The sequence below is a fragment of the Uloborus diversus genome, unplaced genomic scaffold (assembly GCF_026930045.1).
Source record: "Uloborus diversus isolate 005 unplaced genomic scaffold, Udiv.v.3.1 scaffold_1161, whole genome shotgun sequence".
In the NCBI taxonomy this organism is placed as follows: Eukaryota; Metazoa; Arthropoda; class Arachnida; order Araneae; family Uloboridae; genus Uloborus; species Uloborus diversus.
Window position 1 is genome coordinate 1 of NW_026557834.1, and position 60,939 is coordinate 60,939.

Here is a 60,939-nt window from a genome sequence, read left to right on the forward strand (position 1 = left end):
ACCCCTCCCATAGGAGAAAAAATAAAAAAATATAAATGAAGAATTGTGCATATTTTACTTAAAATTAGCTTTAATGTTCAAATTTGTGTACAGAACTTTTTTTAAAAAGCTTTCTCTTTGAAGTTGCCTGGTAACTTACGACACTGTCTTCTCTTAATCAACTAAAATCATATTTTGAAAAAACAGAGATGGAGGAACAGTTGAATGGGGGTGTCAATACTTTGTTTAATATTGCTTCTCATAAGGGGTTTTGATCTGGGCCGTTTCACAAAAAGCGATAACTGTTGCCGCTCTGTAGATGCAAAGTAATTGCGTTTGTTAATGTAATTTACAACTGCATCAAAACTCTTCCTATTTAGTTTGCTAAGCATTATCTTACAATATTAAAACCTGAAAACATATGTTATAAAAGAGTTTGTGAAATTTTCTCAGTACTTGTTGCAATATATTGCACTGTAAACAGATAATAGGTTTGAATCTAAACAAGCAGTAAAATGAGGTTTTCTTGCCCAACCAGAAATTTCCTTCTGGGAGGTGGGGTTCATAACAATCCTTACATGTACAATACAACCTCATTTATCCGGACTAGATAGGACCAAAGGCAATCCTAATAAACGAAAATCCTGATAATAATCAATAATATTCTTAAATATGCAGACTTATCTTTTATTGCACCAAAAAACAATGCTTTCTAACAAAACTATATCATACCATTTTTTCTCAATTACTTCATCAGTTATAATTCAGCTGCAATAGTATTGGGCTGATATCCAAAATATATCATATTGTTTGCAAAATTAGTACTATACTTTATTGTACGTCCTTTGCAGGAGTAGTATGCTTAATTGAAATGAAACCGAGTATTTGGCGCATTTAAACTTCTGTTCTTGAAATCATAATTTTAAATGATTATTTACGTAAATTTATTTTTTCTACAAATTTGATCCGGATAAACAGGCGCTGGCTAAACGAGGTTCTGCTGTGTGTAAAATACATTAATAGAATAGGTAGTATATTACTTAAAACCTAATCTTCTGTGAATTTGAACCATTCCCCCTCCCCTCCAAACTGCTAAGCCCCTCATTCTGACCTTAAACAGTGAAGAATTATTTGCACACTGAAGTGTGTTTTCCTGACAATGCAACTAAGAATGAAAATAATTGAAGCCAAAAGCAGGCCCATCATTTGGGAGATTAGGGGGGGTCAATTGCTACCCCTCTCCCTGGATTTTACAAACACAGGGATGTGCCGTCCTAAACTCGCTTTTAGAGCAATCTTGGGAGCAGGAAAATGGTGAGTTTGGAGAAGTAAAACGGTGAATTTGGAGCAGCCTGGAGCAGTAAAAATTGCAAATTTGGAGCAGCTTGCAGCAGCGAAAAGTTAAATTTTGCATCAATTTGTAGCAACTATGTATATTTCACGAACAGAAACATGTGTGACATGATAAAAAAGGAGATTAAGGATGCAAAAAACCGTAACTCCAACACTCCAACTACTAATTGAAGCTCTCTTAATTACATTTATTTATTTGTTTATATTTATTTATTTTCTTTTTTGTCTAATATTTTTCACAAAAAACAAGCCATGTCCTGCTCTACTTTTTTCTTACACTGATTTAAATTTAGTTCACATATTTACTTTGCTTAATACATCACTGCTTTTGTTCACTTTAAGTTTTGGTGTTTGATATCTATTTTTAAATTTTGTTTGCTTTTATGTAGTTCATATATATATATAAAAGACACAAGATATATATACATGAAACTCAAAAAACATATTCAAAAAGGCTAAAAAAAAGCAAAAAAGAATAGTTTAATTTAAAAACTTTACCTCAACAAATAACAAGTGAGTTTTAAAGAGCTATTTATTAATCTTTTTTTTTTTTTTTGGTACCTGTAAGTTATTTACTAACATTTGACCTTATACACATAGTCATATATTAGTACATACTGAGCTACTTGATTAACAAATCTGAAGATCAAGCAAAGGAAACCATTAAAACCTTTAATTTTTAACTGTTTGATATTTAATCACAAAATTAATAATGAAATTACAATGAAAAAAAAATGCTTTTGGGAAATGATGTCATAAGAAAAGGAATTTTAAAAATACATGTGAAAAAATAAAAATAAAAATTTTGAGGCAGGCTCAGGATATGGAAAGTAATGTTTGAGTCTCAGAAACTTTAAATGTTTGCATTTTCATCGCCACAGCATTAGAATTCCCCGATTTTTGCTATCTTATGTGTCTCCAACCAAAATTAGGGATCAATTTTCTGTTCCAAAATCTTAAGAAACCCAAGATTAAAAACTGGTGAACAATATTAATTTTTACACTTGGCATTTGCTTAGATCAATTCGCATGCAACTAGATTTGACATTTTTGAGTGGGCGTGGCAAGAAGACGGACTTACAAGTCCTGTTCTTCTGAAAACAAAGGATAAGAATGGTTGAAAATAATGGTCAATGTAAAATTTTTCAACTGAAAGGAAACGATCACATAATAAATTAAAACGATTGAATTTTTCGAAAGCGGATGCAATCGGATTTTGAAATATGCAAAAAATCAGGGCTACATAGAAAAAATCGTAAAAACCAGCTCCAAATGCCTAAACTTGATAATCTGAAAAAAACTGCCAAATATGCTGAAAGAACTGCAACATTAAATGCAAAATCGCACTTTTGGCGCAAGTTTGTCCGATTTTGGAGCAGAAAAGTTCATTTAGCAGTCTTTTGGAGCAGTTTGTCGCAACTGGCACATCCCTGCAAACATGATGAATTTAAGCATTTTTGTACATATTTTGTTGTTTTTTTCAGATAAAATGTATCGATCAAACGCTTTGCCCCTCCCCTTCAAAACAAAATATTTTGAAGTGACAGGCCTGCAAAAACCCCTCCCTTTATGAAATCCTGGACACGGGCCTGCAAAGAACTACAGAGAAAATTTTTATTGCATGCCAAAAGAATAACATAAATGGATCTTTTTTATAAGCACTAAGTTGATTCATGTTTTCTTTATGGATGTTGGGCCTATGTATTGGAATAAGTACACATTAAACCTAATATATATATTTATCTATCACTAGAATGGAATTTTTCTTTCATCTACAGAACCTAACCCCTATGTTAACACTACTATTATTTCTCAATTTAAGCGGTTTTGATTCACGCAGCATTTCTGTGGAACCCCTGCTTAAAATGAGGGTCTGCTGTGTTTTATTAAAGTTGTTGAGTATCTGGTCAGGCCTGTTATTTGGGCAATCAATTTAAGGGGGGGGGTTCAATTGCCCCCCCCCCCCAATTGAATTTTAAAAACTCATTGAAATTTTGCGGTGTGCATGTGTTTTTGATGTTTTTCTCCTATAAGATACATTGAGTGCATACCTTTTGCCCCCCTCCTGGAAATTTTTGAAATGAGAGGCCTGCATCCAATACCGAACTGATAAAATTTTTCTTATGATTTTTAAAAATTTGAATTCAAATAGTGTATCCATTTTGTTTGTAATATATATAGACTGCAGCATCTGGTCTTAGTGCTCCTGGTGAACATAAACCAGTTTTAGAACATTCTTTACACCAACTGCTGCGTGAGTTGCATTATAAAGCCATTCATCATCCTATGCCGCATCCAACAACTTCAACATTGGGCATCAGCAAGCGTAGAAGACTGGCTGGACCTGAAGCTTCAGACTTAGAAACCATTCGTAGATCAATCGACTAGTAAGCTTCACACTTTATCAATGTTTGCTTAAAAATTTGCGTGTCTGAACGTAAATAAAATCATAAAATTCTAACTTAATTAGAAAAATATAAATTAAATATGCCCCTAATTATTTACATTAGTTAAGACTAATCCAGTGAAACCAGGATTTAACTGAGCATTTTTTCTTGATAGTCTCAATTTTTCTGCAATAATACGGTTAACATTTCTTTCGGTACATGAGGTTTCTCTATACCACACCGCTTTCTCACTTTTTTTGGTTTTTAGTGTAGTAAGGTTTTCTCCTCATTTTTATATAATGCAATATGTATTTACTTTGAAGTCAAAGATAGCATTTAAACCATTGCATGCAATTTCTTTTTGTAGTACAAGAGCTTTATGGTTGCCTGCATAGGAATCGTTAGGCAATACTGCAATGGTAGGGCCCAAGTAGAAAATGGGCTCAAATTGAAAAAAAGGAGTCTTTTTTTGTATTTATTTCCAAGCTTGAAAAAAAAAAAAAAAAGAGGAAGAGAGCCCGTGGCATGAGTTTTTAATTAGAAAAGGATTGAAGGAAGCCTACTAGGCCAGTAAAGGGGCTTTCATATTTAGACTATGATGCCAGACTTAAAATGCTTAATATATAAAGTTTCCAGCAAAGGAGAATCAAAGGGCACGTGATTCAGTTGTTTAAATTTATTAAAGTGAAAAATGTTAACTGTTTGTAGTGAAGGCCGGAGAAGAGGTCATTGTTTTGAGCTGTTCAACTCTCAGACTGGTCTGAAGGTTAAGAAAGATTACTACTTCAGTAGGATTGTAGGCACTTGGAACAGCTTACCACAAGAGGCGGTAAATAGCAAGGGGGGGTAGATAGTTTTAAGAGGGCCATTGATCTCTACTGGTGACTGATAAATTGACTAGGACCAGCCTAGTTGTGCTCAGACCCCATTGCATATTTGTCTGTAACAGTTCTTTACTAGAAGTTTTTGCATTATCTTTTATAGATACTTTAGAATTTGTTTTGTTATCTTTAGTTATTGTTAAATATGTTTTGAATGTATTTAGTTGTTTTTTGTTCCTACTACATAAAATGTAGTTATTATGATTAATATGATTTATTGAACATTGCTATTTTAAAAGTTTTTGAAATCTTTCTTTTTCCCCAGTGAAAGCCTGTTAGAACAAATAATAAAGCAGTCTCGTCATGCCCATTTAAGACTCAGGTAATAATTTATCTTTAACTAAGAAAAAAAAATATATTTTTCAGTTCCAAATAATGTTTTAAAAAATTTTTTTGGTACTTTTTCGTAAATTATTAATATTTTTTCATCTCTACATAGGATAAAATGAAATCTCCAAAAAGTGCCTGTTTGTTTGAACGTGCAAAACTGAAGAACTACCCAGTCGATTTCGCTGAAATTTTCAGAGCATCTTTTTTTTTCAGCACCCGAAGGGTTTACAGACCAGTTCGAAAAAAATCCAATAAATAGTTCTTTTTTTATTCCAATTTATAGTCTAAGATCCGGCTGCAGAATTACTGACTCATTGAGTATAAAGTCAAAATCAAATTTTTATATTACATTATGAAAGGGGCAATGTGTTTTGGCTAGGTTGCCTAGCAAGAAGTGCCCACAAATATTTTTTATCAAATTAATATTTTTTGAAATTTTGGGGCAAAAATGACGCATTTGTTATTAAAGTAAACTAGACTCTACTTCAAAGAAATATACCTAAAGAACTTGAAAAGTTATGGTTGCCGTTGCACAACTGGCCGCTACCTATTCGCAGCCACATGTAAACGGGTACTATTGGTGCACATTTATGCACTCATAAAGTATAGTCATCATTTATATATCAAATTAAAGCTATTTTTTTTTTCTGAACGTGATAAACTAAGGTTGCCTATGCAAAAATGGCCCAAAATGGGGATTGCCAGCTGTTAAAGGTTGCTTAGAATGAAAGAGTTAGCGCTTTGCACTAACTTTTGGTACTAATTTTCAAGTCACTGAATGATATAAAGAGTTCAAAGCAAATATGTTCTGTATTTGTTTGTTAATTAATAGGGAATCATAATGCTCTTTAAAAGCAGATGAGAGATATCATTTTCTGACAAAGTAGCTTTTTCTCCCTTTTCAACATTTTTTTTAAAATTTGAAATCTAGGTAGGAAAGTCATGTGATATTTTACAATAGGGTTGCACTTATTAATTGCTTTGAAATTCTTAGATAGCTCTCAAAACTTCTTTCCTGTGGTTTTTATTATTTTACTGCTGCTGAGGCCATCAAATTTACTATCTAATCATTTTTACCTTTTAAATACTAGGCAAGAGTTATGAGACCAAATTACTCATTCTGCATTAACTTAAATATTTTCAGACATGGTCGTTTTACTTTGGCTGCAAATATTCTACCCTGGGGAAGAAGAGAGCTAATAGATCTTCAATTAAGCTTACAATTTTTGGTTATAAAAATTTCTGAACATATATCCATAGTTTGATTAGTAGTATGATTGATGATAACTCAAGGGAGGAGCTTCCTCCTCACAAATGAACTATAAGTAGCATTATGCTATAAAATGTAAATTAACTGCATATTCTTGAACGCCATTTGTTTGAAGATGCAAATTTTATTTCTAGGACTATGTATATGATTGACACATTTGCTGCTGAAATTAAAGATCCATTAATAGTTGCTCATTGGTCATGCCTCAACAGTCCAACTCTAACTAGTGTGAAGATAAATGTTATGACCAATGGTTATGAAACAATTTGCAGGTAAATATTTATTATTTCAGCTGTTCGTAAAACCATTCTCCCACTACCAGTGGCAAATAAAGTGAAGCACCGTTTATATGTTTCTCTTTTATACGTTTTTATCAATTATACGTTTATTAAATTGGTCCCTGCAGTGTCTGATACACATTAACCTATACCTATTATACGTTTTTTCATTTGTATGCTTTTTTCATACAGTCCCTTCAAAAACGTATAAATGATGCTTCACTGTAATATTCATTTCTACTCCTGCAAAATAGAAATTTTTGTTGCAAACTGACTTATTTTGTACATTTGTTTATTTCTAAAAGAAGATGTAAATCTCAAAACTATAGTCTAAAAGACGGATTGAAAAATTATCATCCTTTGAATTAGCACACATTTCTTTTTTATACTGATAGTTTAAATAGTAGCACATACTTGACAGTACTTATGACTGGAGACATTGATCAAGTGATTTAGACTTGTCTAACCATGTGGTCACTCACTCCTTTCAAAAACGTTATATCTTAAGAAACGTGATTTTTCAGGAGAAGGATTATAAAAATTTAAGATATCATGAGTAACTATGTGACGCTGATTGAACTTTTTTTACACATAAGTTCTTTTTCAACAAAATCTGGTGTTTCTTCTCTGTTTCATGAAGAAGAAGTGTAGAAAGTGTAACTTTTAAAAAGTTTATTTATGATGTTTTTGCATTTTATTTATGATGTTTTTGCACTAAATTTCAAAGATACTATTTGAAGTATCTCAAAATATGTCATTACTGTTTCTAATTCTTCTCCTTACAATACTGACAAAAATACAAATAGTGTGTTCTAAATTAAAATAAGATTGAAGAATGATCTTTTTTTGTGTGCCATACTGTTTTTGGAATAAATAATGTCATCTTTCACTAAACAACACAGATGTTTCATGCCTAATGGATCAAGCACAACCCAAGATGTGACATTCTTGAAAATAATATTCCGAAAATACTTGAAAATGCAAATACAACACTTTTGCTCTCTAACACAGAAATATTAAGTTATGGAAATGCAGGTATTGTAAAGATATGTCTTTTTTTTGAGCTGCAATGAATGAATAGCATAACTCAAAATTGCTAATTTTTGAAGTATGACATTTTTGAAAGGAGTGAACAATGTGTAGGTGTAAGAAAAAAAGCAGTCATAATTTATTTCTACAATTTTATGTGTTTTTCATCAAGTAATTATTGTTTTCTGTTTAGTTTTAAGAACTTTTTGTTCTGAAAATTGTAATATCTATTTTTAAATTTAATATATATATATATATATATATATATATATTTATATATATATATATATATATATATATACATAAAGCTTGTATTTTTGGTTTGTAAATGTTCAATAATATTACTTCTTGTCATGCTTATATTCTGGACTTTTGGTAACCCCTATTGCTTGTTTTGTTAGATGTCGGGGACTAGTGCTGCTTTTTAGGCAATTTCGCCAGCAGCACTCACAAAACATCTCATGGTTATTTCCCTACCCTTGGGAAATAACCCCCTGATAAGGCCCCAGGGTATTTTGGGATTTTTTCAAATTTTCGTTATCATCTACCAGTATCATAGAGCTGCCTATGGTGCCTATTGAACTGAGTTGTGAAGTTCAATTTGATTGAATTGTCCAGGTCACAAATACAGTATATGATAGTGTTTCTTATATATATTTATATATATATATATTTAATTTAACTGTTCTCCCCCTTTTTAGAACTCACTTATAATTATGCTTTGGACTATGTTTTAGTTTGTTTACCAAGCAATTACGCTGATCATTTATTCACTACGCCTGAACTGGATTATTTTTCAGGACTCCATTAGTTGTTTATGTAGAAGAGAAAAGTTTAAGAGCAGTTTGCAGAGATGGTCGCTCAATGACTTTATCATACGAAGCTCAAGAACTCAGATACCTTCTCATGTGTCAGGTATGATCTATATGTTCGATTCTCAAATTTTAGCACCATAGAGTTTGGAAAAAAATGTATGTCACGTCATAATTTTAAATCAAACCATAAAACTTCGGTTATGAGCCGCTTTTCAACCCTCATTATGTTTCAGTATATTTTAAAAGCAAGTAGGCAATATCTAGATAAATCTGTCATATTAATGACTATGAAATTTAGTATACAAATAGTTCTTTTAAAGCACGTTAAGTCCTAGTTTTAGTGTAAGAGATCATGCATCTAACATTTAAAACTCTTGTTTATAATTTTAGTTCATAATTTAAATATATTTTTCATGAAAATGAGCCTTTTACGCAATGTTTTCCGTTTGAAATTTTAAATGGTTTGGAACATTTTTAACTTCCAAAAAATCAACTTCAATACTTTCTTGGTGCAAAAGTATCTGTGACAAATTCGGTAAAGATCCAATATTAACTAGATTTGTATAAGGTACATGCCCACACAAATACAGTTCTCTCCTTTACTTGGTTCTACTAATATTTTAATTATTTTTTTTAATGCCTCAGATTTTTTTTTGACTAATCAAGTTTATCGCCCACACACATTACATGTGATTACTATCTTTGTTTCATACCATTCAAGTTTTTATTAATAGTTGTCTTTAAGTATATTTTTATCACACTATTTCTTAACATATTGAGGTTAAACTGAGTGAAACCTTGTTAATTATTTCCTATTTAATTCAGCTAAAACAAGAATGTTTATTCGCCCAAAAAACCAAAAATTAATCTAACTCCCTATTCTTAAGGTTTGACAAACCCTTCGGCATTTAATAAACGGGCAAAGACATTTGCTAAAAAGGTACAACCTAATAAACTGATAATTTGGAGCATATGAGATTTAACAAAGTGTTTTGCTGTTGATATACAAGAGTATTTATAAACAAATGCATATGAACTGGTTATAAGGACACTCGAAATCTTGAAGAGTAACCTTATAACAAGGTCTGATTGTATACCTAATACATATGTGTTTATAAGCGAAAGTCTTTCCACCATGAAAAATTCCTTTTTGCGCCACTGGCATAAAGTGTTCTCATATAGTTAAGAATGTGCCGGAAAAAGGCCATATAAAGGCCCTATTTTTTAATCTGTTGGAAGAGTGGGAACTTTATTATAAAAATATTGATATTTATTTGAATGTTTATTTATAGGTATCACAACATCAAGTCAATGCTGCTCAAGCATTAGCAAAACTGATGGGATGGAAAGTTATTTCTACATGTAATAATTTGGGTATAGGAATGCTAGAACCTGTTGGAAATGCATCTTCAGTATTAATGGCTTCTCCTGTTGGAGACAGGTACGTTTTACTTCACATAAAAGTAAGAAATTTTTTTAGGTTTTCTTTGTTGCTAAACATTTGACATACTTAATTTACATAAAATACGCTGCCAGCTCAGTCATTCCATCCGAGGACTGTAGTTTCATGCTTTTTAGCACTCATCAGCCCGTAATAAGAAGTAACTGTGCTTGAGGCGGAAAACCTCGTAAAGGAGCCAAGCGAGCTAAACAAACTGGTAGCTAATGTAGAATTGGCACAGCAGACACTTACTGCAGCTCATTTAAAACACAAATAACTTGAATTTGATGCTTCAATTAATTGTACTGTTAACCTAATAAAATATTTCCTTTTGCAATTTTGTTTTCTTGACAGCAGTTGTCTTGGGACTCACTTAAAGTAGAGCACATTTTACATACTGATGTTTTATGCAACCTGGCAGCAGGCAAAAGCAGGGTACTACAAAATATCAAAGACAAAATTACTAAATTTCTAGAAAATTTCCCAATTTCTCTCTTAATTTGTTTTTTTTTTTCCGCTTTAAAGATAATTTGACGAAAATTACCTAAACTGCTAAAAACTCTTAAGAGATCAAGTGCAACAAGAAAAAGAAAAAGATGAACTATTATTAGGGTTAGCTAGGTTTTACCGTCCTGTTCAAAACTGTCCGAAAGTGTTCAAAACTACATTTTTAGAGAAACTGTATTTTGTGAGAAAATATCAAAAACAGAATAAACTGTGTCAAAGTTAGGTTTTATATTGAATATTATTCAATAGTGAACATTCAAGTATAAATATATATGTAACTTATTTATATAGCTAATTATAATCTAGTGACATAGAATTTGAAGCTTTCATTAAAAATTTCAATTTGTACGCTTGTTTTTTCTTTTCTTTTTTTTCATAATAGTAACCAAATTTTTCAACATTTATGCATGTGTGCAAATAAAAGTGTTCAAAATATGTTGCAATAATTGATTCAAATGCGATAAATGACAATTTTTGAACTGGAGGAAAAAAATATATTTCCCGAGTTTATACAGTTTTGTCAAGATTTTCTTCTCTTGACTCTAGTGCCATTTCATGATCTAAAACTAAATTACCACAAAACTTCTTTGGAAAATGCCAATAATTCATTTCTATTAATTGTGAAGATACTACAGTATAGTTTTTGTTTATTGTAGTTACAGAATGTATTATATTTAAAATGTGCAATTTCCCTTTTTATTTCATAAGTTTCAAAATACAAGTGCATATATTTAATCATCAATTTATTGTTCTTTAATCTATAATTTAAAAAATAATTTTTGTTAAAACATCATGTAAAACTTATATGCAAAAACCATTAAAAAAAAATTAAGCTTTTTTTTTGCACCTAAATATTACACATTTAATAATATTCCTTTGAGTTATAAATGAAACTGAAATTAGTTGTCTTGGCAGTGCTGTGAATTCCTTTCATAACTCTGCCAAATGTTACATAAAGAAATTTTTATGAATAGAGTCATCAGAAATTTTTTTAAGCAAAATATTTTTAAATGAACATTTCAGGAAAAAATATTATCAAATACTCATTAATTAAAACTCATTATTATCTATATTTATGCAGTATGTAGTACATTACGAATATTGCAGTAAATACTAATAGATTAGATTACACCCCTTCAGCTTTTAGGACCGTTTTGAACGCTAAAAGCTACCTGTCTTGCCCTAAACCAGTTTTGGACAGTTTAAAACCCAACTCCGACTATAATAGCTCTGGCAAACAAATAAATATTATGTAAACTGTTGTCTACTTTTAAATTTAAACAAACCAATTTTATTTTTTACTTATTAGTATTTTCTTTCCTTTGTATTAGTGCATAGTATTTAAAAACGTTTAGCATCTTATTCAAAAACAATTCAACTATAACTAGCTTTTTCAATAGTAAAATTTTACTTGAGCTCAAAAGTTTTGAAATAATTGCTTTCTTTCCTTTTTTCATTTAGAGTCATCGCCATAAGATGTGGTCCAAAAACTGGAATCCATGTCAGTGTTTCGTTTTCACCTCAGCATGCAGATTTCTATCCCAGCACATTAGTTCGAGACAGGAAATGGCAAAATTTAGCTGGCAGTTTCCGAGAAGTGTGGTGGGAAAAAATGGAAGGCCGGAACTTCTTGAATAAATTGGAACATTTGATGGCCAGTGTGACTCCTTGTTGATTCATAATATTTATAATGAAACTTATTTTGTACATAGTTTTTTCTGAATTAAAATGTTTTTATAAAATTAGATGTAAAGAAATTTGTTTTATTTTAAACCTGCCATTTTTTTTTACTGTTTTTTTCTAACATATAAAACTGTTTATTAAAAAAAAAAAAAAAACAAACTCAAAGCGATGTGTATAAATATAACACAGATAAAAAATCTTAAGGAATGAGCAAACTAATTGTTAGAACTTTCTTGACGCCTATAGCTAGCAGTGTCCTTGATGAATAAGTTTATTTCTTACAAAGATAAGGAAGAAGAAAAGTTAATGATTCCCAAGTCAATTTACTATTAAAAATAACCCCAATGATGAACCCAACTTCTTTCTAGAATCATACTTATGGTTCAATTTCTACGATAAAAGTGCATTAACATTCTTAGACGCATCAATATATCGCAGTCTCTTATACTGTAACAGTATATTGTTATTATTTATCTGCACATCATATACAGCAACTGGTAGCCACTATTCCCAGAGTGAGCCACACTGCAAATCCCCTTGCACAGCAAAGTGTACAAACACTAGGCTAATATTTGCTGGAAAAAAATAAAGTTGCAAATACATTAGCACCCTGATTTTATGTATTCTATCTTTTTAGTGATGCAAAACATACCTGGCAGGAAAACGTAAAATTGGAGGCATGTTAAAAATCTAAGCATATCGTTTCAAAATTTAAAATTAACCAATGAGCTAGGAAGAAAGGTGTAATCTTTACTTATTTTTTGATACAATTTCATTTATAGCACGACCCATACTAGCAATTTTTTGCAAGTTTGCTTCTTTCTTGGCATTTGCAAATAAAAATTGCTTTAAAGATTTCATGCTTTGAATTGCTTGATCAGCTATGGGGACATCCTCCATTACCTCTTGTCTTTATCACTATCATTGGCAGCAGGTATTAAATCCAATATTGAAGTAGTTTGTGACGCGATAAGACAATACATAGGAACAGAAAAAAAAAAAAAAGGAAAAGAAAAAATATAAAAATAAAATTAGACTTCTGAAAGATTTTCAAGAAAAACCTCAGCAGTTCTGATCCTCAGTCATTCTGAAGGAGCTTTGGACACTTGGAGAAAACCCCTCGCACAGCCAAAGAACAATAAGACAAAGAAAAAGAAAGTCAGATCGGCTTCAAACAGCTATAACGGATTCTTATCTCGAAAAAAAAAATATGTGAGTCTTTTAGGTAAAAAATGATTTTAATCTGTTTGTAGAAAAACATATTAAACTGATTTTCTAAAAAATGGCAGCATAAAATCTGGAACATTATAACATTAACAATAAAGCAAATTTTAGGGATCAGCAGAAAATGAAGTTGGAAGCAAGATAACACATGAAACAGCTCTTGTGTATAAACATGAGTGTTCCATGGTTGCCGTTTTTCTAAATACTTTCCAGGCTTGTAGGCCATGGTGCATCCAGGAAGTTTCTGGCTGACATTTCGACTGACACTATTGCTGCAGGCTTCTTTGAATCACAGTGCTTTGAAGTTTGAGACATGTCAGAGGAAATATCATCCTGGATAGACCACAGCCATGAAGCCAGGAAAATAGTAGCAATTTAATTTATGAAATGATTGGTAGAATTAATTGCAGCCACCAAAAACCTTTAAAACATTCATAAAATTACACTTAATTTCATTAAATACCGCATAAACTTTTTTTAAATGGAGAAAAAAAACTACAGTTATCTTTTTTGGAGATCTTAAACTATATAAAATTTATGTGCTTTTCCTGAGTGGCATGAATTTTGATGCTTGAAAAGTAGAACAGCTGACGTGCAATTTACAAACTAATGGGGGCCATGAAGAATGCCCATAAAATCAAGTTTTGGAAAAATTGAATAGTATTGTTTCGATGAAAGAATTTATGGGCCTAGTACATGGTTGGTAAAATCATAAGTGTTCAAAAATTGGAGGTGTGTAAAAATGGAGCATCAACTGTGATCTTTATATCAATTTAGAGCAGAGTTGGGTTTTTGACTGTCCAAAACTAGTTTAGGACAGGAGGTTTTTACTGTCCAAATCTGTCCAAAAGTATGCTAAAGCTAAAACACTCGTTGATGGTTTTTAAGATTTTCTGGGCTTTTCTTTCTTAAAAAATACTTAAAGAAAAGATATTATAAATATTTTTTTTTTCAGTTTATAAGCTTTCATCGGGCCGAACAAAATCAGTTTGCGGGCCGGGTGTTGCTTGTGGGTCCTAGGTTAGACCCCTGCAATAGAAAATGAAAACATCCACTCAAATGTATAACAAAATGTAATACTGTAATTTACAACCCTGGCTAAGGTTAAGGCAAAAATACCAATCAGCTCACTAACAACATCCAGATATTGCAGTTCAGTTTATTACCCAGGATTTTTGCCCTCACTTTACGAGCTCAGCCCTACCAGGTTCGTGAACTCTCGCTAGTGTGCTAAATTAATCAAGCAAGAAATTGCAGTTTCTGTATAATTGGTATTTACTTGCATAAGAAAACTTATATATCTTTTTGAAGCTAGCACTAAAAATGTGTATATTTTTTTTGTTGAAGAATCTTCAATCATGTACATTATAAATTTTATTTTATCTTTAATCATAATGCAGTATGCAGTCACACTGACTAATAGTCAGCTATACAAATATGCATGGATAAAACAACAAAGAAATACCCACAGCTCAAATATCATTGAAAATTATCTTTTTGTCTTTGCAAACATAATTTATAATAGAACTGCAGATTCTCTAGATGCATGTAGACATTTCTAAAAACATTAAATCACTGCTTTAGTTTTTATTTTTTTCTTTTCAAGAGGAGAATCAATTATTACGCAATAGCTCACATATAAATTTAAAAGTTTCTACATTCTCTCTACAAAGAATTTGCAAAAAGAAAAAATCAATACCAACCAAATGAGCTTTACATCTATTTTTTAAAAAACATTATTAGGAATGTAAAAGTCATATACATTTTGAATGTATTAAAATTTACAAGAGAAATGAACACAAAATAAGTTATACATTTAAATGACTAGTTCTACAATTTGTACATGATTTTATAATAAATCATAACAGAATAGTTTATTGCTTTACAAGTAAAAAAAAAACAAACAAATAAATAACATTACTTTCTGTGATAATGTATATCACATTTTTTTGCTAACGGTCTTTCCCCCCATTTTTTCTGTCATTTTAATACTTTCCCCCCATTTTGTTTGTTTTTTATTTTCGCGCGCATTCCACGCATTGTAAGATATCAACTATATGATTTTAATCATTTTTCTGCAGCTCTAGCTTTGAGTCCATTTTTTTCAATTTCTTGTCAAAGATCGTTTTTTTCCCATTTTCTTGCACTACCATTGAAATTTTACTAGCGTCCTTTCCTTCCTTGTTTAGGCGGCAAAAGCGCTGATTGGTTCCCGGGCATTGCGGCGTCCCACGAACTGTTTTGCCAATTCATTTTTCCACCCCGTCACACTCTGCCTGCAGCACTTGGTTCAGTTGGACGTGTCGCCGCACTCTCCATGCTTTTCATATATGGGAACGATGAAGAGATGCTGCCCGGCGCCCTTGGACGACCGTGGCTTTCCACCATATTTTTTAAGTCTTCTATAATGAGGTGAAATTTGTTAGCTTTTAATTTCTACATCTATAGCCAAGACTAGGTACATTTTCGAGGCAGAGGATGACAATAACTGTGGAAACTTTCCTGAAAGCCGAATGATTTACGCGGTCAGTAAGCAGCTAACTCCTGCAAAGAGCCCTCCATTTTCGACCTTATCAAGATGCACAACCTCTCTGTGAGCGGCGATATGCATCTACAATTTTCCTTCGTAAATCTCCTTTGAATTTTGAAGTGAGACAACTTCAACACTAAGACCAAGGCATTTACCAACCGTTGTGCCATTTTCTGCGCAGCATGTCCTGCAACCGACATCGCCCGTATCTGATCGTATCCTGCATACATCCCATCTTCTAGGTTGCATCTTGAAAAGAGCATCCCGTCTGTCCCCCATTTAAGTGGACTGTTTTCGCGAACCCAGTAATAGCATTGTCCCCTTTTTTTCCATTAAACGAACTTTTCAATTTCCAGCTATATGTTTTTTTTGAACATTTGTGTGCTTTTCATTCTCTGTTCTTTTAGTCTTTTTCGAAAGGATGTAAGTGTTAAAATGTCTCTAACCTGGTGATCACCATTCAAAATTCCTGTCAACTCCTGTGTGCTTCGAAATTCGACCTAAATAAAATGTGTGCAGTAATAAAAGTGTTTCGTTCCTATCGTCTACACACACTCATCATGCAGTAAGTCTCTTTTGATTTTATTTTTTGCTAGGCATTCAAGGCAGTCGTTGGCCTCAAGTTATTGCGGCGGTGATGCTTCCACTTCCACGGCCTAGAAAGTTAATTCTTTGTCTTTTGATGAATTATACCTAAATATTTTAAAATTAACATGATGCACCATAACACTTTTTGGACTGTTTTTATGAAATAATTAACTCTTTCAAACGTGTTGCTGGCAAAAAAATTTTCTAGAGTTCTGGGGCCATGCTGAAAGCACAAAAATATGAAATGGAGAATGAGTCGCCTTGGAGAAGAAACAGCTGGGCTTGGAGTTTAAAGCAAGCGTAAGTGCAAGAACCTGTTTTCCCTTCAACCAAAATTTTTTCCCCGCTACTTTGCCCCCCAAGATCGGGGCAGGTTGGGGTCCACAAGGGACAGAATATGACCGGCTTTGGGCAGGTTGGGGTTGAAAGAGTTAAAGCATAAGTAGATGATAAGGTACTCAGAACTCCAAGCAAATGCAAGATCTTCTTATGACTCTTTGATAGATCAGTATCTTGCATATAACATCTGCAAAGAAATTCATTTCTATTTGTTATGGAATGGAACATAATTTTATAGGCGTTACTATAATACCATGAGAATGAAAAGATAAAGCAGAAAATAGTTTTAAAATCCAATTATCAGTGTTGAAATAAGTGTTCAATTAGCAGTGAAAGAAATAATGATGAAGAGGGCAAATTACAATTATTTTAATACATTACTATAATAAGTAATTAAAGTGACTGTAGTGTTTTTCATTTTTTTTAGTTGATCATGCAAAAAATATGTATAAATTTTAAAATTATTTAGTCAACCTGCAAAATAATTTCAAAGCAATGCCTACTTGAAGGTGAAAATATTTCAAAGTAGATAAGCAAAACTTAAAATTAAAAAATAAACAAAATTCAAAAACTTTAAGTAAAATAAACAAAAATCTACACGCATGTTTATAAAAATTGCAACAACATGAAGGACTTATTGGAAATGAATAAAATTTATTGCACATAATATTCATAGTGCTACAAATAAACGATCAAAATTACAGATCAATGAAATGAAAATAACAGACAAATTAATATCGAATGTAGCTACCCCGGGCAGGTTTGGGAGCCTGTACATAGGGCCACCGTTTGGGTGGGGATACCGGACCTATAGCTCCAGAGCATGGAGCTTTGTAGGGCCCATCATGAAACTGTTTTTTCAATAATTCCGACTCGTTTTTTTGCATTGTCCAGGACTATTGAAAGCACTCGATCGTTTTTGTGAAAACCTAACTTTACAATTAACGGAAAAAGACATTCAGTGAAGCAAACGTTTCAAAAATATTTCAGTTTTTAAAGAGCATGCTTATGTCAGCCTTTTGGTTATGTATTGACAAACATAGCGTAATTGTTCAAACCCATGGAATTTCACTGGATGTGGAGCTTAATGTTCTAACTGATATCCATAAAGACCTTCAAAAGTTAAGGGATGGTTGGCCTGCAATTTTCAAAACATAAAATTGATTTTTAAATGAACGGACTCAAAAATCAAACTTTCGAATTGAAAAAAAAAAAAAAAAAACAAATTCATAAAAGAAAAACGTTTTTTGATGAAGGAGCAGAATACATCAAAGTAATGAACTCAATATCCCGTGAATCTGAATTTCAAAGCAGAAATAATTTTTCAGTTTTGGACTTTTTTATAAATTATATAAACGCATGTTTTGAAGAAATGAAGATAATTTATTCCCTGTTCAAGCCAATACTCAAATATATGCCAATAGATGATGAAGTGCAAAAGATGTCTAAATGCAATTTAAAACTATTTGTTATGAAGTGTGTGTATCACAGGAAATGAAGCGACGGTATAAAAATATGCAATGGTGGGGGGGGGGGGGACATGGGGAAGGCCCAGGATTAAAACTGGTACCGGGCCCCATTGCAGGTAGCGGTGGCCCTGCCTGTACACGTTTTGGCATCGAATCAAAGAGGTGCTGAATGTCACGATTGGGAATAGTATCTCATATGGCTTCAATCTGAAACCGAAGTTCATTCGTACCCACTACCAGACAAGACACATGGGCGAGTCTCCAACCAACGCAATCTGAGACATACTCAATGGGCGTCATATTTCAAGAACGGGCAGGCCAAGGAAGCAGCGTAACCTGTCGTGCACCGAAGAACACCTGTACGTTACGTGCAACATATGTACATGCATTTTCTTGCTGAAACACTGCACTAGGAAGGCTCTGAAGAAAGGATAGTACCTTCGGCGCCACAGTGTCCCCGAAGTAGTGCTTGCTATTGAGGTTACCCGTAATTTGGAGTCGATGGGATTGTCCTTGATATTCAAAAGCGCTCCTGACTGTGACGCCTGGCGTTATGCCGGTATAATGACGGATTGCACACTTTGGGAGGTGACGTTCCCATGTGTAACGTCCGACGCGAACACGTTCATCGTTGTAGTGCAGATTAAATCTGGACTCATCCGAGAAGACAAGTTGCTGCTAGTCCGCACGCCATTGGGCTTGCTGGTGGGCCCATTGAAGCTGGAAGCAATGATGGTTGAGGGTGAAAGGAATCCTTGCATGCAGGACCTGGCGCAGTAGATGTCGATGAACTGTGGATGCAGCAAATGTGACACCTGTAGCCATACTCAAACGTTGTGTTAGCATACTAGAGGACGCTATACGATTCATCCCAGCTAAACGGGTGAGGTGTTGATAATCTCGTGGCGTCGTTCAGTTCCGTGGGCTGGTGCAATTCCTTCGGCTAATTTCATCATCCTTTGTCCATCTTTTACAAATATGCATCACAGTTGAGGCATTACGCCATGTGCGGGCCCTGATTTCTCTATACGTAAGTTCACCTTCACGCATGCAGATCAAGCGGCCCCATTCTGACTCCGTTACTCGTTCTTATGATGCTCTGCGTTTTGGACGAGGCATATTGAGTACTAGAGAAACATTTACCTTCGGCAGATAATCATACACTGATTCAAAAAAACCTTTACAGCCCTTTATTTACAGCATCTAAGCCCCAGTTCAGAGGGAGTAACTCGGTCCACACATGCGCAATGTCTCTTTAATTCTAATTGTTTGCATATCTTGTCCTGCTATGCATTACCTGTGAATTTCAGTTAATTTGCATAGTTCCTTCTTGGTGTTGCAATTTTCACAAACATGAGTATATATATATTGGCTTGAAGTTTGCAATTTAAGGTCTGTTGAGTAGCTTATAATAAAATGCTTTTATAAAAGCTTTTAAAATACAACTGATTACTTTCAAAATTATGAATTCTATAAATTTTGTTCAAGGCATGAAGAAAAAAAAGGAAGGGGGGGGGGAAATAAATTAAGTGAATACATTAGCAACATTTTTAGTTGGATTTAAAGCAGAAAGAAGCATACAAATAAAATTTAACTATTATTTATTCATAGACAATTATGAAATTTTTAATACAACAGTAATTTTAAGCTGTAATTTTTTTTTGGGGGGGGGGGGGCTCTGTCCTTCACAGTTAAACAAAATATAATATTCTAAAATGATGTTTAATAAATACATCAGTTCTTATCTAAATAATTACATGAAAATGTAGTTATATATGAAATGTACACAATTTTACTACTAACTTTTACAATAATTTTAGCTTTTGCAAGCATTTTCGTGCGCTTTCAAATAAAACATTAACAAAGAATAACATAATTTATACACAAAGTTTTTGTCTGAAATTATTCTAATAAGAATAGACAATAAAATATGTAACAAAGATAATGTAAAATTGGCTATACTTTTGTATCAAAAAGTAAAAACATAATATTAATGAACAGTTATCAGAAAATTAAGTCAAGAAAAATCACATTGGGGCACTTGAATTCTAATCTCTTTTTAAGTTTCGATCACTGCACAGAATTTTAACTCTCTGCCGATACATGTATGTCATCATAAAGTATAAAACTGAAAGAAAAGGTAAAAGTTATCAAACAAATGATGGAAACATTTAAAAAAAAAATCAGTTGAATTAGACATCAATTATTTTACTGGATTTAGTGTTAATATTTCAATGAAATGTAAATTCTTCAATTACTTGAATAATAGTAACTTGAACTTTAAGGCAGTTGTTTTGACTATGTTTATAATACCATTATTATTTATTTTTGGTGCACAAATTAAACTTTAATCAGTCATGTAGCCAATTGCATTTTTTCTTATTATTATTTTTTTTTTCAAATACAGCAGACACCTAATTAACATGCTGCCATTTGATTGGATGTCTGCTTTAACAGGTAATACATTAGTTCATAAATTAGAAAATGCTTGTTTAACAATTTTTTTCATTTGTTTTAAGACAATTCAATGCTATTTAAGTATTTAATACTATTTTAAAGCATGCATTCATTAATCATGGATAGATTTTTTGATTCTCTGTTTTTACTGGAATTTTACTTAATGGAATTACCCCCTGGTACCACTTGAACCGGTTCCTCGGAAGACTACTGTAAATATTTTATTGTCAAAGCAAATGAGATTTAAAAAAAAGCTATATGTATTAGTAAAAAAAAAAGAAAAAGCTCTGCTAACCTTAAATTTAAAATAGGATTATGAATTAGGTTAATCTTGTTTTAATGGAAAATATTCTAAAAACTATGTCAAAATTAAAATGTAACTATTAGCAACAATTAAAAATACTTACGAGGAAACAATCCAATTAATAAATAAAGCCTCATAACTGTGGGAAAATAAAAGGAAATATTCCATGGATTGGGAAGAAAAATACTATATTTCTGTGTCTCTTCAAAGTATGGTATGTTTCTCAGAATGATTATACCTTAAAAAAAGAAGAAGAATAACATTAATACGGTTAAGACACACATGGGTCATTCTTCAAAAAATGTAACTTTTCTTTCACACGTCTTTTACAGTAAGATCTTTAAGGTACAATTTGTTTAACAATGATTTTTAATTTCGTCAAAAATATATCTATTTAAGCCTGCCAAGAATTTTTAAATAATAATTTTTATTTTAGTATATTTTTGATTCACAACATGTGAATTCTCACCTCCGTGGCATGTCACACACCTTGTGTGACTGTTTATGTTGCTTAATAACTTGTTTAATTAAAAGTCTATACTTATTGATTGTTCCTTTCACAAGTGTCTCAAATGTACTTCATGTATTTTATGTAGGATAATTGCACGAGGAGGCACTATTTAGAAACACAATAACTATTTTATTTACAAGACGAAACACCATCGCCATTCTGGAACATGCCGCACTGAAATCCAATCATTTCGAGCTGGCATACCTTTCAAGCTTGAGCTGAGTTGAGTTGCAACACAATATTGAAAACAATTATTACAAAAAATAAAATACGTGGCGTGATAAATTATATATATACAACAATTCTCTGGCCACTAATTAAAAAGTTAATAAATAATTAATAAAAGTTAATAATCTGAATTTAGTCCTAAATTTATAGGTTGAGTTTTACCACTGGTTTTCTAATTCTGATAGATCTACGTATAGGCACGGTTGAGTTATAGGTTAAGCTGGACCTGTGACTTTTTGGAGATTCAGGAACTTTGAAAGATTGAGATGGACTGGCTGTTAAAGGTAAATGTAGATTTCCTCTCTGCGGCGATGAAGTTTGAATTACTGGACTAAGGCTGGTTCTAGATGAAGACTGTCTATTTGGAGATTGTCGTGAACTTGTTCATCAGGTTCACAAAGTTCACATGTCTAGTTTTGGGTAGTAAATGGAGGACTTTTTGCGGTAGGCAGGGGATATTCAGTATTAGAAATCTTGGGGTAGAAAAAACGGTACTCTTGCGATACAGATCTTCAGAGGTATCAGTATTCACTTTGCAAAGTTGTAGTTGATCAAAATGTCTTTTAAAAACATCCGTCATCTAGTTCAACCAAGTAATGTAATTTCCCCAAGTTTCTCTACCACAACACCATATTTCCATTTTTGTTCAGCTGTATAATTTCTTGATTGGACGCGTTCTCCTAATTTAAATGATTTATTAAAATAAGGTCACAGTCTTAACACTATTTAATTTTAGCAAAATGTGAATTTTTTTTATATGTGTAAAAATTACGAATTGAAGAGTAAAAAGCGTAAAAAACAGCTAAAATGTGTACAAGTTATGCCAAGTTCTATAAAAGTCGGAATAACATTGCCTAGGTGTTGAAAGGGGGGGGGGGGGGCTTTGCAAGGAAACTAAAGCCTCTTCTTTTACAGCAATTGAAAACAATATCTGCTAACATAACCCAAAATTAAATGATACCCTAACTTATCTTACTGGATTTTTAAAGTTACAAAATACAAATTCTTCATTACTTTTTGAGGATCAAAATATTAAACTGCGTCATGCACAGTAATTGTGTACAAAAGTTTTCAATTTCTCCTGCCAAAAATATAATTGTTAGATTAACACTGAAACATGAGAGTGTTGTGAAGGTTTATAACAACACCCTAATTTTGTATAAGAATTTGACTCCATTATTTTATAAAAATCGACAAAACTTTATTTACATCACATATACTTCAAGAAGTCGTCATTTTTATTTTCTCAAGACCAAATTCTGTGGAACACGATCTCGTGCGTCTTTTTCACTTTTTTTAATTACGTGTTGCCATTCGGCAGTTTGTGTTAAATAGAAATAAAATAATTAAATTTAAGAATTAAAAGACATTAAAAATATGGATGAAAATATAATACTAGAGAATTATCATTACGTGGTAATAATTTTGACTGAGAAGGGCACTTCAAACACATATGTTTCATCTAATTAGTTACCCAGGCAGATGTGATGCTTTCTGGAAAAGCGAAATTTTGTTGCCACATTTTGAAAGCAGAGATTTAACTCCTAAGCTTTTAGACTTTTACAGTACCCCTTGTCTACAGTTAGATTATCGTGACTAGGGATTTTTTCTTGAGTTGGTGAGAACTGTCTTGATCCACTTGCACACCTCATCTAAACGTTGATTATACAATGAAAGTAAAAATTTAGAAAATACAGTAAACTCTTAATAACTGGAAGTCCGAAGGGACTGGCTAAAATCTTCGAATAATTGGTTGTTCGAGTTATTGGAAGTTACTTTTCTAGCCATCTCAAGTATTTTTATTATTTTTTTTTTTCAGGAATAGTGCATAATAGATAGACTATAAAAAATATATTGTTTGGATACAATTAATTATTAGAACTGCAAAAAAAAAAAAAAAAAAAAAAAAAAAAAAAAAAAAAAAAAAAAAAACCTTCACAGAGAAATTTTTTTATTAAGATACTTTGAAGTTATTTTGGACTGCTTGCATTTTTTAAAATCACATTTTAAAATGTTGTTAGTTTTTAAACAAAATTTGACTTATCCACGTTTTTGGAATTTTCCAGTGACTGCATTAAAATATTTGCAAAACCTGATACTTGCTGATTAGTTGGAGGTAATACAGATTCCTCATCATTAGCTGCACAAGCAGATTCTTCACGAACAGCTTCTTAACAGCTGCGTAGAATAAGGATTCACACCCAGTTACACTTTCCTCAATTTTCAAGTAATCTTTTACTTCTGCCCAGTCCACATCAACAAAGATTGGTCAGCAATAAAATTTTAAGTCGTCAGTCTCGGCAAAAAGTAGCCAAAAAGTAGCCTTATTGGCTACTTTTCACAGTTTTGCAACACTATGAGCATTAAGGAGCACTATTGTAAATAAATTATCCTCCTCATACAAACTGAGAAGCAAAGCAATGAGTTAAAGAAAAAAAAATCTTATTTTGGCTGCATTTTCATGCATCAAATGAAAATGAAACTTTAATAAAAACTTCAACTTAAAAGGAGTATATTTGTGATATAGAGACAACTTTGCACTGAAAACACTAAATTATTTTGGGACTGAATGAAAATTTCGAGATAAAGGAATATTCTGAATTATAAGGCTTTGAGTTATTGAGAGTCGACTGTACTAATTTTATTACATAAAAAAGAAAAAAGTTAAAATGAGGCAATTTTTATTTCTGATCATTAACTGCTGACTTAATATAACTATTAGTCATTAGTCTTAAAAAGACTGGCTATTTTTAGCTTATAACTCGTAATTTAAAAGTAACTACTTCTTAGTTTTACTGTTTTTCAAATAATTTTTGCCCTTAAATCAGTAAATGTAGCACATATTTCATTACAAAATGAAGTACACAACTATATTTTAACTTCATAAAGTAATAAATGCTACATAATGAACAAATATGGAAACAAAATGCAGTTATTTAATATTAGTTTGAAAATTACCTTCACAGAGAAACCCAAGAGGATACAATGGTATCCAGATGGTATACCTCAGCCAGCTAATGAAACCAATGTTTACTTTATAAACCCGAAGCATGTAATAAGGATACCTAACAGAACAATAGAAAAATCAGCAAAATAAATTAAAACTGAAGAGCAACTGCATTCCAGTAGCAAATTTACAAAAAAATGCATCAATTTATTTTCATTCCAAATCAATATTTATCTCACTCTTATAAAATGTTAACAGTATTTATTATATTAGAAAAAACACTATTACAGTAGAACCTCATCCATCTGGACTAATAGGGGATTCTGGTCATCCGAATTAATAAAAGCATGGATTAAACAAAATAACCTATAAATTGAGCCTAAGACAGAAACAAAGTACTGTATACAGTAAAACTTGTATTTTGAATTCAAGAGAATGAAATATTAAAATGAGAAAGAGAAAACTATAAAATGCATTACAAAAATACAAAATTAGGGCTAAGAAAAATTTATTACTGGGTTATCTCGCCTTTTGTTTATACAGTATGTGCATCTAAATGGCTGTCCCGATTAAGTCAAGTTTGGCTTAATAGGGTCTGGATTAATGAGGGTGCACTGCATGTCAAATGTAATCCACTCTTTTTAAATCAGTGAATTTTAAAAATTAATTATTACAGTAGACACCGGTTAATTGAATCAGTGGTTAATTGAACCAACTGCTTTAATGAATCAAATGGTCAAAAACAAAACAAAATCCAGCGTTATTGAACTAACCACTTTATGGAATCAAAACTGATTAGAACAAATGTAATTCATATAAGTGGAGCACTGTAGTATTATAATTTTTTCAGAAATTTTGCAATATTTTTCTTCCAGATGTACAGTAAAAATGCAACTGCTAGGTATTAAATGCAATTTAAGTTGGGAAAATGTTTCAGATATTATGCTCCCCTTATTCACATTTTTCAAAAAGAAAATATGATTTTAATCAGTTAAACAACAACTAATAGGAAACTGAAAAAAAAAAAAAAAAAAAGGCCTGTTTGAGTTTGAGAATGTGACTCTTAAAAATAAAACTCATGCAAACCAGTGTTGCCAGATTGGGGGAAATTTCCCCATTTTGGGGAAATTTTTTGCTCTCTGGGGAAATTTTAGGAAAATGGGTTTTGAGGGGAATTCTGTGGGGAAAATTTTTTTTCTTGGGTAAAACCCGAGGGAAAAAAGATTTTTTTTTCGTATTTAAATTTGCATATTTACATCTGGTAGTTACATTGTTTGTATCAAGCATTATGGTTTAGCTTTGTTCAACTTTATGGAATTTGCATTTCGCACTATGTGAAATATTTTCTTACAAAACTCGCATTAACGTTCCTCTTAGTCCGCCAGTGCCATCCAATCAAATCCAATATGAGTAAAAATCCTTTCTTGATGCAGGCGCTTGTGTTTATAAAGACAAAAAAAAAAAGTTGGGGAATTTTTTAAGAAAATTTAATTATTTGGGGGGGAAAAAAATTTTTAAGAGAAAAAAATATCATAGGATGTTGATTATTTTACGAAAATATTAATGGAAAAATAATTTTTGAATTTTGGAAATTTTGATAGAAAACATCGTTTTTTGGGGAAAAGTTGGATGGCAAGTGGGGAAATCTGGATTTGATCATCTGGCAATGCTGATGCAAACTCAAAGCTTCTAAAAAAACAGTATGAAAATCATGCATTTTTTTTAAAGAAAAATAATTTTTGTTCTTTCTAAATGAAGAAATAAAAAATAAAAAATTTCTTCAATTAGCTCCAACTAAAATAATTTAATCATTGTCCTCCTAAACAGGACAATTGACATCCCCTGCAACTTAGGGAATATCCGTAATTCTCATTTGTCAAAGTTTAACATCAGGGACAGATACAAGGGCGGGGCTATGCCCCTCCCGTGAGGGACCCTCCACTGGTAATGTGTCGAAAACGAAGTTCAAAAAATGGAAATTTAGCCGAGTTTCACTGATGTTGGGAGAATGGAGGCTTGGGTTTGGGACCCGATCTGGGAACTGTTTTGGAATTAAAGTCCCAAACCTATGTGATTAATATTTTTAAATCAGTATATATAGTAAAAAGTAAGAAATGAAAATCAATCGCCCCTCCCTTGTAAATTTTCTAGATACATCCTTGGTTAATATTTAATACAATGAAGGGAAAACTTACCGAAACACTTCACTTAGTGAATATATGTAGATGAGATAAAAAACAGCTGGTTTTGATTGTATACGAGGTTCACCATTGATCATTCCTATCAGCATCACCATTCGTCCAAAAACCTAAGAAGTAAACAAAAATTAAACTGAACAACAAATTTCAATTCTATTATCAAACTTCAGGAGTAAGTATTTAATGCATAAATAGGAAGAGATGTCAAGGCTATTTCCTAAAATTAATGAGAGACATACCTAAAATTAGTATCAGTAACATATATGCTTAAGAAGAGAGGTCAAAACTTTCATGTTCAGCTTATTTTTGACAGAACTACTTTCTCAATAAGTTTCTTCAGTGTTACCAGGTGGGCGGTTTTCCCACCCATTTGGGCAGGTTTTTAGAAATAACGGCGGGTAAACTTTGTCGTCTGCGGGCTGCGGTTTTTTGGGCGTGTTGATGACTTAGCTTTTTCCCCCCATATATCTTGGTTCAAAATATGCGTCTTCGCAAGCACAATTTGCAATAGGGTGTCTTTGTGTAGGCGTGTGTATGTTTATGTTAACAAGCAGACTTGTGCAGGTTAATTAAAAACAAATTAATAAACAGGTAGTTCCCGAGATGGCAAAAAGAATGTTAATTTCGAAGTGGACGAAAGAAAATCAGGGAGGAAACGGTTGATGACGTCACTAACAAAAATCGCTCGTCACGAATAGCTACTCACCTGGCAAGCATGGCGCTCCTGATTGGCGAGCTGCACGGTGCTTTTCAGAAGGGATAATATCAGATAAATGCATTTAGTTAACTTTTTACACTTTTTCATGAAACCGAGAAAAAAACATTAGTTTAGATACGCCTTTCTTGAAAGGGAAGGAGTGAGCAAAATATGCTTGACTGCTTGTCAATGGTTGTGTTCGATGGAGCGACCGGTAGGGGTAACTCACCGGTGAAAGTAAGGATGTCACTACCAGTGCTCTAGCATTAGCTGACGTCATTGCTGTCACGTGATTAACCGACCGGTTGTGCTCGACGAACTCAAGCTAACGAACAGGGGAATTAAATTGGGCGGGTTTTGGCAGTTTTGGGCGGGTTTTGTTAACTACTTGGGCGGGTTTCATCGGCGACATCTGGCAACACTGAGTTTCTCTGATTTCCGAAATTTACAGCTTTATTTTGCTGTTTGTAGGTTTGGGGGTTCCTGATTACTGTACATTACTTGTATGTACAGTAAACTCTCCTGATTATCCGCAGAATAGGATGGCACAAGTGCTGCAGATACATAGGCGGATTTAGGACTGAGTTCCTGGGGGGGGGGGGCTTTTTTCTTGAACAACATTTTTAAATACCCCCCTCCCCCATGTTTTTGCGCAAATATAAAGCCATGCTTTACTTTTTTGTGCGTCGCGTTTTATTAATGTGTTTTGCATTCTGTTCTTTTTAGGGAGACTGGTATCAAGAAAGTGACGCAGGCTCTCTTGTGGAAAAAAAAACAAATAATATGCTTTAAATGTGCTTTGTAATGTAAGTTAATGATTTAAAAGAAATGGTGTACACATTTAGAAAATAGGTAACAAGCGAAGTAGATCATTTGAACAATTAATAATCTATACACTTGATGAGGAATAAAATTTAAGTACACTTTGCTTAGAAGTTTCAAAGACTTATTTAATTTTTTCAAGGATTCTAGAACATTTAATTATTAAGGCTCATTAGCACTTTCCAGTCTTTAATTGAGTACTAGATTGCATTGTTTTACAGTATTGTTCAAACTTTGTAAGAAACAGCTACTTTAAGTTTAAAAAGAAAAATAAACCATCGATTTCTCATTGAAACAACTTTTTTTCAATTACAAGTAGTGCAGAAAACGAAAAAGGAATAGTTGCAACATTTTTTTTTCCTGGCTAAACAGATTAACAAATATGCAGTAGAAGTAAGATAAAAGCAAGCAATACAAAATACTGCATTGGGGATTAAACAACCCTATCCTCTCCCATTTGTTAGAAATTTAAAAGTTTAAGGTTTGTAGAGAGAGCAACACTTTTCTCAAATTTTCAAAGTTTTCAAGGACTTGAAAATGAAATTAGTTTTTCCAAGCACTTACCATTTTTTTTAGGAACGAATCATGCAATTTTTCAGAAGTTGAGAGTCTACCTCAAAGCAGGGGCCCTAAGCTATAGTTTGTTTAACTTATACGTAAATCTAGCCCTGTTTGTAATTCACTCTTACCTGCAGATTTTTCTTGGACTGTTTGTAATTTTTATGAAAATTATGTTCTCTACTGGGCTCATATCTGGACTGTTTCCTTTCCGTGGAGAAGTGTTTTTATATTTTTTTCATTCAAAACTTCGGTTACAGACAAAGCTTCAAAACACAGGAAGCTCCATCATGCATAAATATGAAGTCCCCATTTAGAAATCAATTTTGAAACTGTGGAACCTTTGCTCAAGCACTTTTCTATGCTAATATTGTGTTTTACAGAGCCGTGTCTAAGTGGAGGGTTTTAGTAGTTTAAACCTTCTCATTGGAAAAACAAAAAAACAATAAACCATTAAACAATTTTTTAAAAGTTAATTTAAGAGTTATACTCTGATACAGTAAGTCGATGGAGTTTCGCCGGGACCATCAAAATGTGTTCAGAACATCCGGGAGTTCACATTAGGTACTACACATGAATAAGCATTGAAAAATATGATGTTACAAAGCATTGATATTTTAATCTTAAACACTTATACTTTGTCATCAATGTCACACCTCTGAGAAAAGGTGAATAAAAATTGGTGGACAAGAAAATTAATTTAGAATACGAGTTGTTGCCTTGTGCCAGCTATGCCAGCAATGTGGGGTGCTCTGCTTAACTTTTCCAACTGTACCGTAATTTGGTGTGAAGTTCGACTTCCACAGTACACATATGCCATAAGTACCCGTCCCGTTTATAGAGTAGGCAACCAACCATTCACAGCACAACAACACATTCACAAAAAGAAAGTATAAGGACAAGAGAGAGATCGAGCCGGGATTCAAACCCAGGACCTACCCATTTGCAGTCAGACTTCACTGACCATTAGACAACAGAATAGGAGTTAAAATTGTAGTTAAAAAAAATTAAAAAAAAAAACACTAACCTGTAAAAATGGTGGTATGGCACTTCCAGATGTGTAGCCAAGGAATGGATGAAGTACTTCCAATATTTGAAAGAACTGACAAAAACTAAAGGCATTCTTTACAATAGGGTATGCTTTTCCCATAAATGCTACAAATAGAAAACATAAATCAGGACTTTCAACTGAATTCATGCAAAAAATTAAATTTTAATCTAACATTCAGAAAATTCGTTACAATACTCATCAACAGCATGGCCATATTTAAGGGGTGGGTTTTTAGGGTTCAAACCCACCTCCGAATCAAAACTGTTCCAAAATATGCTTTTTATTATACATGTTTTTGCTGAAAAATTTATCATTACTGATTTATTTCTTATTTATTTACTTATTTTTTCAATTTCATTTTGAAAAGACGAAAATATTACTATTGATGAACTATACAAACTCAGTGCTTTATCTCCAGCATTTATTTTTATTGAAGTTATTACAAAAATTATTTCCTACGAAACAATAATGCATTTTCGTTCACTTTTGAATACCTGAGAACAAATACATCAACATTTATTAATTTAAACTTGCCATACTCTATATTTAACATATTTTGTAAGTGCCAAAAAATATGAATTTAAGAGGTATTACATGGAATGCATGCATATGATTACATGCTAAAAAGACATTGAATATTTAATAAGGGTGAAGTTATGTAATGTAGACATCACTTTTTTCTTTATTTAATAGACCCATCACCATTTACACTTGCTGAGGTTAAATCCCATAAAGTAGCCAAACCCCATTAAATTAACCTATTGTAACAAAAACCAGAGGACTATACAAATGAAATTGATCTTTATTGGTCATATAGATTTCATGAGAAATGTGCTGGCAAAACCCTCCCCGAAACAAAAGTCTGTTTATGGCCCTGATCAACAGCACTGGCATTGATTATACATATTTATTATTGTTACCTAAAAATAAATATGAAAGAAATAGGACAAAAAACACACAAGAGAAGGCAGAAATGCAAAACAAAATAGTTATGATGCAGAGTTACAAAACGATACATGCAAATTGAAGCAGAATATCTATTTCAAAAATGATTTTTTAATTACCATTCAACTATTTTATTTTTATTGCAAAAGTTTAAAATATAAAAACATGCTATCACTATACAGTGGTCATCTATTATTTGATTCGCGTTTGTTTTAAAAAGTTTTGATTCCATAAAGCGTCGGATTCAATAAAGTTGGATTTTTTTCTGCTTTTGAAAATTTGATTCATTAAAACGGTTGATTCAATTTGCCGGAATCTACTGTGCTACTAATTTTAAGTTACTTGGATATCAAGAATGCTAAGTTTTGGAGAAATTACCTTTCAAGTAGATTTCTTCTTTTACATGATGACTTTTTTTGCGGTTAAAATTTAAAAAAAAGGCCAAAGTAGTTTTTAAAAAAAAGATAAAAAAAACCCAAGATTTTTCAAGGTTTCACTAAACAAACTATGTCATGAAATTTAATGTTATTTGTTTAGTTTAAAAAAGAAATGTGAAACACATAAACTTATTACTGTTTCTAACATTATGTGATTGTGATTCATATTAAAATTTTAGAAAAACGTAGAAACAAACGTAGGAATTTGTTAAAAATAGGAATTTGAAATCAATATAAAACAAACAAAAAAGGAACAAAAGAAGAAAAATATTTGTGTTCTAGAAATATTATACATATGGAATTGATAATGCATTAACTCTAATGTGGATACAATAATCAATACCAAATAAAGGAAAATTTATTCGTTTGTGTCAAGGGTTGTGATAGGGAAAAATAAAAAGAAACGTTTCCGTTCAAACGTAGTCCAAAGTTTTAGGCACTGAAGTTGTCACATCGGTTTAGAAATCTAGACCTCAAAATGAAACCTTTGATTGAAAAACACACTCACAATTGTTTATTTCTAACATTGACTGAAAACCTCTGTCATAAATATAATCAATATAGAAATGCAAAAATTAATGAAAACTTACATGGACCATCTTTAGCATAATGGATGCTGAGAACAATTAGAACATACAAAAAACCAATGAATTGGGATAAATTATACAAGAATAGGTAAATTTTTCTGAACTCTTCCACTGGAAAAGAAAAAAAAAAAGGGGGGAATTAATAAAAACAGAGAAACAAAGGAATTGAACCAAAATTTCATGCAATATAAATATTTTACCTCTTGTTTGATATTTTTTCTTTCGATGATGCATGCGTGATAAAGTTCGATCGGCATCATAAGATGGCTGAAATTTGATAGAATAATAAGTACAGAACACAGTAGTAAAAAACAAGTAGACAAAAGCTGTTTTGGATCAACATTCAATGTGTTAAAAACTGCCACACAAACATTTAGTTTTAAACTTAACAGAAACTTAATAAATACTAAAGGCACTTTGGACAGCACAGTAAGCTTAAAACTATCTGCAGGAATGAAAATCAACATGCAGTAGGTAGGTAAAACTTTTAGTTAAGAAAATACCTTTTGCTTTCAATCATGTATTCATGAAAGAAATAATGACCATTTTTCATCGATTCATCTTCAAATTTTGAAGATGATCAGTGACATAGATATTATTAGCAATTTTCAGCCAATGCACATATCTACAGCAAATGTATCTGCGCAGCGACCACCAGCGAAACATTTCTCTTATTATAATTCTAAAATTTCAATTTTCTTTCAGAAAATTTCAACCCTTTTTTTTTTGTTTTGTTTTCTGTTTCATTTTCATAGAACACAGAGTCATCCCTGCCAATCTTGTAATTTTTTAAGGTTTTTCACCTATCTAGATATTTCTTCCTTTCTGGCACATTTAGTTTTTTCTCCAGGCTTTTATTCTCTTCTGGAATCAGTTTCCTACTTTAGCGGTACACGTAAGAACTTTTTCTATAATGCAAACATATTCTTGGAAAATAGCTGTGTCTTTTTTCCTCTTTGACTGAGGTATAACGTGACCGATTGTATTCGAAACAGGAAGGGGGGGGGGGGGGAATCTGCGTATGAAATTGTGCACACATTTAATATATTGATAAACATTTATATTATCTTTTAAAGGAGAAAACTGATTTTGGTAAAAGGAAAACTTTTTTCCATTTATCTTTTTTTCTGTTTCCTTTTCAGGGCCATTGTAATGAAATACATAAACTCTTGGCAACCTTTTCCGGAATTGATATTGTTTAAACAGAATTTGCAAAATTGTTCTAAAGTGTGAGCATGAGTGTTCATATGCAAAATTTTAAGAGGGGGTGGGGTTCAGATATTTTCCCTATGGTTTAGAAGGGTATTTTCCCCCTGGAAACCGATTTCAGTACAGATTCGAGTTATTAAAATTTGAAGAATTTAATAACTTATTCATTAATGGCTGGAGAAGAAATGTTTTTACATTTTTGCAAAGAAAAAAGTACTAAAAGCAAGCAAGTTTCAATTTCTAAGCGGGCTTGAGCCCTCTCTTGCCCCACTATATGAGCGTCCATGTGCATGAGTGAAATATATATATTTAATACATATACAGAGATTTACAATACTTTAATATTGATCAATTACACAATTGGTTTAACTTAATTTTTTGAGCATTTTATTACATAAGTGGCAATGAATTAAAAAAACATGCTGAATTTTTAAGTTTTATTTTGGTAATCTGCCCTTAAAATCAAATTTATATTTAATTAGATGCTAAATGCTAAAGATTTTGAAATGTGTGTGGGGGGGGGGGGAGGGGGGAGAGGCAGACCTCTACTACCCTACTCATGTAGTAATTTTTGCTAACCTCCAGATCAGCCTGAGATTTGAATAGCCTAAAACAATGACTTCTTTTCCTGTCCTTCATGCAAAAAGTTAACTTACCTACTAACATCCTTCACCTTGATTAATTTAAACATCTGATTCCCCCCCTCCACCTAACTCTCTTTTGCTCCAGGCTATAAATGATAAGAATTTTCAGTCTGGTATCATAATCTAAATCTGAAAGTCTTCCTATTAGCCTAGTAGCCCTTCTAGGCTAGCAAGGAGTATTCTGAGCGTTTTGAGAAAATGATGTTTTATTGAAATAGTTTGGGATTTAACTTCTATTTAATGCTCTACTTAGTTTTTTTTATCAAAACACAAAACCAAACTTCTTCAACTACTAAAAGCGAACACACAAATAAATCTCTTTATTTCTTACTACTGGTATCCGCATGGCTTTGCCCGTAGTAGAAAATTAAAAGGGCATTTGGTTCGCCTGCATAATGGATGGTGAATTTCTTGCCAATTTGCTATGTTAATTTGCTCGCCCATGGTCGCTTATGGTAGTTTTTTCATCCACTTTATGGTAATTTGCTAGTCCACGTTATGGTAATTTGTTCGTCCACATTATGATAATTTGCTTGGTAAAATGTTCTTAAAATTGGAATAGAAAAAAAACAAAATCAAGTTTTTGAAATATCGCTTCGAGGTGCACACCCCCATGCTACAAACTATTTTTGTTCCAAATTTCATGAAAATCATCTGAATGGTCTCGGCACTATGCGTGTCCATGGGCAGATCCAGGGAGGGGGCCATGGTCCCCTCCGAGGAAATTTTAAGAATAGGTAAAGTCCCCTTTTTTTGAGAAAAAATGTAAAAAATTTCCCTTATAATACATACAAAGTCGAATATTAAGGAAAACAATGAGAAGGGGCTCTGGCCACCCTGAAAAAGTTTCAAAAATAGTTAAAAACCTTTTTTAGATCTAAATATACCTCAAAGTTCCCCTCGCCGGGGAGCCATGAAACCACACTGAGGAAGTTTCAAGTATAGTTTCTTAAACCCTCTTTCCAAGCTTAAAAATGAAAAAAAAAAAAAAAAAAAAAAAAAAAAACTTCATTGTAATTTATCTTAAGTCTAACAAGAATGGAAACAATGTCAGAGGAAGGGAATGGCCACCCCACAAAAATTTCAAAAATATCAAGTGTATACCAAACATTTGTGCTCGTTTAGCATAACAGGCTCGTCTTGTAAGATGTGTTTACTTCCCCCTTGCGGGAAAGAAAAGGGATATGTGTTAGTAATTGTCCGATAAAAAGTTATGCATTTAATGATTGCACATTAAGTTAAAGTTACACTTAAGTTTTAACCTGGTTTTATGCAGTGATGTGTAATTATTCTTCATTGGAACCTCCAAACTACTACTCTTTCTCTTGTTAATATTTCCAAAGATCCTCTACTAACCACATTATAAAAAGTAACTTGTAAAAGTTTCCAGGGGAGGGACCCCACCTCTCCTGTTTGCCTACATCGTTCAAAATGGGCCTAAATTTTGTTTTAAGAGCTTGAGTTTCAAAACATTTCCGGAGGCGAACTCCTCCCTCCCTAACATCATTGAAAGTGTTCAAGAATTACATTTTGGAGCTTCGATTTTGTAAAATTGCTGGTCCTCTAAAAGTTACTCATGACTCATGGATTGCTTACATTTGCATTTTAACGAGTTTAATTTTGAAAAAAATTTGGGAGTGGACCTTAGATAAGTCGATAAATTAGTAAAATTTCCTGGGATGGGCCTTTTACACTCTTTCCTTTCCTAACATCACCAAAAATTGTCTAAAACAGCCTTTTTAGAGCTACAATTTTGTTTGCGTTTTTAAGGTTTCAATTTCAAAAAATGGGAGAGGGGATTGCACCCGAGCACTTAATATTACGAAGGTCAGTTAAAATGCATTTCTAAGATTACCAATCAAAAAAATTTCCTTAGATGGGCCCTCAAATCTCTCCTTTGTCTTACATCATCAAAGATCGTATAAAACTGCATTCTCAGAGCTACTAGACATGGGAGCACCACCGAGCCTCTCCTCCTCAACATTACCAAAGATCGTCTAAAATGCGCTTTTAAGACTACATATTCGAAAATTTTCTGGGGGAGAAACCCCCGGACCCCCTTTACTTCAGAGTTAACATTACATCGGCTTCTTCTTAAATCAAAAGTCCTATAGAGTCGCCTCTGAACATGGTACTGATTACAGGAATACCATTTTGTAGCAACGATATATGCACACGTTTGTTAAGAAAAGAGGAAAATTATTGGGAAGGTTACAGCCTTTATGTTACACTTGCTTCACCTAGTGAAAATTCCTTAATAAATGCTCTAGTTAAAGGTGGACTATATAGATATTTGTAAAATTCAAAAATTTTCCGTTGCATCTTATTTTTCCAAATGACTCCCTCCGAGAATTCTGTCTGGATACGCCCCTGTGCGTGTCACAGAGATCCAGACAGAGAGAGATCCTGATATCCAGACAGAGAGACTTTCAGCTTTATTATTAGTAAAGATATTAGCTATTTTTCTCCTTTTGCAGGGAGGCTGAAGGAGGGGGCTATTATTCTTTGCCCCTCTAATAATATACAATGTACTAAGAGCTAACACATCTATTTTTTACATTACAGTCAAATTTCAATATTTTTATTTGTTAAAAAAGGGGGGGAGTGTCAATAAAAATGTGATCTCCTTACTGTATTAAGCTCTTCATCCTCTTCTTCATCATCTGTTTTCAACTTATCAAAATCTAATTTCAACCAGGCAGGTTTATAAGAATCTTGAGTTAGCCTTGGCCACCATTCAGGCTCTATTTTATTGATCAAAATTTCAATTGCCATTTGCTTCATTGAAACTTGAATATTCTGAAACAAAGAGAAATTTGTTTTGATAGAATTAAATTCTTGAACAAAAGTATTCAAGTACAGTGAAATTTCTATGAGCGGCCACCTCTATACAGCGACCACCTCCATTAACGACCACATTTCTGAGGCACTGTTTTTCCCCCGTATATGACTAATGCTAAAATACCTCTGAGAAAGACCATTAAAATCTCTCACAATGACTGGCAAATTGTAAACCTCAGTATTAAAAAATATAGGAATTTTTGTTAAAGAAAACTCAAAACGAGAGAGACAACAAAAGAAAAACAATAGAACATGGAATTCATACACAGAACAGTTTTCTCATGCTGACGAAGGTGGAAAGAAACCAGAATAAGGGATTAAAATCTATTTTCCTGTGGGTCCAAACGGGTTCCTTTCTTGCTTTCTCTGCTTAGAACCTCAAAAATGTCACAAAAAAGGGGACGTTGTTTTTCGGACCCTTGAGAAGCTAAGGTGGCTGTTAAAACCAAGTTTTAACATTCCATTAATATCCTACGATGTTTTTATCATTCACGCCGGCTGTGACACATAGAGGGCAGCACTACACAGGAGTTACTCAGCCCATATGACGCTTCGGCGTTAGGGGTATGGAAACATGTCAAAAAATTCAAAAGTAGCCAATGAATGCCCGAATGTTCTCCGCGTGGGTACACGATTTTTAATGAGAAAAAGTTGACTTCTCTTGCTTGTGTACTACAAACTTCTCTCTTGCTTGTGTACTACGATGGGGCGAGGGTGTGAGAAAGCAGGTCCTTCTGAGAAGCGGTAGAAGAAAACGAAAAAAATGTTATACAGTCCGGTCATTTTGTACCGGTATGATTTAATTATGACTTAACCAGAAAGTAGATATTCATTAATCAAGAAATTAATTTTGTCTATGCTGATAAACTCCAGAGATACGCTTAGACAATGTTGGCGAAGGACCGTTAATTTAACTGATAGTCTTTGGATATTAATCGCCTTCAAGAAAACAACTAATGGCAATTTACTCAGTCACACATCCAAAGGTGATCTGTTGAAGTGTAGTGTGTTCACCTTAGAACATTACCTGCAAAAAGGTGATACAGTAAAACCTGTCTACTACGATACTGTTGGGACCTAAAAAAATATCGTAATAGACAGGTTATTGTTACAGACAATTTGATGATTCATGCTGACATTTTGTTGGGGCCAAAAAAAAAAGTTATAGACATGTTATCATTATAGACAGTATCGTTATACACAGGTTTCACTGTATGTGGAACTGTCATGCAATCGCCGGTGAACATTACCTGTAAAAATTTGTGTCTAATCATCACTAATATCAAGGCATCTGTCGATGTGTATGCTTGAACTCTCTGTGACGGGAAAAATCACAATAAGAAAGAAAATCGTAAAATACGCGAGTGATGAAAGTGCTTCAGCAAGAATCTAAAACAACCGTTTTGTGATTCGGGGCTATGAGTGCTAAACAAATCACATCAGGATCATCGCATCCCGATTTTTCCTTTTCATTTTCAATCAGCAAGCAATTACTTAATTTACATGCATAAAAAATCAATAATCCAGTAAAATCGTTTCTTTACAATGTTTTTTCTCTTTTATTATAAATGATTGCAATCAGTATAAATGATATTTAAATAATGTGCTAAGTATTTTTAATAAATTGAATTCTTAAGTAATATATAGATATAACGGTAAGTTATTTCTGGTTCGTATGTTGTGTATCACTCGTGTGTTCAACTCGAAGATTGAAGGCAAGGCATGGTATATTCAGTAGAGTGATAATAGGGCTGGTAACTTACTGAATATACCATGCTTGCTTCCAATCTTTGAGTTGAACGGAACCATTGCTTCGGTCACTCGTCTGGTCAGTGCTAATTCTGTATTAGCTACCAGTTTGTTTGGCACTCTTGGCTTCCTTAAAGAGGTTTTCCACCTCCAGCTCAGTCACTTCCTAAGCCGGGCTGATGAGTGCCAATAAGCACGAAACTGCAGTCCTTAGCTGGAATTGACTGAGCTGGCAGTGTATTTCATGTAATAATGCATTCATTGGAGGGACATAATGTCCATTAAAACTATAGGTATTGTTAACTTTAATAGTAATCTAAGCAATTTAGATTTTAAAAAGATTACGTTGACTATTGTCATGCTTGCTTCCTCTCTTGGATCATGCATTTTTTTTAAATTAATTAATTTTGTAATTCAGCAAAAAAGCGAAAATGCATGTTTCACTTTCGTGATAATTGATGTAATATTTTCCCATTTTGCAAAAAATGCGACCATAGCGGAAACTCTGGTGCCAGTGTGTGGACGGCATGGACGCCCCCACCCAGGAGGAGGTTGGTGGACAGTGGTGCTAACAAAGGCCCAGATCTGAAAACCAAAGGAACATCAACTACAGTCAAGTGAGAGTAATTCACAACTTCAATATATACTATAGGGAGCGCTGCAGTCACTGTCTAATGGTGGAGTAATGTTCAGTGCGTTTGTTTGGCTTATAGCTCATGCAAGATCCTTCTGAATTAGGAAGGTCCAGTATTTGTGATAGGAACAGGGAACCCTCGGGTGTGATGTGATGTCTAATGGCGGATGAAAAAGGTAAAACAAACAAATGCCGTAACTTATAACTTGCTTTGAAGCTTAGTGAATGACAGTAATGTTTTATTGTGTTTGTTGGAAGCTTTCTTTTCTGTTTTTCTGAAATTATATTACACTACAAACTGAATGAAGCCTGGAATTTACTCCAAAGAAAACACGTGGAATGTAATGTTTTACCTCTTTTGGTAGTGTCGTTAATCACCGCAAAGTAGCATATTCGAGCTCTGGAGTTGCGAATAAGCAATTCATGATTGCTTGAAAAAGAAATACTAATATATTTAATACCAATACTAATAATTCTTTTCTAGACTAGGCAATTTTTGAATGCAACAATTTATTGTACATCAACAATCAATATACTTACTGAATCAATTTTTCTGAAGAACACAAATTTAAAGAAATATTCATTTCTACCTTCATTTGCACCAATTCCATGGGCTGTAAATTCCATAGAATTTTCATCAGCATTAATTACAGGAGCCTGCGGGGAAAAAAACTAGAAGCTTAAAATGTGTGTGTAGTTGAAGATAACATTCAAAAAATATGTATTTCTTGTATTTTCATGAAAAGCTTAATCTTTCCTCTACTTTTCTTAAATCATCGTGCTATGTAACAATATTTAGTTTTCAAGAAGATTGTATATTTTTTAAAGTGCAAACTAACGGATAAGGATGAAACCTAAAAGTGTGGCCAGGTGTCATTTTGATGCCTTTGAGAGAAAAAGAAATGAAAATACATTTACTGGTGCTGAAACAGAGCGCCAATTCAAAAAAGTCTCTTAAGACATAACATTGCAAGAATTTGAAGCATTTATAATGTTTTTGTATGTAAAAAGGAGCATTAGCAGCTAGTTTCTGAAATGCAACTGAAACAGCACTGGTTATTTTAAATTTTTTAAAAATGATTTAGTAAAAATTCATAAAATCTCTATATTTTAAATAGACTGTATTTATTATAAATACAGTAGGACACTGGTTTAACAGACCTCTATTTTATGGATTTCGCAAATTTTTCTTTTTACCTGCCTAAAATGAGGGCAAAACCCCCTATTTACCAAAAAATTAAGAACTGAATCAAAGAATTTTTTTAACAGTCTATTTTTTTCTGTTAATTTGAGTTAGGTAACATTGGATTGTTTTTCAAATGATTCTTTCATCTTGTGCGAAGCAGAAAAAGACTTTTCTTGGAATCAGATATTTTTGATGGGCGAGGGGGCAACCAATGAATAGCAATTTTGATGCATAAAGCGATAATGAAACTACCATCAGAACTTACTTTTTCTAATGCTTTACATGATCAGGAAATAAAAACATGCATCATACAGCAGGCTGTAAATGACACAGTATTTTCTTTTCCCCATGAAGTCGAAAGAGAACTATTTGGTTGGAGTCAAGTATTAAGGAAGTTGTCAAACATCTATTCTCAGTACTTCAGAATAACTATAACTATTGTCTAATAAGTCCCATAATGCGGAATAAAAAGTGAACACTCCCTAATTATGGATATTTTTGAGCAGTTATTTATTTGGGCTTTTAGGTAAAGCAAGTGATTTTTTCCTCATCCCCAATATTACCAATAACCCCGATTTAACGTATAAAAGTTTCGGTCCCAATAAATTCGTTACATTGGGATCCAACTGTATGCAGGGGTCTGTCCAGGATTTTTCACAGGGTCTGTTTTTTGTGAAAAATCAAATAATTTTGTGAAAAATGAATTAATTTTGGTCATTTCCATGCGTGACTTACACTACAATTGACAATTTAACAAGTATTGTTTGCATAGTTAATAATCAATTTTTATTTAATCAAAAAATCTTATTGTATGTCAGTTTACCTCTGAACATGTAGTATTTTTAGCAATATACAAAAACTTTTTTACATTTTGTATTTTACCAAAAAATCATAAAATTGTCATGATGTGACTGACACTACAGGAAAGGAAGTCAAGTTTTAGATACCATTCTAAATTCAATTTTCTTCTTCACTGGTGCAGTAATTTAACATTCTGTCAGTGTATTCTTTTAATACAAGGTTTAAAGCTATAAAATTGAATACAAACAAATTTTTAACTATTAAAGAAAAATATTTATTAGCATTTTTGTGCGTGACCTACACTACATTAATTTTGTGACTTACACTACAGTATGTAAATTTTATAACAATAATGAATACTGAACAAATTTAAGTAACTTTAAATCTTGTAAATGGAAGTTTAGTCACTGTATATATAATAAATTAAAGTTAAGCCATTGCATACATGGTAAAATCATAAGTGGGAAAAGTGATATGTAACCGCCGGTCAAAGTTAGGTTCCGGTAATTTTTTAATACCTTCTTCAATGTCAATGTCTGACGAATCTTCATTGACAGGCCACGTGAAGTAACTTCCTTTACATTGCAGAAATTTCACTTTTATCGAAAACAAATCTTTGCTTAATATCTGTCCCACAAAATATTTGACATTTTTCTTTCCTGCAAATGCTACTAAAACCCAGCTGCCGACATCAAATTCTGTTTCATCTGCTTCTTCTTCTATATCTACATCTACATCTTTTTCCACATCTACATCTCCATCTTTTTCTGTATCTACATGTCCATTGGTTAAATCAACTGTACAACATTTTTTGGGGTTCAAGGAAACATTTGAAAATTTAAGTATGTATTTCTTTACTTTAATGAAACAGTAGGATTTCTGAGTATCGGGAATCGGAAATATTTCTTTTCCGTTTGGAGAGCAAATATTTTTTCAATATCGGGAGTTTAGTTATTTCTCCCTTTATGTTGTTGTCAGAAATATATAACAATGTGACGCTTTTGCAAATATCTTGTGCACAGAGAAAAAATTCTTCTGCAGAATGTGGAGCAATTTTCCTGGAGAGGGTGGCTTCTTTGACCCTTCTCTTCACCGTGCCACCAAGTCCATCAATAGGTCCTTTACCATGACTGGTTGCAGAGAAATGCTATTCAACAATGGGGAAGTTTTGGAACATGGCGATGCAGATTGAATATTTTTGCTTAAAGTGTTGTCCAGTTCCATCTGATTTGTATATAAGTCTTGAAATAAACAGTTCAGGATAGTCGCATTGAATTTTCTCTATGATTTTTTCATTAAATACAGCTACTGCGTATTTGTCGTGCTGCATGTAATCTGATACTACAACTATTGGCAGTTTTTTTTCATTTTGATATATGAAATATGATATGGCCGTGTATATTGTGCACGATTTCGAGACCCAATGAGCCGACTGCATCTCATCTTGATAGAAGAAACTATAATTTTCACTGAAGTCGAAATGAAATAGCAAAGTGTTGGTTGATATGCCTGCCTTCAATTCTAAAAAAAAAGTATCTTGTTGTCGCTTGACATAAACATGTGTTAAAAACTGTGGAAGTTTAGATTCTAATTTTTCTAAAGCATCTTTTAAAGTAGAAGAAACATTTCCCCCTGAAAAGAGTTTTTGTCTCATCTCTCATCCATTGTGAATATTTAATTTCCTCTTCCAAATTCAAATCTTCAGTTAGCTCTTCCATGACATTGTGAAATTTCTGTAAATTTCCACAAACGGAACATCTTTCATAAAAGCAATCTTCCATATTGCCATCACAAACAATTAGCTTGACCAATTCTGAAGCATAATTTGGTAACTGTTTGACTGCTTGTAAAATTACTCGAACATTTTCGTGGTAAATACACAAACATATATTTGATGGTGTTTGATGTCTGAGGCAAATGTGACCTGGTCGCAACTCACAAAATTTAGAGCGACCAATCTTAACACTTGGATTTTCAGCTTTAAAAATTTCATAAGTTTCTCCAAGAGTCAGCATCAAATATCTCTTCTGAATCTTATTTTTGTTGCCTTCTTCATCCTTCATTATTATAAAATCCCTAGTACCAGGTGCCTGGTAGGATATACTATCATTTTCAAAAAAAGATAATACATGAGAAATTACTTCATTATTTATCTTGGTTACTCTTGATGACTGGGGAGCAGGTGATTTTAAGATGTTAGGAACTAGCTGGTGAGCTAACTTTTTCACAAGAGCTTGACATTTGTTAGGACTTGTGGGTAGGTTCCTTTTGACTTTTGCAATGGCTTTCCCAAATGACATTGGACTTTTAAATGCTTTTCTTGGTGAATCGGAATTGGGATCAAAAGAAGTACTTTGGTTTTTTGAAGCATCTCTTATGGATTTTTTTTAGTCTGTACTTTCTCATTTCTTCTCTTTTCTTTACTCGTAGAGCTTCTTTATCATCAATGGTTATTGACTTTTTCTTTGCTATACGCCTACTCTTCTGTTTTTTGGTTTCATTTTCTTTAAAGGATTGAAATTTATTACTAGCTTTAAGTCTCTCCCTTTGCTCTCTTTTTCTTTCAGCTGCTGATTTAGCCATCTAAAATCAAAATGAACAAAATATCAGAAATGTACAAATCTAATGGCTTGTCTACAGCAGATAGATCAAACAGAAGCTGTGACTGACACTACATTGTGACTTACACTACAAAGTTAAAATATTTCATAAATAGAGAAAATGACTTAAAATTTAAAATTTAAACATGTGTTAATTAGAGACATTACACATAGAAAGAAATAACTTAAAAATTTTAAAGAAAAGCTTAATTTTGAATCAAGTAGAGAAACTTTAGTATCTTTTTGTGACTTACACTACAACCAAAACAAGGTGATTTTTATGCTTCTTATTAAGTAACTTAAACTCATGAATCACTATTTAAAATAGGTTGTTTAATGGTAAATATATTATATTTTAATAATTAATCTACAAAAATCTGATGAAAATGCCACTTACCTTTAAATTCAAGAAATCAAAATGATGAAAAAAGACAGACCATGCTTTCAAAACAAAGTAGCCATTTTGAAACTGCAGTGTTGCCACAGATAAAAGCAAAAATAGTTTTTGATGTAAAATTTTTGGAAGTGTCTGCTACTCCTCGATTTTTCTAGCAACCTTTGAAGTAACTTGGCGTGGTTTCAGACGTCCTCGATATTTGGCGATCACGTTCGCGTTGTTTTTTGGCAGCAACTGCTGCGCCTCGTGCTTTTTCTCAGCATTCTTTCCCATGTGGATAGTATTTTAATGATCTAATTATTGTAATTATGGAGAAATGATTTTTGAAGTAGGGGGCGAAGTTTTCTTCATTTGAACAAATTAAAATACACCAATGTTTTTGGCGGGCGAGAGTGCCAAAAAACAGGAAAGAAGATAAAAATGAAAGGAAATCCAAGTGAGTATAAGTTTTGTGTGTTGACCAGTACACCGAACTGACATGTAAGAAATTTAATCTAATTTTCTTACAAGTTGCTTCCTCTTTAAAAAAAATAATACTACGTTGCATATATTAGCTGTTTTATAAGGTAATAAATGACTACATTGCTCAAAATGTGTCGGAATTCATTAATGAGCCTAAGTTTGCCGATGATTGGTTTTATGAACCGTATTTAGTCACCAAAGAAGATTTCTGTTGTTTTTGGGACCTCGGTTTGGTGTATTTTTAATCAACATAAATGCAGCTTTCTGTTTGATGATACATTTACTGTATTAACTGCCATTTTTTATACTAAGAGCTCCTACAGCTCAACAGGCAATTAAAATAGCTATGGGTTATTATTTTATACTTAATGCTAATTGCTTCATGTAATATCTTTTCAATAATGTTTTTATAGCTCTTTTACTGTGTTATTCTTGTTGCACTGTAATGTTGGTATTATATTCCTGGCTTCTATTTTCTTTTCATGGCAATGCATTACTGGTCCCGTTTTTGTGAGGCTACTTTTATCTTAAGATGGACAGCATTTTGTCGAGTGGATGTAAATAACAGCTAAATCGTTGGTGATTTTGACCTGGAGTTTATGGCAACTATGACGTTAGGCGACTGCAATGGTTTCACTCGCATGAACAAACGGAAAGTACCCAAGGATAATTTGGTAAGGCAAATTTAGATAATTAAATTTATTTTATGTTTCACAAAAGAACTAGATGAGTGCCCAAAAAAAACAGTATTGAAAACTTCAATTATTAAAGAATCAAATATGTATTTAAAAATTGATGCACCTAGTTAATCTATTACAAAATTGTTTCGCTCCGCCTTGCATGTGGATAATATGATTTGATGCCGGTAAAATGTTACAATGTATTTAATATTTCGTATTGAGGTGTAAATGATGTTTGATGCACTTTTGAATCCATTGGGAGACCTGGAATCCTATTTTCTAAAGTATTAACCTTGAAGTGGCCTCTATTGAAGCACTGATCACAACTGGTGTGTTTATCTTATTTGTCTGCGAGCACTCCAGGTTAAAATGCATTGTGTGCAAAGTGTTTCCCTGCTTGATATTTGGTATTCTTGATTTTTTTCTATGCACAGAAGGCAGAAATTCATATTAATTTATTATAATTGTTCTCCTTTTGGATGCTATTCTATACTGTTCATCTGAGTAAGTAGAAACCTGGTGTAATAGACAACAGAAATATAATAATTTGTTTATGAAAACAGGGAAAACTCATGCATTGCGTACTATTCCATTGTGATGCATTGTAATATTGTTGCATTTAAGATTTAAATTAAGTTGTTTTTTTTCCCCCCCACAGTTAAAGAAGTATTTTGGGTGTGCAGCTTCAGAAACTGAATTCCTTACTGAATGGTACATGGTAGAGAGATTTGGCTTCATTTACTGTCAGTCATTTCCTCTGCTTGTACTTTTCAGTTTAGCCTGAGCCTGAAGAGTAACAACTGAATCAACAGAAGTATGGATCTGTACAATGTTTCAAGGGTTTTCATCTGTAGAGGTAATCAAGTAGAAAATCATACAACTTTAGACTTTAAAAGTTGACAAATGACACAAGCCTACATGAACTTTTTCCCATGTGTTCTAACTTTTGATTGTTTATTGATTTGTGTTCGAAAAAAGTTAAACAGAGTAAGCTATTAAAAACAGCTTGTTAACCTATTAAAACTATTAAATAAATGATTTAATTAGAAATAGATGCGAAATACAATACAGTTGACTCTATTTAATGACTTTCAGGGGACCACAAAAAAAATCGTACTTAAATAGAATGCTTCTAAAACTGCAGTGGAGTATCTGGGACTATGAAAAGTCATTCAATAGAATGTCATTAAATAGAGAACCAACTGCAATTTGTTATTTGAAAAAGTAGAAAAAACAATGCATTGTGTATTATTTCCAGTATGATTATGATGCATGGTAATATTGGTGCATTTAAGTTTTAAATTAAGTTGTTTTTCCCCCGCAGTCCAAGAAGTATTTCGCATGTGCAGATGCAGAAACTCTAAATGGCACATAGTAGAGAGATTTGGCTTCATTTGCTGTCATTTCCTCTGCTTATGCTTTTCAATTTAGTCAGAGCCTGAAGAGTAATAACTGATTCAACAGAAGTATGAATGTGTGTGATATTTCAAGAGTTTTAATCTGTAATAAGTAATCAAGGAGGAAATTATTCAACTTTAAAATCATCAAATAACAAGTGTACATGAATTTTTTCCTTATGTTCTAACTTTTTATTATTCATTGATTTGTGTTATGCAGTTGACTCTAACTCGAATATTTTTTTATTTCATAGATTTCATTGGGTCCCTAACTCTTGAGAAGGCTGTGGTTGCTTCCCGTAACTCAAAGGTTACAGCCGGTTTTTCAGGACTTTGTGATTGAGAGTTAACTGTACTATGTAGTATTTTGTCTACACATCTGAGGAGCAAAAGCGAACTGTGTTAGCTTTAGCTAACTGAGCTGTTAGCGAAAGATAACAGCTCAGGCTCATTGATCTCTTGAATTTACAGTGATTGGCATAGTTAACCTAAATTAATTTTTACTGTGTACTTGTTAGGTAATTTTTATGCCTTCTGAAACCTCTTTACACACCCTTGATGAAAAAGTTACCCAATTTTACTCCATATAGAGATGTTTGGTGCTTCTTTAGATCACCTGTTTCTTTCAAGTCTTGATATCTCTTACTCCATCTTTATTAATAGCACCCATAATTGTTGTAAAATAATTTAAATGAAAATTCAGAAAGTAAGTTTTTAAGCTCAATGGAAGACTCAAGTAGGAGCATATTCTTGAAGATTTAAAGCTTGGATCCTCCTTTTTGTAGATATTTGCCTAGAAGCTTGTTAAGACACCTTTAATGGTATCCTACGTAGAACGTGTGATGCAGGATAATGGTAGAACTAACGAGACATTGGGACAAAATATTGAAAGTATTTTGTGTAATTTGTCTGCTTGTCATCAAAAAAGGGTGGAAGTATCTGAAGACATAACATGCCTCATAACAATTCCTTTAAGAGGAATTGGTTAATTTTTAAAATGTTTTTACCATATTGTTTGGAGGCTTGCTCCATTTCCCTTGAATTAGGATCTTTTGATCAAATCCAAATTGTTAAACAGTTATATTTCTGTTTCATTCATGAAGAAATAAAGATTTGATCATTTGAATTGTTACCTACCATGCGTATATTTTTGGAAGCTATAAATAAAGTTCTTGTATCAAATCTATGTGTCTGTATGTTTAATGTTTTCTACCAGATTGTTATAAATTTTTTGCAACCTCTCGAATTAGCTACAATGTATTTTTTAACAGCTACATCTAGCCATTTCATATAAATCTTAGAAGTGTGGTGGAAAAAAAACTTTTTAATCATTTGAAGTTTGGTTGCTAATATTGCTAATAAGTGTTGGTTCAGTTATGTTAGGACAAATGATGAGTAAAAGAAATTGTTTCAGACATGCACTGCTCGTGGATCCTTCAAGTGTGCATATTAGAGAAAATATGAATTTCTTTTTCAAATTAATACATGATTTATAATTATCTGTTTTTAGCTGATAGCCCTCACACATTTTCACTTGTTTTAGTTTTAGCCATGATTTCTTAGATTTCAAAATTTTGTTTCTTTAATCTCTTTTTCAAGATTCTTGTCATTTTTTTTCAAGCATTTGCAGCGTAGCACATTCTGGTCAAGAGACCCCACAGTAATACAAAGACCACACATAAACTTTGATTTCAATTTTACTTGAAAACGTATAAATTGTTGTAACTTGAAAAAGAAAAAAAAAAAGCCCCTGCCATTCATTTGAATTTTGACGTCTTGAACTCAAATTATGTTTCTTGAAATCACGAATTGCGATAGGACCCTACTCGTTGAGTTTCTTGTTTCTATATATAGAATGGGAGTAGAGGACAAATTCTCGCTCATATCATGACCAGTGGTTTTCTAGGTTAGGTAAAACGAGGCATTTTCATTAAAAAAAAAAACTAGTAATTAGGATGGGGTAATAAAGATAAGATATGACCAAATTGCACTCGTGCACTTTTCATAAAGATTATACTTACAGCGTATAATGTTATACATTTATCCTTACCAGCAGGGGTCGAAGTGGTCCTATATATCCTATATTTTCAAAAAAAGTATGAAAATCGTCCTATATTTCCTATATTTTTCGGAAATGTCTTATATTTCCTATATTCTAGTTTTTTTATCCAATTTATTTCTTTAAAACAACAGTAAATAAACTATCTGAATTCTGATTTTTCGTCGAAAGTACGTGTGCAAACGAATTTAAAATTAAAAAACGCAACCACTAAATCCTGCAACAGGCATCTTCTCTCATTGGCTACAGCAATATGACGTCATTGTAGTGGGTGGAGTTTTTGTTTTGTTTTCCAGCGTGTTTTTTTTTTTTTCGGTTTTTGTTTTCGCGGGTATATTTTTGTGTTCAGTGCATTTTCTGATCGGAATGTTCTAATAGTCTTTTTGCAATCTTTTCTTTTTATGGAATTTTATTGAACAATATATCTGTATAGTTGTGCTACAAAGCATTGGTTATTTCCTGTTAGTTCTCAACACAAAGACGGTTTTTATTTATTTATATAAGCTATGTTTGTGACAATTCTAACCCTGCAAAAATTGACGCAGCTGAGTTGCTGCGTTATCAATAAATTTCACTTTTTTTTTTTTTTTTTTGTCTACAAAGTACACTTTTTTCAACAGGAAAGTCATTTCAGGTGTAAGTTATAATTTTGCTTAAGGGTTTTTTTTAAACAAAATAATTGATAAGAATAAATAAATAATATATGTATTATTTCTTTTTTCATAGCGAAACTATTCATATAATGTCCTATATTTGTCCTATATTTTTTGTGGAAAATGTCCTATATGTGACAAGTCGATCACTTCTACCCCTGTTACCAGAATTGAGTATTTTTAGATGTTTTTCCCAAAAATACTTGATTTTATACAAAAAAAAAAACCTTTATGCAAAAACTATTTGAGGTAAGCCTTGAATGCAGACGATTTGTAACCATGACGACGAAAATTAGTCTCGCTAAATAAATATTTAAAACATAAAATTTTTATTTGTTTATAAATATTTTATTAATTTCCTCATTATTTGGGGTTTGTGTATACATATTTTATATTTGGAAGAAAAAAGGAAAATAAATTTTTTGATTAATTTTGTATTTAATGACTCAAGAATCTCAACGGAATATCAATTTTCCTTGATGTGGAGTTGAGATACGTCCATTAATTAGCATATCAATCACTTAAATTTATTTTACCAATTAATCCGTGAAAAGATTATTCTTGGCGTTTTTTTTTTTTTTCCTACCCTAACCTAAACTCCAAATTCGACATACAGAATCTGTTTTTCCCACTTCTGTAATGCGCTAAGGTAGTTGTTCCTAACTATGACATAAACGGAAAAATCGCACTTTTTTTCTTTCTAGGAATAAATGATTTTGAGTTTTTTTTTTTTTTTTTTTTTTTTTGGACCAACGTTCTCAGGCTCTGGTGGTCCTCTATTGGTAGGCCCAATTTTTTTCTTGACCATCAGGGGCTCTGTTTTTTATTTTACTTTGCACTGAGCAGGACCGGATCCATAAATTTTGTGTCCCAAAATCTGTAGGGCTCTTCCCTTAGTAGTATGTGTGTGACGTAATTAAGTCTTTGTGTATTTTTTTATTTTTATTTATTTAATTAACTTTTTTTTTCATTTTTATCCCCAATTTCTTGGAACGTTGGGCCCCTTGCACCGCGGGGTCTGCAGGTGCGCAGATCTAGAGTCCCTATATGAAAACGTAGTTTTCAGAGTTGCGACAACGCGGTATCATTTTCCTATTGGTCGAAGACCGCCTGAGGCAGTGTTTCTTCTTCTCCCGTAGGATTAACATGGAGCGTATGACAGTGCTGTGGAAAAACCCAGAATCTGGAAAATTAAAGATGAGTCCAAGATTTTAATGCTCATATTACTGTTCTACAATGTTCAAATTATACGTGTGTAGCTTTACTTGAGTGAGTCCATTCCTATTTCTTTAACTATCGCGTAATTATATCAAGAACATGTGTTCCGGTGTGCTAAAATTCCCTTCTGACACTTTATTTGGGTCTTTTATAGTTAGTTTTCCTGTTAAATCATTTAATCGAATCACAACATTATTGAAAAACAGCACTTTAAGACAAGGCAAAAGTTTAAATTGTGTAAATTAAATTTTTTTATCGATAGATCTCTGTATTCGGTTTGGCGCGATCAATTTCGTGCTTGGCGACGAGTGGAAGTAAACAAAACATACACTTGTGATGTACGTGAGGATGTCTTAACTTGTGATTTGTATTATAAATGCTGTATGTTGCAGAAATTTTTTTTAAAAATAAATGTGACTTAATATTAAAACCCATTTTAACTTATGTTTTAATGTTAGGGTTTTAATTTTTCCTGATCATTGACAAAAATTGACTTATGTATCGTTTTTAATATTCCTTCAAGCTATAAAACTCCAAGTTAAATCTTCTCTTTATGCAACGTAAGTATTTACAGTGTCAAATTTTTGTTTTTTGAAAGGAGATGCAGAGGAAATAAAATGCTTATAAATTATAGAACTTTCAATGCTTGCTGGCAGTATCTTTTAATAACGTTTAGATTTAAGGAAAAACGATTTGTTATGATTTTCTGCCAAATATTTATTAGTTAAAAATTGTAAAAAAAAATGTCAATTCGATTATGAAATTAATGTCACCACATGAATTTGCCAAAGCGTTTGAAGTGGATATGAAGTAGAACACTTGCTTAACACACGGCAGTTTTTATCGATTTTTTAGGTTGAGCGAGCCAATTTAAAATGTACTATTTTATTAAAAATTTAATGAATTGTAGGCAGTTTTGGTTATTTTGGTAATTTACTCTTTTTTATTCAACAAGCATGTCCCTCGCTGTGTGTTCCATCATAAACAGAAAACTGAGATGTTCTAAGTTCGTTTCAAGTAGTGTGTTGGTACTTTTTATTATGCTCTAATTAGGGTTTACTAATTTTTAGGTTGCCTAGTTACTTCCTTTACATGCTACTCTTTCTTTATCACCTGAAGAATAAAGTACATGCTATTACCCCGCTTCAGGTTAGTAAAAATTTCTATTTTTATTGAGAAAATGATTTTTAAATAATTATGGCCATGATTGATACATAATTAAGTTTTAACAAGTGTTGAATTACCTTTGAGATCAGGACCGTTATCATGGGTTTTTGAGATTGTAAAAGTCCTCCCAGCAACAGCTCTTGTTTGTCAGAAATTGGGTACATTTAAAGTTTTGCATGTTGAAATATCAGTACTTTTATGATAAAATGCTGAATCAAAGATTTTTTAAGTGAAACTTTTTATGCAAGGGCATTGAAGTTGTGATCCAATCTTTTTGTGTGACAAAAAGTGGTGGGGATAAGCAATGTCGGTTAGAAGGAAAGCAGTGGCTTGCTTGCCTTCAGGTATTGGAGAAAAGTGAGACATTACACTCTTCTCGCTTCCTTTCTCATTTTGTATGGTTGCATGTACTGCGTTCAGGCAGCACGGAGATCAATATGTACATTTGTCGTAAACAGATCATTTCTCTTCTTAAGAAGGAAGAAGATGATCATTATCAGTGGACACATGTATATAATTTTATGTAAAAATATGAATAAGAAACACAATCTGTTCAAAAGTGTTTGATGAATAGTTAAAATGTTTCACGTCTATCGTGTGTCATTATGACACAACCTGTTTCTTGGATTCAAACTTTAGAAGAATTCTACTCTTCTAGATCAGCAGAAAAATAAAGTACTTGAAGCTCTCACCCCACATCAGGTTCGTAAAAATTTCGATATTTGGTGGGAAAATGATTTTTAAATAATCCTATCTCAATTAATGTGGAGTTAAATTTTAACTAGTGTGGAATTGCATTTTAAAATAAAGGCTGTCATCGTGGGGTTTTGAGATTATCTGTAAAGATCAGGGTTCAAAAATATCCGATATTTTGATATACAGTTGAGTCCAGACTTACGCGAGGGATGCGTTCCAAGACCCCTCGCGTAAGACGAAATTTCACATTGTGGAAAAAGGTATGTGTAAAAACTTTTATAAACATAACCAATCATTTTAGACACGTGTAAATACAACCTTAAACAGTTAAAAACCTTTTCTTAACCATACCTTACTGTTTCTTACATAAAGAACTGAATTTTTATTTGTATTTAAAAAAAAAAGCCGTTTTATTCAACATAAAATACTGCTATGATGCACAGAAACAATGATCAATGGGAAAGAAAGACATAAAATAAACCAGTACTGTACGTACGGCATGTAGTAAGGAGAACAAATGCCCTATAGTTGTACTGCACAGTTGATTCAATAATGATATTTGTAACTTTAAAAAACTGAAAATGATGATTTATGCTGTTGTTATTCTAATATATTTTTAAATACAGTTGCTTCATTGGTTCTTTTATAAAGTTTCCATCTATGGCATTACCCCTCTTCCTGGTTTCTTTAATTTACAATAAAAAACAGCTTCCATTTTCATAATTTTTGCATTTTGCTTGGATACTATTACTCGGTGAACTTTTATGGATTTCCTTTTCTTGACTTTTAATTGTACGTTTGGAAGATTCACTCATACCATCATACCTAATTGTTGTGCTACCCTTCGAAGCATTTTTTGGTTCAGCTTCAGCTTTTCAAGAAGCTTTACCTTTTCTTTAATTGTCAGAAAAGTTCTCTTTTTCTTTCTATCTTCACCAACTTTAGATAAAGCAGCGCTCCTAGGTGTCGTTATATTTCGTTAACTTTCGCATTTAGAATGAAAAAAAATAATGGGAAATGAGAAGTAGTTATTTATATAAGCGACAAAAAACTAGTAGTGTGGGTTCTTCTGCTCTCAGTGATTCTAAAGGGATGAAGATCCATTCACGAAAAACAACTTACTCACTGTGGTTCCTTTCCGAAAATTTTCATCTTGCGGGCAAGGAATTCGTGCTAGCTCAAAAATTCTTTACTGTTGAAAAAATCGCGTTATTGCCATTTCGCTTAAGTCGGATCACTTTGTAGCGGGAGTCGACTGTATATTGGATATTTTGATATTTATCCGATGTTTTCAACCAATTGCAAAATAAATTGTTTAGTAACTGTTTCCTTAAATCAGAGTTATTTATTTTCTTATATTATTATTATAATGCATCAACTTTGAAAGTAAATTTTCTTTCATTATTTATATTCATTTATTACATGTTCAGGATTTTGCCTCACCCACTCAAAAAGTAATTCAATTGCATCCGAGTTCATTTCAACCACTCATAAAAATAAATATATATATATAAATGAATATTCAATTTATAAGAGCTTATCTTAATTTGTTGAAGTCTTTAGAAAATCAATACTTTTGTCAGGAAATAGAACATTGAAATTAAGGGGAATTCAAATGCTCTAAAACAGTGGTGCCCAACATACGGCTTTCAAAACTGATTCATGTGGCCAGCTAAAATATCAGGTACAGATAAATGAATTTGCTAAAAAATGTGGCTTTATTTTAAAGAATTTAAATTCAAGCATCAGTATATTGCATTCCTTATATTTTTACTTCACTTAAATTTATATATTAAAAACAAACAAAACCAGTTTATGGTTAATTTCTTTAGTATGCACTCACATTTTTTCCAATCACAATCACAAGTAGTGGCATTCATGTAAAAGTTGAATTCATTGAAGTTGAAAAATTGAAAAAATTGAACTCATGTAAAGACAGGAGTTCAATTTTTTTTTTCGCAATCTTGACTAAAACCATTAAAAAAATTAATTCATAGTTTTCTGAAAAGTACTGAGGACTGCTGAAATAACACTTTCTGGAATAAAATTTGTTCAATATAACTACCATGTGATTTCATTATAGGATTTGTAGGACCATAGGAGCTATTTGTTGGTCAAAAAATAAATTAAAAAAATTAATATTCAAATAATTGGAACCCGTACAACATGCCCCACTGTCCAATGTGCCCCACTTCCCCCTACAATTTTGTTGTGGGTATTCCTAAGAAAGGTGCAGAAAAAACAAGCAAGTTTTCTCACGGTTCCTAAAAAATTTAGAATCAGGAACGTTCATTACTTATTTTAGTCATCATAAACTGATGATTTCTCTTCTTAAGAGCAAAGATGATGCACAGTAACAAATATGTACATAATTAAATGAAAAACAATCTATGCTAGTCAAAATAGATTGATGAATTAGGTAAAATATTCCCCTGTAATATGTGTTCTACTTTTTCAAGTGTTTTTAAAACACACCCTGTTATTTGAAATTAAATTTTACAACACACTTAATGCAAAGTAGTTGAAATACAGTTCTATTTCAATTAAAGTGTGTTTATTTATTTTCCATTTATAATTTTATGAATTAGTTTAAAAAAACATTCCTACCAATTGTGTTCAGCCGTATTGATGATTTAGCACATTTGAAGAGTTTTACTTCTGCTTTTAAATTTATATGCCCTTAATGTTTAAGTTTTTTCCAGATATTCTGCAACTTGAAAAAAACTCAACTACTAGCTGAATGGTCCCGATGCAGATGTTCTAGAAAACTCATGATAGTATTGTACTGTTCGCTTAAAGAATTGTATAATAGAATGATCTCCAGTATTTAGTTTACATAGATGTCCAAAAATCATTTTCCAAGTTTTCTTAGCTTGACAGCTTTATCAAAACTAATGAAGTTGTTTAAAAAAATAATAAACTTCCATACATAATATGCCATTCATGTTTGTTATGCTTCTTATTATGCTGATGACTTCAGAAAATTTGTTGCCGAAATGATCTTTGGACTTTCAACAATGACACACAAACCAACAAAAATTCTGTGTTTAAATGCTAAATAGTGTAATTAAATAAAATTTTGATCTTCTTCATACAAACAGTGCTGTATTTCTGATTTGTCACGCTTATTATCATATTTATTATCATTCATTTGTATAATAATATTGAAATGTAAAGAGGTAAAACAAACAATTTTGCAACAGAAATTGAGAAATAGCTGTAATTCTGTTTTGATTCTCTAAATTTAGAGTTTTGAATTTGTTTTGTAAAACAAATGCTTTAAGGTTTATGCTTGTTTGTCATGTAAAAATATTGTTTTCAATTTAGATTTTTAATAAATTTTTCGGTATTCAATTGAAGTAATTTAAGGTATACATAAAATTATGAAAGATATATTTAGGTTTGTTTATTTCAGCATTAAATGAACAGTTCATTGATGCTTATTCTCTTTGTGTAGTTATCCAGAAATCCCCCCCCCCCTCTCAAGAAGAGATTTTTCTCCCCACTTAAACTACCGGACAGGATTTGAATAACTGCAAATAACTCCAATTTTGAAAGGGATAGGTAGCAACTGTTATCTTAGTCCACTTCCAACTGTCAATGCACCTTCTCTGTTTCTGACTAAATTCTGGAAGCATTTTTCAAGTTGTTGGAATATAGGTCATGTTCATCCATCCATGATACAGGGTAATGAATGGAATTGCAATCTATATGAAAAAATCTGAACAAAAAATTCAATTTATTTCAATCAAGGGTTTTTTTTTTTTTCACAAACATTCACTTCACAAATAGTATAAAAGAAAATAAATTACAAGCATCAGTATATTTTGCCCTGTGTAATCGAAACTCCCTAATTGAGTAGATGGGAGTAAAGCCTATAACAAATTTATTTTCTTTATGCTTTTAAATGACTGAAATTTTTGATTAAACTTGTGTTTTGTCCATAGTTTTATAGTTTTAGGAAATGATACTTTGGAGTAAAGAATTTTTAAAAATTTGATAATAATAATCACATTTTGAACATGTGAATATTTTAAAGTTACGTTGCATTCCAGAAAACACAAAGATTAATCTTTGCTTATTTTGTTACTTAAGCAGTTATTGACAATAATAGTTTACCCAAAATCTATAAAAACTACAAATTCTGTTTTGGTACCCTGAATTTGATTTTAATTGCCTCATTGAGAAAAATGTCTTTGTTTTCTCTTTTTTTTTAATTTTTTTTAATGTAAAAATGTTAGAAATTCTATGTTTGAAATAAAGTTTACGGATGTAACAACACCAAAAAAATTAATTGAACACTAGAGACTTTTGTAATCTTTATGTGGTAATGACCTGAACTGTTAGTATGGAATGAATGAGTTTTCTTCATGCTAAGGTGTATTTAAAATCTCTGTCAAAATTAAATGTAAACATTGCTTTTCCACGAACATTGAAAATAAGTACAAGTCCTCTACTGGTGTTGGGAATGATTTTTTTCTTCGCTTCATTAAGAAAGTGTCTACTTTCTTTTCTTTATAATATTGTTTTGATTTGAAAATATTGTTCAAAATGTAAGTAATAGATGCATGATGTGATGCAGAGAAATAAATAACAATAGATACATTTGTTTCTTATTCATATGAGTTGAAAATAAGTAATGTTTCAAATTACACCCCTCAACTCCTTAATTTATTTCTGAATATTTCTATCTACATCAAATTAAAGTAATAATTTTCAACTTTATTCAAATTAATATTTTAACCAAGAGTGCCTACTGAACCACTAAAATATTTAGAGGTGCTTGGTATTCTTTCTTTCTTTTTTTGGGGGGGGGGGGAGGGAGAGGTTACCTCGTTTTGACCATCTACCTATTTCTAGTATTGAACTTTCAAATTTTCCTTTGCATATTTATCTTTCAAATTTTATATTTTAATGTTTAACTTAATCACATTTAAATCAGAAAATTGTACAGCGTAAACTTAAACATGCAATTTTAATTAGCATTTTTTTTAATAGCAAACCATTTTAATTAGTGATATTGCATTTAGATGGTTACAGGAAATACTTTTAGATTTAAAACTCTTTACAACGTTTGCCTTTCCGAAACAAAAACAAGCAATTTCTAATGTGCATTATCTGTCGTTCATTTATTTATTTTCATTTTCTTACCTTTTTTTATTTCTTTATTTATTTTGAATCAATTAAATTCTAACACATGTAGGTGAGAATTCACATGCTGCAAACCAAAAAAAGAAAAATTATTACAAAAAAAAAAAAACTGTCGGCAGATTTAAATGGATATATTTTTGCTGAAATTAAAAAATAATAAATTATTCCTTAGTTTTAACTGTAAAAGGCATGTGATAGCAGAGTTGCACTTTTTGAAGATTAGCCCATTAGTGACTGAAGTTTTTAATTAAACTAATGTTTTCTTTTTCGGATGAAAATGCTGAAAATTTTGTGTTTTAAATAAAGTTTATAGATACAATAACACCAAAAAGTAAATTGAACAACAGAGATCTATGTTGTTTACAACAACAACAAGATTACAACAATAAGATCATGCTATTGATCTGAAAACTTAGCATGAAAGAAATGAGTTTTCCTCATGCTAAATTGTTTTCAATTTTTAGTTTTTGCTTTGTCATAAAAATTCAAAATAAGTACAAGTCCTTTTTTGGTGCTCTGAATTGTTTTAATTTTGTTTCATTAAAAAAATGTCTACTAACTTACTACCTTTCATTCTAGTTTTGTTTTGGTATAAAAATGTTGTTGAAAATTTTCTTTCAAGAAATAAATATAAAATAATGGAGACATCTGTTTCATATGCATATACGAATGTTGAAAAAATATAATGTGTCGAAATACACCCTCCCCCCCTCCTTAACTTCCCAATTTATTTCTGAATATTTCTATCTGCATCTAGTTTCAAATAAAAATGACCTCTGATTAATATAATTTCAGTTTTCAACTTTATACAAATTAATCTATTAACTAGGTGTGCCCACTAAACCATTAAAATATTCAGAGGTTCTTAATCTCTTTTTTTTTTTGGAGTGGGTTGGGGCGAGATGGGATCCCCGCAGTGTGGGGTGCCCCACGTCTTAAGGGGTCCAACGGCCTCTGAAATTAAAGACAAAAATTGACAAAACCTAGCACTAAGACTTATTTAACGTTACAAATATACACTGATGGCCTCTGGGGAGGGGCTATACAGATTTTGTTGCAGGGAGGCCTAAAATGTATAGATCCTGGCCTGGATAGGATACCTTGTTTTAAGCTTCTACATATTTCTAGTATTCCTCTTTCAAACTTTCCTTTGCATATACATGGGTGCCACACCCCTAACAGCCCCCCCCCCCCCCCCCACTCCCCCGTAGGTGGGCATCCCAGGCATATATTTCCTTTCAGAATTTTTAAGCTAATGCTAAGCTTTGTTCCATTTAAATCAGAAAATTGTATATTTTTCCTTTTATAGAAAAAAAATAAGTAATGCTTTTGATATCAATATAAGAAATATTTCTATGTTAAAAAATCTTTATAAAGCTTAATTTAATGTAGCAAAAACAAGCAATTTTTTATGTTCGTTATTTGTTGCTTATTTATTTATTTTCATTTTCTTAATCAGTCTTTATTCTTTCATTCATTTTGAATCAATTAAAATTATAATATAATTTTCGTTGTCTCGGAACCTTTTGATTAATTTAAAATTGATCGTATTAAAGAGAATAAGGTTTAAGAAAAAAATATCTGCTCTTAATTCTGCTAACACAGGGCCATTTTGTCTTTTTTTAATGTTTGAATAAAAATCGAGCGTTTCACTTATTGAACAGCATGCATTTTCGAATCCGCGTGCTTACATCCTTTCAGAACCAGAACCCGTTTCAGCCAGTCTTTCCGCTCCCGTTTGCGACTATTTTTTTAAATGAAACTCGAAAGCGAGCAAGGAGCCAATCTTGCAACTCGGCGGCAACCCTATCTTCCCCCTGTAACCGGTTGCGCTTTCCGAGCGTAGCTGTTGTCGCAACTCTGAAAACTACGTTTTCATATAGGGACTCTACGCAGATCCAGCCCTGGAGCCGAGGACACTCATGCTCCCCTCTCCCATTGTGCATATATACAGTAGGGGATTCATAACTATATCGTCCAAATAAGCTGTGCTGTCTGTGCGTAGCTCAGAACCACGGTTACAAAGCAAGATTCATGCTTAGGAACATATGACGTTAACGTAATGCTGACGCGCGATATGCATACAAAGTCGGAGTCGGATTTCTCTCCTGAAGAAATACTAAAAATGATGCTGAACAAAAAAAGTCAACAGTTTCGGAATAGTGTTGACCTTGCCAATATTCATTAAGATAAAATATAGTAGTTGACATTAGTCCAAAAAAATTTTTATGACGGGGGGGGGGGGGGGCGTCGACACCTCCTAATCCCCAAAAGTTACAATCTTGGAATGAAGAAACAGTTTAATAGTATCAAGAGTGCCTAATCTTTCTCATGAGCGATGTCCTAACTCCATTTAACACCAGAGTATATTGATATATCATTGTGATCCCGGAAAATGGGCACTCATATGCAACATTTTGTGAAGAGCGGGCCCAGATATTTTCTCCATGGTGTAGCAGGATATATTTTCCCCGTGGAAACCGATTTCTGTACAGATTAGAGTTATTAAACATTTGACATTTCTAATAACTTATTCATTATCTAGAGAAATGTTAATACATTTAAAAAGTACGAAAACCAAGGAAGTTCTGATTTCCGAGGGTGCTCACCTGGGGGGGGGGGGGTCATGGCGTAGACTGCGCCATTAAAATATTTATAAGGAGGCGTATTTTTCTCATTTGGGGGGGAGGAGCTCAATATTGAGAGGGGTGCGCCCTTGCCCTTAGGGGGACACCTCTGTGATTTCTAAGGGGGGAGGGCTTGAGCCCTCACTTGCCACCCATATGGGCGTCTATGGCCGGAGTCCCCCCCCCCCCTCCGTAAAAAGAGTCCCTCTAAAATGAGGATAAACATATCACTTAAAACTAGCCCCTTAAAAAACCTAGTTAAAGCAGCCTGTGTACCATGAACTCTCTCTCTCCGCGTATATTTCTTCCTAAATAACGTCAACGGTCCTATTCAAGCAACGCATCAAATTAAGGACAGTAGTCCCTGAAAATCTTCATTTGAATGACAGGGGTGCTCATCCCCGATGGGCAAGGGCGCAACTCTTCAAAATCGCAAAAAACACCCGAGCAAGAGTCCCCCCGAATGAAAAAACCCCTAAAAGCACCCCCTAAAAGTGCCATGATCCTCCCCCTAGGTGGGCATCCCTGTGAATGGTGACATTTAATACTCAAGAACTCAAGCTATATTATCAAAAGAAAAGCATTCCCCAAAAGTCTCCATTAAAGTATTAAGAGATCTCCTTTCCAATGCATAGCTCTTAACCCCTTACGCCCTCTAAAAATGTAGGGACTCTACTCTATAATACTAGTTCGAAAACCCATGAGAACTAGTACTAGTACATTCCCCCCCCCCCCCCACAAAAAAAGGAAATAAACAAATTCAAGGAAAGTCCTCATCGCAATAAGGATCCCACAAAATTCTCATACACATCAGCATTTCTTAAAGAATAGGTAATCAAAAAGGAAACATTTAAAATGCTTTCGCTTACGACAAAGCCTCAAAGCTTTTGTAATAATGATTCCGAGCGTATTTCTCTTTACGC

General features: G+C 32.5%; 2 protein-coding genes and 1 long non-coding RNA gene across 3 annotated transcripts; 2 read left to right on the forward strand and 1 right to left on the reverse strand.

Annotated features, from left to right (window-relative positions):
* Positions 1-3,513: 3,513 nt before the first annotated feature.
* LOC129232335 (mediator of RNA polymerase II transcription subunit 17-like) lies at positions 3,514-12,015 on the forward strand (the record flags this gene model as incomplete). Its single annotated transcript, XM_054866487.1, has 6 exons — positions 3,514-3,719; positions 4,866-4,922; positions 6,335-6,472; positions 8,308-8,422; positions 9,615-9,763; positions 11,732-12,015. Coding segments are annotated over 6 exons (879 nt in total), but the record flags the coding sequence as incomplete, so codon positions are not given.
* Positions 12,016-20,143: 8,128 nt separating this feature from the next.
* LOC129232337 (very-long-chain (3R)-3-hydroxyacyl-CoA dehydratase-like) lies at positions 20,144-44,179 on the reverse strand. The gene is made up of 11 exons (XM_054866488.1): positions 44,117-44,179; positions 43,334-43,492; positions 39,463-39,579; positions 36,330-36,497; positions 32,046-32,112; positions 31,849-31,956; positions 29,853-29,980; positions 26,746-26,858; positions 24,562-24,668; positions 20,968-21,102; positions 20,144-20,231 (listed from the first exon to the last, which is right to left on the reverse strand). The coding sequence occupies exons 1-11, from the start codon at positions 44,177-44,179 to the stop codon at positions 20,152-20,154; spliced, it is 1,245 nt and encodes a 414-aa protein (XP_054722463.1). The 3' UTR covers positions 20,144-20,151.
* Positions 44,180-44,836: 657 nt separating this feature from the next.
* On the forward strand, positions 44,837-47,049 carry LOC129232336 (uncharacterized). Its single transcript, XR_008581336.1, has 3 exons — positions 44,837-45,042; positions 45,707-45,904; positions 46,700-47,049. It is a non-coding gene; the product is annotated as an uncharacterized LOC129232336 (long non-coding RNA).
* Positions 47,050-60,939: the final 13,890 nt, after the last annotated feature.

Bases quoted from the DNA above. Each gene is read 5' to 3' on its own strand.
- LOC129232337 (XM_054866488.1), bottom strand. From the start codon at position 44,179: ATGGGAAAGAATGCTGAGAAAAAGCACGAGGCGCAGCAGTTGCTGCCA. The intron at 43,493-44,116 runs GTGATCGCCAAA...TTTTGATTTTAG, and splicing joins TGCCAAAAAACAACGCGAAC to ATGGCTAAATCAGCAGCTGA. The intron at 39,580-43,333 runs GTAAAGAAAAGA...TTTTCCCCGCAG, and splicing joins ATGATAAAGAAGCTCTACGA to GCTCCTGTAATTAATGCTGA.